At 50.9% G+C, this 69,717-nt stretch overlaps 3 protein-coding genes and 1 pseudogene across 3 annotated transcripts; 3 read left to right on the plus strand and 1 right to left on the minus strand.

Annotated features, from left to right (window-relative positions):
• Positions 1-2,803: 2,803 nt before the first annotated feature.
• LOC136654556 (5S ribosomal RNA) lies at positions 2,804-2,922 on the plus strand (annotated as a pseudogene).
• A 4,692-nt stretch (positions 2,923-7,614) lies between these two features.
• AP1G2 (adaptor related protein complex 1 subunit gamma 2) lies at positions 7,615-25,535 on the plus strand. Its single transcript, XM_066627145.1, has 21 exons — positions 7,615-7,818; positions 8,207-8,331; positions 9,077-9,218; positions 10,104-10,200; positions 11,137-11,213; positions 12,932-13,027; positions 13,539-13,619; positions 14,504-14,602; positions 15,302-15,357; positions 15,876-15,989; positions 16,103-16,243; positions 16,831-16,885; positions 17,074-17,196; positions 18,353-18,442; positions 18,564-18,694; positions 21,354-21,458; positions 23,108-23,258; positions 23,862-23,979; positions 24,319-24,485; positions 24,655-24,753; positions 25,424-25,535. Exons 1-21 carry the CDS (start codon positions 7,615-7,617, stop codon positions 25,526-25,528), a joined length of 2,376 nt encoding a protein of 791 aa, XP_066483242.1. The 3' UTR covers positions 25,529-25,535.
• Positions 25,346-29,437, minus strand: THTPA (thiamine triphosphatase). The gene is made up of 3 exons (XM_066627146.1): positions 29,352-29,437; positions 27,915-28,589; positions 25,346-27,472 (listed from the first exon to the last, which is right to left on the minus strand). The coding sequence occupies exons 1-3, from the start codon at positions 29,416-29,418 to the stop codon at positions 27,291-27,293; spliced, it is 924 nt and encodes a 307-aa protein (XP_066483243.1). The 5' UTR covers positions 29,419-29,437; the 3' UTR covers positions 25,346-27,290.
• A 21,884-nt stretch (positions 29,438-51,321) lies between these two features.
• On the plus strand, positions 51,322-65,270 carry ZFHX2 (zinc finger homeobox 2). The gene is made up of 9 exons (XM_066630423.1): positions 51,322-53,731; positions 54,244-54,713; positions 55,040-55,271; positions 56,854-56,919; positions 57,646-57,692; positions 58,323-58,523; positions 59,112-59,244; positions 60,398-63,805; positions 64,441-65,270. Exons 1-9 carry the CDS (start codon positions 51,322-51,324, stop codon positions 65,268-65,270), a joined length of 7,797 nt encoding a protein of 2,598 aa, XP_066486520.1.
• The last annotated feature ends 4,447 nt before the right edge of the window (positions 65,271-69,717 follow it).

Here is a 69,717-nt window from a genome sequence, read left to right on the forward strand (position 1 = left end):
AGTTGGGAAGATGGGACGCTGGAAAGGCGGGGGGGAGGGCTATGTGGTTGGAAAAGGATCCAAGTCTGTGTTCTGCTTTGGCTTCTAGCTGGAATGTTTGAACTGAGAGCTAAGCAAAATAATAGCACGAGCACACTGTGTAATGGAACCTTTGACTGATCGCAGCTTAGGTTTGAAGCCTAAATTGATGATGTCACTTCCAGCCATGACATCATGTCCAGGTTAATGACATCACTTCTGGTGGGTCCTGAACAGATTGTCATTCTAAAAAGTGGGTCCCGTTGCTAAAACATTTGCAAACCACTGCTGTATGGCTTTTCGGACCCATTGTCCATTACTTCCCCAAAGTAGAACTGACAGTGGCTGGCCTCCTCCCAGGGTTGTCCTTTGGCATTGGCATCCTTCAGTCTCAGAAGACTATGGCATCGCGCTCTGAAAAAGTGGTTCCGGAACAGCGCCTAGTGTTGTCCTTACAAGGATGTGATTTGTGATTTGCAAAGGCATTTTTGTGCAAGTGACCAGTAAACAGCAAGTAACCAGTAAAACACATGCAAAGTCCAGTATAATGGTCATTTGCATGAAAACACTGGCCATAAAAGTGCTTCGTGCAAATAACCAGGAAACTGGAGTCTGTATGTGTTTTAAGAACATAAGAAGAGTTCTGCTGGATCGGGCCAAAGGCCCATCCAGTCCAGCTTCCTGTATCTCACAGTGGCCCACCAGATGCCCCAGGGAGCACACCAGATAACAAGGGACCTGCATCCTGGTGCCCTCCCTTGCATCTGGCATTCTAAGGTTGCCAAGTCAGAAGGCTGCACATACCCATCATGGCTTGTAACCTGTGATGGACTTTTCCTCCAGAAATCTGTCCAATCCCCTTTTAAAGGCATCTCAGCCAGATGTCATCACCAGATCATGTGGCAAGGAGTTCCACAGACTAATGAAGAAAAATATTTTGTTCCAACTGTCCTAACTTTCTTTGCTGATTCTTTGCATGAAAAATGCCTTTGCAAATCACACCAGTTCAAATGCACAGTCCAGTTCAGTCAAGGAGGAGGGGACCCCACTCCCACTCCTGTCCTCCCTGTGCTGCACTTCAGCAACCCTCCTGAGGCAAGGTGACCTTTGACCCTAGACTGTAAAGCCACTGGATAGCCCAGTAATACTATTGCATACACTAGCATACACACACTGGTAAAGAGCTGCTTGATTTTATTAAAAGCAATAAGGTTAATCTGACTGATTTGGAGGCCTCAAAGGCTGTGTTATATACTTTGGAATTTAGCTTAGATAAGAGTATCATCAGGCTGGAGACATACGCACACCTGTGTTCACCAGGAAAACTCTGTAACTTTTATATTTCATACTTTCATGCTGTAAGAGCAAAAGTGATGCTCAAATGAGCATCACTACTTTCACCCCTCAAATGAGGAGGCTGGTTAGAAGGAGGTTGAAAGGGAGGGTAAAAAGAGTCCAGTCTCTCCAGAGTGCAAGGAGGCTGCTTAAAACAACAGTAATAGAGGCCCAGCAGAGGTGTATACCGCAAAGAAAGAAGGGTTCCACTAAATCCAGGAAGGTGCCCGCATGGCTAACCAGCCAAGTTAGAGAGGCTGTGAAGGGCAAGGAAGCTTCCTTCTGTAAATGGAAGTTTTGCCCTAATGAGGAGAATATAATGCCATTGTACAAATCTATGGCAAGGCTACACCTGGAGTTTTGTGTCCAGTTCTGGTCGCCGCATCTCAAAAAAGACATAGTGGAAATAGAAAAGGTGCAAAAGAGAGTGACTAAGATGATTCCTGGGCTGGGGCACCTTCCTTATGAGGAAAGGCTACGGCATTTGGGCCTCTTCAGCCTAGAAAAGAGACGCCTGAGGGGGGACATGATTGAAACATACAAAATTATGCAGGGGATGGACAGAGTGGATAGGGAGATGCTCTTTACACTCTCACACCAGAACCAGGGGACATCCACTGAAATTGAGTGTTGGGAGAGTTAGGACAGACAAAAGAAAATATTTCTTTACTCAGCGTGTGGTTGGTCTGTGGAACTCCTTGCCACAGGATGTGGTGATGGCGTCTGGCCTGGACGCCTTTAAAAGGGGATTGGACAAGTTTCTGGAGGAAAAATTCATTACGGGGTACAAGCCATGATGTGTATGCGCAACCTCCTGATTTTAGAAATGGGCTCTGTCAGATGCAAGGGAGGGCACCAGGATGCAGGTCTCTTGTTATCTGGTGTGCTCCCTGGGCATTTGGTGGGCCGCTGTGAGATACAGGAAGCTGAACTAGATGGGCCTATGGCCTGATCCAGTGGGGCTGTTCTTATGTTCTTATGTGATCCCTTGATGCCAAACTGTACAAGGGTCACAATAGTTATATAGAATTAAGCCATAGAAACCAAAATGCTTGATTTTAGAAAAGTCTTAAGAGACACTTAATAAAAGTTTAGAAGTTTGAAAACCTTTGCTTTGCAGAAGTTGGTAGAGGGCCCCACAGCGCTTTACTAACACACAGAAAAGGAAAAGATAAGACGGGTCTGAAGTTCTGCCAAGATGAAGTCTTCACCCCTGTTCTTTTAATGATGTTGGTAAGAAGACCTGTCCAGCAATTTTAATTGGACTGATTTATGTGCGTGTGATCCAACACTGGATATAGCACACCCTATTGGTCTTTGAAAACTTTTGGGAATTGTGTAATAAGGTGAAACCCCACCTGTATGTAAATCAGAGCCATTCAATGGTTTTGCCCACTTATTGCCCACCTATTTTCTATCTTTTATGTAAATGGTATCTTATCTGTATCCTATTAGGAGTTATGTTACCCTGCACATGCCTGATCTCATCTGATCTCGGAAGCTAAGCAGGGTCAGGCCTGGTTAACACTTGGATGGGAGACCACCAGAGAATACTGGGTGCTGTAGATTTATACCATAGTCTTTTGGAACTGAAGGTTGCCAACCAACCTTGCAACACTCCCTCTGATCCAGCAGGGCTGCTTGGAGGACCTTCCCCATTCTAGCTTGGCTGTGGCTACAGAGACGTTCTAGCTACCTCGTCTATGATTAGGGAAAGTGGGAGGAGACGGTCTGGGAAGTTGCATCTCGGTGGTAGACTCAGTGAGAAACTCTTCCATGCAGCCTGGAGGCGGGACCTGGTCCTCCTTCAGGCTGTGAAGCTCAAACTCCTTCTCTATGGTGTTCTCTTAGAGGTAGAGCGTCGCCTGCACAGTACTGTACTCTCCTGGCTCCTCTCTATGGTAAGCCGGAGCCAATGAGCAAAAGGGGCTCCCAGGAGGACTGATGGTCCCAGTTCTGTGCTGTGCAGCTTGCAGGCTGCAGAGCACAGCGGCATAGCATAGCCCAGTGACCCTGTTTCCCATGCATTCCCTGTGGGGTGTCTGCCTGTACAAGATCCCTGTGCTCTGCACTGAGAGGCAGGTGCTAAATGTGTGAGAATCACCTATCTATCCATCCATCCATTCCCCAAGTGGGCATTCAAAGCAGCTTACAAAAAAGTCAATCAAAATACAATATAAAAAATATAAAAGGACAGGCTGTGTCTCACCTGCCCCCCCCCCCACTGCATGTTCTTGCTAAACACAAAAGCACACTGCTCCATTCCCACTACCCACAGCTGAGCAAAGTCAAAGGCACAGTTACCTGTGCATATAGAATTTGTTTGTTGTTTGAGCCACGGACTACATTAGTATTTCTTTAGCCCATGCTTTTCATTGTCTGCTTTTCAGCTGGGGTTCTCCAAGCAAGGTCCAGAGTTTCAAAATACAGCCTGACATCTAACAAAAAAGCAGACAGGCTAAAAGCCATAAGAGCACAAATATAAAACTGGCAGCTTAACTTGCACTAACAAAAGCCTTACTGAGAAGAACAGTCTTAACTGCCGACTTGATAATCCAATCCTGTGTGTCTACTCAGAAGTAAGTCCCAGTATAGTCAATAGGGCTTACTCCCAGGTAAGTGTGGATAGAATTGCACCATAAATGAGTCACCATCCTAAATCTTCCATCCTCTGACAGACAGCTGGTTCCAGAGCTGAGGGGCTACCACTGAAAAAGCTTGTTAGTGGAACTGCCAAAAGCTTCTCATTGCCCCATCTTAAGGAGCACAAAGGTAAATATGGATGTACCCTCAGTCTGTATTATAAAGGGTTTTAAAGGTAAGCACCAACAGCTGGGATGTAATCCAGAAAGAAACTGCCATCCGGTGGAGCTCATACAAGCATTGTGTGCTCTCTGGAGCTGGCAATTGAAATTAATTTCATGTACTGACCTAGTTGCAGGTTTTGAACAGTCTTCAAAGTTCACCCCACATCACACCCGTCCAAATAGTTGTTAAAATTAATTAAGTCCCTCAGTCCAAAGGAACAACCCCAAATTTGGAAAAGGCAAATGTGCCTGTGCAGGAAATGTGCAAAAGTGGCAATGGCAACAAGAAGGGACAAGCTGTGAGGCCTTGTGGCCATTGAAACAATAATTGCCTGTCTGGATCAGCTCGACTGGGAGGCAGAGGATATGAAAACCACTTCTGGCATCAGTTATTGACTGAGAGACAGCAGGTCTGGCTTCTCCAATGCTTCATCGCAGCTGAACTAGATTGACTCTTCCTGTTAAGACAGTGTTTTCCAGGACTTTTATCTAACTGCCAATACAAAATCTAACTGCCAAAAGTTAGGTTGTCTCAACTGCCAGGTTGAGACAAAGGTTGAGACAAAGGTTGAGCCTGCTGTGTGTTAAGAATCCACAAGTGTAAAAGGGACACAGTTCCATTGCATGTCAACATGTGACATGCTTGTCTTACACATTGTCTTACACTATAGGCCTATGCATACCTGCTCAGAAGTAAGCCAGATTGTATTCAATTTGGACTTAATCCCAGGTAAGCATGTATAGGATTGCACAGTCACAGACAATTCTGTTTGTCAGCAAACCCTCTGTTCCTGAAAGTGAGTGCCAAAGGGGATCCCCCCCTTACAGTAGTAGTCTACTCCAGTGGATCACAAACTTTTTAGAGTGGGACCCACTTTTTAGAATGACAATCTGTCAGAACCCACCAGAAGTGATGTCATGGCTGGAAGTGACATCACCAAGTCAAAAATTTTTTTAACAATCCAAGGCTGCAATCCTATCCACACTTACCCAGGAGTAAACCCAATTGACTATCATTGTTAAAAACATATACATAGTAGCCTGTTTAAAGTACAGTTCTATAACCTTTCCCCAAATGCAGTCACATACCATGATAAAATCAAGTCTAATATATTAAAAATAAATTATTGAAATGAATGGGTACCACCTTAATTTGGCTTGTGACCCATCTACTGGGTTCCAACCCACAGTTGGAGAAACACTGGTCTAATCTTTACAACCCTCTGTTGTCTCAAAAGAAGAAATCTTCCCTTAAAAGAAAAGCATGTCACTTAGAAAGTTCTCTCCCAGATATGGCCACCAGAGGGCCACCTGAGTCCAAGTACCTGCAGAAACTCAGGTGAGTTTACCTGACTAGTAGGCTGACTGTTGTCCGGAAACACACAAAGTTGACCAAGCAAAAGGGGAGGGCAAAGAGGGTGCCAGCTGTACCCTGTACCCCAGAAGCAGACATTGGGCATGAGACGAGTGCAAAGTAGACCTATGGATAGGCGAAGGTAGGGGAGAGAAATGGGAAAGAATTTTGCTGGGAGTGATGAGGGGGCAGGAATCCCCAAAGAAGGAGTGCTTGCATGGGAGAGGGGGTTAGGGCTCTGGATTGTGTGTAGGGTAGAAGAAAGGGTGTGTGGATGGGTACATGCTGGTGTGCTGCTTATGCGCAGCACATAATGATGAGCACCTTTGAAACTGTCTGTCAAACTGGAAGGAAGATGAAGGGGGGGAAAATCCCAACCCAGGTGAGTGGCAGAAAGTCTGGCTGGTCAATTCCAGGTCAGGTTTTTGAGGGCCCAAAGTTATGGGAATGTTTGAATAGTAGGAAAAGGAAGAACGGGGAATAAAATGGGTGAAGTTCTTTAGAGCAAGCAAGAGTGCAAAACAAGGGGGAAGCTCTAGCTCTAATCAGCCTCTAAAGGGCACCAGACTTCAGATGTAGGCTTGGAGAGAGGGACCAAAGGAATGAAGATCAGTAATTTCTGATGCAAGCTTTGGTGTGCAGAAAAGGGATGGTCTCTAGAGCTAGCTGGGAAAGGTGCAGAAATGGGCACCCAAGGGTGTTTAGTGCCACTTTACGTAGAGAAAAGACAACTCACAGCTCAATCACAGAGGCATGTCTACTCAGAAGTAAGTCTCACTGACTTAAATGGGACTTACTTCCGGTGTGCATAGTGCAGCCTAAGTGGGGAACAGTTCATAGATTGAAGCATCCTGTTTCCCCCTCATACAGGTAGAACCAAGAGTCACCCAGTGAAACGGATGAGCAGTAGTTTTAAGACAAATGAGAGTCTTTTGTATAGCATTGAATGAATGAGAAATTTGCTGCCACAGTCTTTCAGGGTAGCCACTAGCTTAGATGATTTTAAAAGGGATCACTTGTTGCTAGTCATGATAGCTGTGTATAACCTCCATGGTCAGGGACAGCATACCTCTGAATATGAGCTGCTGGAGGATGTTCATGGAAGAGGAGAGGTCTATGAATGGTCGTTAGTCACGATAGCAGTATAGAACCTCCATGTTCAGGGAGAGTGTACCTCTGAATATCAATTGCTGGAGGAAGAGCGCTATAGCCTTTGTGCTCTGCTTGTGGATTTCCTGGAGGCATCGGATTGGTTCCTGTAGGAAACAGCATGCTGGGGCTTGATGGAATTTTTGATCACGTCCTGCGTTATTTATGTTGGTAACCTTCAGTCTTGAAAGACTATGGTATCGCGCTCTGAAAGGTGGTTCTGGAACAGCGTCTAGTGTGGCTGAAAAGGCCAATTCGGGAGTGACAATCCCTTCCACACTGGGAGCAAGTGCAGTCTGTCCCTGGTCTGTCTCTCTGGCTATGGGCCTTCCTTCTTTGCCTCAGTCTGTTGGCCAAGTGTCTCTCCAAACTGGAAGAGGCCGTGCTGCACAGCCTGCCTCCAAGCGGGCCGCTCAGAGGCCAGGGTTTCCCACCTGTTGAGGTCCACTCCTAAGGCCTTCAGATCCCTCTTGCAGATGTCCTTGTATCGCAGCTGTGGTCTACCTGTAGGGCGCTTTCCTTGCACGAGTTCTCCATAGAGGAGATCCTTTGGGATCCGGCCATCATCGAAGCTGCTCTACCTTCACCTGCTGGGATATCACGTCCTGCGTAAGCAGCCACTAATGCACAAACTGGAATGGTTGAGGAAACCACCCCTTTTATCATTCTTTAGCCATTCGGATTGAGAATACTGTACTGCTAAAAGATGTTAACTAATTCATGCTCAGTGACCTGAAGTTTGCATCCTAATGAGAGGGTTAGCACCCTGCTTCTATTCCAGGCTCAGCTGCTAGGTTGGAAGAGGGGTTCTAGGGCTGAGCTCTTGCTACTGCAGACTAAAATTGCACAGTTCTTTGCAAAACGTGTGGTACAGGGTGGGTAGCAGGACTGGAACTTTCATGAATGCTCTTTGCAAGATCCTCCCCCACCCGCTTTGTTCCTCCCTCTAGGATGCCAGAAGCACCGCACAAGTTGCCAGCCCTGATCCGCATGATACGTGGCGCACGGACCCAGGCAGAGGAGCGTGAGCTGGTCCAGCGGGAAAGCGCCATGATTCGGGGGGCCTTTCGGGACGATGAGCCCAGCGCTCGGGCCTCCAATTTGGCCAAGCTGCTCTACCTTCACCTGCTGGGATATCCAGCTCACTTTGGACAGGTGCACAGCCATGCTCTGAGTGAAGCTAAGTCACATGCACAAGATCTGCTCAGGCTCTCAGTTGGGATTTTCCTTCAGTGCTGATGGAAAGCACTCTGTGTGTGCTCAGAAGCACTGTGTAATTTCACACACAGGGGTTGAGCTGTGATACAACAAAAACAAGTGCAAGGAGGGGGGGAGAACTAAGGCCTGGCAATCCTGGCTTAACCTGAGTCCATCCCAGTAAATTCTGAAGATCCTTAGGTCTATCCCTACATCCATTTACCACTCCTGTTTTCATGGGTTGGAAGAAGCCCCTTTATAGGGTGGAAATGACTTGCTAGCTTAGTCTTATTCATGTTGTTCTGGGCTTTTAAACTTTTCATGTTGTCTTCCTGCCCTGATCCAGGTGGAGTGCCTGAAGTTAATTGCCTCTCACCAGTTCCAAGACAAGCGGATCGGCTACCTTGGCGCAGCGCTCCTCTTGGATGAGAAGCAGGACACCCACCTCCTGCTGACCAATAGCATCAAGAAGTAAGAGGGTGGCATGGAAGAGGGCTGGGGGGGGGGGAGAGGGGCTGCTTCCATGTTCAGATGTGGGAAACAGACTCACCAGTTTTGGGTGGTAATTGACTGGCAGAAAGAAATGAACCTGGAATCTGAGTGGTGGTGGACCATTCAGATGTGCTTCCAGGGAGGGTGCTGGGAGTTGAGTTTTTAGGGATTGGTGGATCCTAAGGAAAGGTGTCCACAACATGGGTTTTGAAGGCTCAGATGCTGGAATGTCAGGACTGGGTAGCCCTGGGTCCATGCAAGCTACTGGAACAGTTTTATGAACTACTTTTTGTTGGAAAGTGATATATATATATCATAAATGTTACATATATGAACATGAACATATATGAAATGAACATATATATAAATGTTCTTGATAACAATAAGAGCCACATTTTATGGGGCAAAGCTTGGGAAGCAGTTGGCTTATGTTTGGGAATTTCAACTGGAAATCCCCTAGAATAGGACTCCTTTTAATGCGCTCCACTCTCTGTGGGAAAGTGTTGAGCTTCAGTGTTGATGAAAGGTGGCAGCCAACACTGGAAAGTCTCTGGAAGGTGGAACTGGGGGTGGGACAGAGGTGAAGGGAAAGGAGTGTAGAGTGTGGAGAAATCCCTCTGGAATGCAGGTGACCAAAGGAAGTCAGCAGAGCAGGCAGGCATCTTTAGGCACAGCAGGAGGGTTTTCTTCCTCCATTCTCCTTGCTTTTCTCTTCTCTCACCAGCGACCTCCTCCATCCCAGTGGTTGGGTGCAAGGCCTGGCTCTGAGCACTCTTGGGTCTCTGGGCTCAGCAGCCATGCTCCGAGACTTGGCCAGCGAGGTGGAGCAGCTGGCCAGAGTCGGACAGCCCTCAGTGCGCAGGAAGGTGAGGTGCTACAAACATACCCACAAATCCCAACAGCACCCACTCTCCCTTTGCACCCTTCTCCTAAAGTGCCTGCTTCATAGAATGTCTTACAGCTTCCCACCACTTGCGTGAAGACGTCGGTCCTGTTTCATTGGCACCAGTTGCAGCATTGGGGGCATGATTTCCGTGGGTTCGTGGGACTGCAGGAGAAAGTTAAATGCCCCCTCCTTGCACACCGTGAACATGATTCTGATCACTACCCACCCTGCATGGTTGCATTTTAAGTTAGGTCAAACGGTGCGCTGAATCTGGAATCAGCTCTGTGTGGAAGGGAGTGGGGGGATTCCTGATGAGGGCTAGCTCTCTTCCCCCCACCATGCAGCAGTTCCAATCCTGATTGGCTTTCCTCTGCTTGCGCACCTTCCACAATGGCGGCACTTTTCAAAGAACTCTGATGGGGAGGCTCTGCCTCCCACCTACCGCGTGTCCCTGCTCCCAACTCTCTTTCCTGGTTAGTCACTGACAGTTCAGACCCCCTCCCCCAGTATTTATGTGAAATTGGGATTCTTTGTCCCAGCATGCCTTGCTTTACCTGTACTTAAATGCTCAGAGGCACTCATTACGTCACATGGGCTAGAAGGCTGATTAGAGATTTACCCTCAGCCTTAGAACTGCCCAGAATCACCTGGAAGCTCACTGTGTTAATTCCAGAGGGGTTCAGCAGGGAAGGAAAAATCCATGTTCAGAGACTGGCACCTCTTGCATTAAGAACGGAGGTTCTACGGCTTCTGCCAAGTTCCAGGCCTGTGTGGTGACCCTGGGAAATGGTGGGGGTGCCTGCAGCCCTGGGTCCTTCATCCAGGCCTCTTTACACACCTCCTTTGCTCTCTGCCAACCTTGCAGGCCGTGGTCTGTGCCGTGCACATTATTCGGAAGGTGCCAGATCTCACGGACACCTTCACTGCCCTCGGTGACCACCTGCTGACTGAACGGAGTCACAGTAAGTACCGCTGTCCCTTCAGTCTGCCCAGATCCAAAAGCAGAAGGACTGGTTCCCACATGTGTGCATATCACTTGATTAGACAAATGCTTGACCCCTGCTAACTGGTTAAGAGGCAGTTTTTCAAGTGGGTGCTCCTCTTTTATTTAGCAGGGGGAGAGTAACTGGCCCACCTCACCCCAGCAGTGTCTTTTTTATTGGCTATCTGCTGGTGTTGCATATTTTTAGATTGTGAGCCCTTTTGGGACAGGGAGCCATTAGATATTTGATTTTCTCTGTAAACCGCTTTGTGAACTTTTGTCGAAAAGTGGTATATAAATACTGTTGTTGTTGTTGATGACTCACAGCTGATTGTATGGATGGGCTCCACTCCAAAGCAAGCTTGACGTGACATGGGACAATAGGAAAAGCTTTGCATGAAGCGTTTGATCAGGGGTGGTCTGTTCACATGTACAAATTACAGGTCTCAAGTGACAAATGCCTGCGTGAATACCAGGCAAATTCTTCATATTTTCAGCCTTCGTTATTATGATCACACATATTCCCAGCTCTGAACTCTGCCCCACCACAGCACTTCACAATATCCTTGTGAGGTGGGGCACAGTGAAAGAGTGACTGGTTTGAGGCCACCTAGTGAACTTCAGAGCTGTGTGGGATTTGAACCCGGGTCTCCCCACGTCAATAGTAGGACTTAAACTACTACAAGCTCATGGGTCCAGACAAGGAAAGGGATAAGGGCCAGAGGGTGATAAATGACAAGTGAAAACAGATGATGGGGAAGTCAGGGAGTCAGTCAGCTTCCCAATGGAGGGGGCTGGCTTTGCTGGAGAAATGAGTCTGAAGGAGCAGCTTGCATCTGAAGGGTGCTCCCAGCACACCCAGATAGAGGGAATCAGGGACTTGAGATGCAATTGACCCCTGTCTGTCTCTCATCAGGTATTCTGCATGGTGCTGTCATGTTGATTGCGGAGATGTGCGAGCAAAGCCTGCAGGCCTTGGAGCACTTCTGCAAGGTGGGAGGATGTGACTTTGACGTCCTGGCCTCCTCTGCTGTTGGTCCACTGGAAAGATGTGCCTTTGAGGAATGTGGAGCTGGGGGGGGGATTGGAACCTATTGCCTGCTCCTAAGCAAGTCGGCTTGGTTCAAAACGGCGGAGCTGTCCGGAGTGTTTAAAAATGGTGTGGAGGAAGGACCTTGTGCAGCTCCCCCTTGGAGATCCCATCTCCTCCCTGTCCTTTGCACCTGGTCACCGTTGTAGGAGGCCATGTGTGTTGCATGGCTCCAGACCCGACTTAGAGGAGCAAAGCCCCACAAGGCTGCTGCCAGTCAGCCTAGGAGGTCTATGGCTCCTAGTCAGGGTTGTGTGTCTGGAAGCCCAGATGGGCTCGCTTTTTCTGGTGGCTTCCTCAAGTGGAGACAGTCACAAAAACAGGCACTTGCTGGTGAGCCTATTGACAGTGACTTCCTTTTCCACTTGTGCTCCTGGTTCTGTTCTTGTACTGGGCCGGGCCGGGTGATGCTCAATTCCCCACCCTGGCCAGACGCATGAATGGAGCATGCACCATCTTGCCCCTCTCCTTGCATCTGGGAGAATTTGGGGCACGTAGAGGGTGGTTCCCCCAAATGCAGTGAGGGGACCAGGAATGGCAGCTAACATGTAGGGCTGGTTTGGTTGAGGGAATCAGGGCAGGTTCAGCTCTCCTCACCCTGCATGGCAAATGACACCTGCCAAAATTGCCCCTGCAACTTGCTGCTCACCTCTCAGAGCAGGCGCCTGCCCCCCTGGGCTCAGCTGTAGGCGGGAGCTGCCTGCACACAAAGCATTGGGACCTGGGCAGCGGAGAGGAGACTAAACAAAGGGTAAAGGGTAACAGTGGTTCTCATGCCTCCATCTTCGTGATGAGCTGGACGAGGTTGCTGCGGCCTACCTTGTGGTGGGGGAAGAAGGTGCCTCTGTTCCTCACCTTCTGGGTCTCTCCCAGGAAGCGAGGAGCTGTTCAAAAAAAGGGGGTTGATGCTGCCACCAAGACCAAAAAAGGGACTGGCTTTGCATACGCTGCCTCCTATCTGAGGTAATCCCAGTTCCCAAAGCTGTGGCCGATTGCTCTGCCAGGTGAGCATTTCCTGAGCAGGTGATTTCTAACGTAGGACGCGCAACCAAGGAAGCCTCTCGCTGTTACCCAGCTTGAGGTGGTCCAGAAGAGCCTACCCATCTTGTGAACAGGAGCACTCTCTGCCCAGTGGAGCAGTAGCATGCAAGCCAGATCTTCATAGTGCCTGTGCGTAGGGGTTTGTGTTAATCCCCACCAGTGGAGTGGAGTGGAGTGGACTTGCTGCCTATTTATAGACCTGCTGCTCCTATAATAGGAGGCGCTGCTGCCTATTTAATTCCTCATTTAAAGGCTTGTGGGTTGCTTTCTCCTGCTTTGACTAGACTTCACATTAGCTTCTTTTCTTCCCTCCCTCCCTCATATTGGTGGGCCTCAGGGGATCTTATAAAACTAAAAAGACCCTGAAAGTCTGAAGTGTTTCCTGCTCCCCCATTTTAGAGGGCTTTGGAGGACAATGTTCAATTAGTACAACTCAAAGGGGTGCCTCAGAGTTATCCAAGAGGGAATTGCGAGTAAGCAGAAGGGGAGACAGTGGCATGGCCAGAATCATGGCTTGAGGCCACCTTGAGGGCTTTTCTGCTCTAATAACCTGCTGTCTCCTCTCTGTTTTCCCCAACAGTGTGCATCCCAGCTGGTAGGTGTGCTGCGTAACCTGGTGGTGGCCGAGTACTCTCCGGATAACAGCATATCTGGGATCAGCAACCCTTTTCTGCAGGTATCAGGTCATCTTCCCCCTGGTCACCTCTCCTTTCACAAACTCCTCTCTTTATTCTCCTGCCCCAGTTCAAGGCCAGAGGCCACAGCTTGGTCCTCTCTCTCTCATGAATCTCGAGGCAGGAGGTCCTCATGCTTTCCCATAGGATGTGTGAACACAGGAAGTCATTGTTACCACTTGGCCTTTCAAATTTGGTTTCCAGTTCTGAGGATCTCCTAGAGCAGCCCTGAGGAGGTCCTTCACCTGAGATCTTGGAGAGCTGCTACCAGTCAGAGTACTGAGCTAGGGGGACTTAACCTCAGGCAGTTTCCTAGAGTGACCTGGATGAGAATAAAGGCAAGCACAGTATTCACTCCTGCTTGAAGGTTTCCAGGGAGGGACATCTTCATCTGCCTTGGCAATCTGTTCCACTGCTGAACCACTCTGACCATCAAGAATGTCTTCCTGATGTACTCAAATTCTCAGCCACCTCACCTTTCCCACTTAGCCGCTCTTGTTGCCACCTTCGTAGGTACAGATCTTGCGGCTGCTAAGGATTCTGGGACGAGACAACGAAGAGATCAGTGACGCCATGAATGACACTTTGGCCCAGGTGAAAGCGAGAGGGGATGTGGGCTCGGGAAAAGTACCCTTGCTGGGGTGGGTGGAAGGACATTTTTGATACTCTAGACCAGTGGTTCCCAAACCTTTTAGCACCGTGACCCACTTTTTAGAATGACAATCTATCAGGACCCGCTTAGATTTAAAAGGGGATTGGACAAGTTTCTGGAGGAAAAATCCATTACGGGGTACAAGCCATGATGCGTATGCGCAACCTCCTGATTTTAGAAATGGGCTATGTCAGAATGCCAGATGCAAGGGAGGGCACCAGGATGCAGGTCTCTTGTGATCTGGTGTGCTCCCTGGGGCATTTGGTGGGCCTCTGTGAGATACAGGAAGCTGGACTAGATGGGCCGATGGCCTGATCCAGTGGGGCTGTTCTTATGACTTTAAAAAAATGAAATCTAGAAAGAAATAGTGTGTGTGTGTGTGTGTGTGTGTGTGTGTGTTTGTTTATTTATTTATTTATTTATTTATTTATAAGTAATAATAACCAGAAAAAAGACCCTCAAACATTCATCTCCCTATATTTACAAATGCTTGCAAACTGGAGGAGCTGAGCTCTTTTCAGGGTAATTAGTAGTAACAGTATCTGATTTTTGAATAGCCTCCGGGCTTGAGGCAGTTATCTGACCTTTCCATCGCCCTTTGGCGACCCACCAAAAATCAGGTCCCGACCCACAGTTTGGGAACCAATGCACTAGACACATAGTGACCACCCCTAGCCTAGTTCATGGACTCTGGGACCTGTTTGGAGGTGGGCTACGGAGGTGAGTCTTGGCAGACGGTTAGCAATGAAGAGGCTAAGGTGAAGTCAGGGCTGGGGGGGCAGGGAAGAGTCACAGCAGCAACACTGTGCTCTCTGCTCTTGCCCAGGTGGCCACCAACACAGACACGGCACGGAACGTGGGCAATGCCATCTTGTACGAGACTGTTCTGACCATCATGGGCGTGCACTCGGCTAGCGGACTCCGGGTACGGCAGCATTTTGCAAGACAGCACGGGTGCTCATCTGGGCTAAACCAGCTCCTCACCTGGCTCTTCTCCTCCCAGTTCCTTGTGGGGGCAGCTCGGTTGTAGAGATGCAATTCAAACGTATCAACCGTTGTCGGGTGCAGTTATGCTTTGGCTTTTTATAGGTTAGGATATGGGATTCCAGTCTCCACCTGGTATTGGAGCTGTCTTTAGTTACTCACGTCCTGTTCTGTTGAACTGCAATCCAGTGTTAGGTGGTTCTGTAGACCTTGTGGTCGGTCTGTGGAACTCCTTGCCACAGGATGTGGTGCTGGCGTCTAGCCTAGACGCCTTTAAAAGGGGATTGGACAAGTTTCTGGAGGAAAAATCCATAATGGGGTACAAGCCATGATGTGTATGCGCAACCTCCTGATTTTAGAAATGGGCTATGTCAGAATGCAAGATGTAGGGGAGGGCACCAGGATGAGGTCTCTTGTGATCTGGTGTGCTCCCTGGGGCATTTGGTGGGCCGCTGTGAGATACAGGAAGCTGGACTAAATGGGCCGATGGCCTGATCCAGTGGGGCTGTTCTTATGTTCTTATGTTCTTAACATCTCGGAAGTGGTTCTCAGCCCTGGTCTGCTGCTTCCTTAGTCATGCTTCAATCCTATATCTGGTCTTCTTTGGGAAGTAAGGGCCCATCTCTCTTTCTACGCATAGGTTCTTGCTGTAAATATCCTTGGGCGGTTTCTCCTGAACAAGGATCGAAATATCAGGTAAAAGGCGATGGAGAAAGAACAGGTGACAGAGTCACCCTACTAGGGTCACTTGATATTGATTGTGGGCTCCTTGGGATTTGAAACAAGAGTTTTGAGCCTGGAAGTCGCCCATATTACAGCTAGTCATGCCCTGCACTTTGAGCACCTCTGCTCTGGTCTCAAACTCAGCTCTTCCTCGGCCTTACCTGCAGATTCCAGGGACTCGATTTAGTTCTTCAGCATTTTTCGGGCCCCCACCCAGGGCTTGCTGCTCACACTGGAGAACCCTTGCCTTAGCAATTTGATGTTCCTTCCCAGGACAATGAAGCTTAGGTTCCAACTCGGGTTCCAGACAGCCAATCAGTGAAGTTCAGAGGGGGAACTGGGGGGTCAGCAAGAAAAGGAAGAGAAAGAGCAGAAGGGGGGCTGGAAGACAGGCTCGCCCTTGTCTGAGACCCAAGTTGCAGCTCTTTCTCCAGCACATGGAATTCTGTATGTTCTGGAGGTTTTCTGTTCTCCCCCTTCCTTTTTTGTAGGTATGTGGCTCTAACCTCTCTCCAGAAATTGCTGCAAGCGGAGAACAGTGCTGTCCAGAGGCACCGGTCCACAGTCCTGGCATGCCTGACTGACCTTGACCCAACTGTGAAGAGGTGAGAGGAGAATGTCAGGTGCAAGAAACTCCCCTGAGGTGAAACCAGAGGAGCCTTCCTGGCCAGTAGACTGATCTGCCATTGTCTCCCCCCTACCCCTACCCCCGCCACAGGCGAGCCCTGCAGCTCAGCTTTGCCCTGGTGAACAGCAGCAACGTGAGGGCCACCGTGAAGGAGTTGTTGGGATTCCTTGACACTTGTGCCCCGGACCTGAAGGCCGACTGCACTTCTGGAATATTCCTGGCTGCTGAGAAGTGAGTTGGCTGTGTTTGTGGCAGAGAGCCAGGGTGGTGGAGTAGTGGTTTGGGAGTTGGACCTGGAAGACCCAGGTTCTAATCCTTGCTCGGCCTTGAAGCTTCCTGGGTGACTTTGGACCAGTCACTCTCTCTCTCTCTCAACCTCACCTACCCCACAAGGTCACTGTGAGGACAAAAATGGTTGGGTTGGCAACTTTCAGTCTTGAAAGACTATGGTATAAGCCTACAGCAACCAGTATTCCCTGGCGGTCTCCCATCCAAGTACTAACCAGGCCTGACCCTGCTTAGCTTCCGAGATCATGGTATAAGCCTACAGCACCCAGTATTCCCTGGCGGTCTCCCATCCAAGTACTAACCAGGCCTGACCCTGCTTAGCTTCCTAGATCAGGCAAGATCAGGCATGTGCAGGTTAACAGTTGGGAAGGAAGAAACAATGTATACCACCCTGAGCTTCTTGGAGCTCCATTTTTCCATAAAAATGTGGATGGGGGGGGGATTAAAAAAAAAAAAAAGCTGGGTGAGAAAGACCGTTTCCACTGATGGGTCTGAGGTGTTCCTGCCTGTTTTCATTTTTTCCCCTCCAGGTTTGCACCCAACAAGCGTTGGCACATAGACACCATTCTCCAAGTCCTGACCATGGTAAGATGGCAATCCTGGGGTAAGGGAGTGTTGCTGTATTGCTCAGAGAAGAGCCTTGCTCTCCACAGTTTCTGTTCACCTCATGCACCTGAAAGGTGTTTCTGCAAGAGCCCGAGGGCAAGAAATTTTGTTTAAAAATTGAAAGCTGTGATATTGGAACTGTCACTCTCCACCTGTCTCCTTTGCAGGCCGGATCTTACGTCCTTGACGACGCAGTGCCCAACCTCATCCACCTGATTGGAGGAGCACGTGAGCTGCACGGTTACGCTGTGCAACAGTTGTACAGTGCGCTGGCTCAAGACATCTCTCAGGTGTGGGGACAAGGAGAGGGTTTCAGGGCTGCAGAGTGCATCCTGGCCAACTTCTGAAGAACCAGGAAATGGAGCCTCTCCTGACAGTTTGGCAGCACTGCCAGCTGAAGGGGACGGAGCCAAGGCTAGTCTTGAGAGCAGTTTGCTATTCACTTCAGCTACCAGCTTTTCAACAATGAAGGCTGGCCAGAATCTGTGACTTTACAAGGCCGGGTGGAAACCGACTAGACCAACAGTACAGTTGCCAGAGTCCCCAGTCACCTTCTGGTTGACCTGGACATCTGAAATCCCAGCCTAGAAAAGCCAGGATGGTCATAAATCCAGATCACATTCCTACATTTTTTCCGATCTTAAATGCAAAGACATGAAGATGACTTTGTGTTGGGAATAACAGCTCTAAATCTTGCGGTTTGAGTTTCATACCCTTAACTGAAGTGCACCTGCCGTCTTGTAATTCAATGCCTTGTGCCGCATGTGCGAGCCAAAGACTCAGCCACTGAAGCACACGAGGTAACTGTGGGCCAGTTTCCAGCTCTCAGTCTCATCTACTCTACAGAATTGTTGTGAAGATACCCCCCCCCCACACACACACACATCCACTGCTCTGAGCTCCTTAGTAGGAAGACTCGGGTCCAGCAAAGTCTTAGTTAATTTTGCTCCAATGGAACATGAGGACTTTCCAGTCTTTGATCCGGCAAGTTAGCGCGTCTCTTGGTCTTTCCGAAAGCCCGAGAGGTTGAACAGGGGCTTATGGGAACTGCTGGCAGTTTTTAAATGGTGGGCATGCTGGAAGGCACTCTGATAGAGGTGCTGGAGAGCAGTAGCGTAGCTGGTGGGGCAGTATGTTAAGGATTGCAGACACCAAAATGCTCCACGTAAACGGCCCCTTCCAGTCGCTGTCGGAGCCACTGGGGCAGAATGGACACATACCTTTGCTGCCCCAAGGGCGAGTGGGAGGGGCCGCTTACACAGCGCACTGCGGCACCTGCAATTCTTAACACACTGCCCCCCTTTGGCTATGCTACTGCTGGGGAGAGCAGAGACTGCAGAAATCAGAGTTGAGAAGGGCCTTCTGATGTCCCTGGAGTGGAGTGGAGTGGAGTGCAGTGTTTAGTCTTGTAGCATAACTTGTGCTGCCCCCATCTTTTTTTACCAGCAACCCTTGGTTCAGGTGGCCACCTGGTGCATTGGTGAGTATGGCAATCTCTTATTGGATGGCAGCTGCGAAGAGGTGGAGCCTAAGCAGGTGAGGAGTTGGAAATTCAGAGGGTGCAGATGGGGACACAGGGGAAGCAGGGGGCACTTGCTCATACGTGTCAAAAAATGCCTTGCATGCACCTTCCTCTTCCTTGCCCCCACCCCCACAGGTGGACCCAGAGGAGATTCTGTCCATTTTAGAGCGGGTGCTCCAGTCACACCTTTCCCTGCCGGCCACCAGAGCCTATGTGCTCACTGCCCTCATGAAGCTCGGGACCCGTCTCCAAGGCAGCGACATCAAGTGAGCTCATGCCTGCAACCACCTCGAAAGCCATAGGCCCATCTCGTCCAGCTTCCTGTATCTCACAGTGCCCCGCCAAACGTCCCAGGGAGCATAAGAACATAAGAGCAGCCCCACTGGATCAGGCCATAGGCCCATCTAGTCCAGCTTCCTGTATCTCACAGCGGCCCACCAAATGCCCCAGGGAGCATAAGAACATAAGAGCAGCCCCACTGGATCAGGCCATAGGCTCATCTAGTCCAGCTTCCTGTATCTCACAGCGGCCCACCAAATGCCCCAGGGAGCACACCAGACAACAAGAGACCTCATCCTGGTGCCCTCCCTTGCATCTGGCCTTCTGACATAGCCCATTTCTAAAATCAGGAGGTTGCACATACACATCATGGCTTGTACACCATAATGGATTTTTCCTCCAGAAACTTGTCCAATCCCCTTTTAAAGGCACCCAGGCTAGACACCATCACCACATCCTGTGGCAAGGAGTTCCACAGACCAACCACAAGCTGAGTAAAGAAACATTTTCTTTTGTCAGTCCTAACTCTCCCAACACTCAATTTTAGTGGATGTCCCCTGGTTCTGGTGTTATGTGAGAGTGTAAAGAGCATCTCCCTATCCACTCTGTCCATCCCCTGCATAATTTTGTATGTCTCAATCATGTCCCCCCTCAGGCGTCTCTTTTCTAGACTGAAGAGGCCCAACCGCCGTAGCCTTTCCTAAGGAAGGTGCCCCAGTCCAGTAATCATCTTAGTCGCTCTCTTTTGCACCTTTTCCATTTCCACTATGTCTTTTTTGAGATGCGGTGACCAGAACTGGACACAAAACTCCAGGTGTGGCCTTATCATCGATTTGTACAATGGCATTATAATATTAGCCGTTTTGTTCTCAATACCCTTCCTAATGATCCCAAGCATAGAATTGGCCTTCTTCACTGCCGCCGCACATGGGGTCGACACTTTCATCGACCTGTCCACCACCACCCCAAGATCTCTCTCCTGATCTGTCACAGACAGCTCAGAACCCATCAGCCTATATCTAAAGTTTTGATTTTTTGCCCCAATGTGCATGACTTTACACTTACTGACATTGAAGCGCACCTGCCATTTTGCTGCCCATTCTGCCAGTCTGGAGAGATCTTTCTGCAGCTCCTCACAATCACTTCTGGTCTTCACCACTTGGAAAAGTTTGGTGTCTTCTGCAAACTTAGCCACCTCACTGCTCACCCCTGTCTCCAGGTCATTTATGAAGAGGTTGAAGAGCACCAATCCCAGGGACCAACCACTTTCCTTATATCCCAGGGTTCTCCCTTTCTTGAGACTGCATGATACTTAGAGGCGGGGGGGGGGTGACATTTCAGGGAGGGAGATGGGCCACATCCAAACTGGGAGGACACAAAGAGGAATTTCTTCAGACCAGTGTGCACTGCACACTTCAACTAGTGTCTGTGGGGCTGTAGCCTGCTACAAAAGTGTCTTGATGTGCAGTGGTTGGCATTGCCCTGAACTTCCCTCACCCCCTTGAGTTCCTTCCGGGGCTGTGACAGACACAGTCCCTGGCACAGACAGTTCAAGAGTGGGCCCTTGCTGCCACCAAGAACGAAAGGCCAAAAAGGCTTTGTCAATGCTTCAATGCTTACATAAGAACATAAGAACAGCCCCACTGGATCAGGCCATAGGCCCATCTAGTCCAGCTTCCTGTATCTCACAGCGGCCCACCAAATGCCCCAGGGAGCACACCAGATAACAAGAGACCTGCAAGGCATTCTGGGAATTGTAGTTAAGAACATAAGAACAGCCCCACTGGATCAGGCCATAGGCCCATCTCGTCCAGCTTCCTGTATCTCACAGCGGCCCACCAAATGCCCCAGGGAGCACACCAGATAACAAGAGACCTGCAAGGCTTCCTGGGAATTGTAGTTAAGAACATAAGAACAGCCCCACTGGATCAGGCCAGAGGCCCATCTAGTCCAGCTTCCTGTATCTCACAGCAGCCCACCAAATGCCCCAGGGAGCACACCAGATAACAAGAGACCTGCAAGGCTTCCTGGGAATTGTAGCTAAGAACATAAGAACAGCCCTACTGGATCAGGCCACAGGCCCATCTAATCCAGCTTCCTGTATCTCACAGCGGCCCACCAAATGCCCCAGGGAGCACACCAGATAACAAGAGACCTCATCCTGGTGCCCTCCCTTGCATCTGGCATTCTGATGCTTCTGGGTTCCCTCAGCATTGATGTTGGCCCCTGTGGGAGCAGACAGGCAGCCAACTGACCTGGTTGACTTCAGCTCTTCTGCATCTGTACACATGGTAGAATGGGTGCGAGGTGGTGCATTCAGAATACCCCTGAGAGCTGAGGCCAGAGCAGACCAGGGAAACACTTTTTACTGGTATGGATTCAAATAAAGGTATTAGTCATCCTGAGCCTTCAGGTTAGGTTAGATTTTTTTAAAAAATGTCTTGGCTCCTTCCACGAAGCTGCTTGCACCCCTAAAATAAATCCCAGGGGCACCCCTAAACTTGGCCTGTCTGTAAGCCCTGAAGTCGCCTACCCCTTTCCACCCCACCCCCCTGTGCTTCCCCCATTTTTCTGCTTGAAAGGAAAGCTCTGTGTCACTTTTCTTCTCCATTCTCTCTCTCTCCATCCCTGCCATCCTCGGACAAGCCGGATCCGGAGTTTGATGTCCATTTACTGTAGCTGCCATGACATTGAACTGCAGCAGCGAGCGGTGGAGTATAATGCCCTCTTCCGGAAGTACGACCACCTCAGGTACTTGCCAGCTCAGCTCTCTAGGGGCCACTAGAGCAGAAACCGGGGAGGGCTGGAAACTTGCATCGTTGTCACGTTGTATGGGAGCAATAGGGAGTTTGAGCCGGGACCCTGGGATTCTGTCTGTAAGGATGCAAAATGTATGTTCCTAGTCCTCATTGGTACAGCAAAAAATGCTGCAAATGTGTGGATGGTGTCCAGTGAAAAATAGAAGGGGCTAAGCAGAACCTGCAGTGCTTAAGGGATTCTTACAGGCCTTCTTCTTTTCTGTTCTCTTCCCCACAATTTCTGTTCCCAAGGACTAGCCCCAACAACCCATCACTCTTCGTACCTTGGTCAGTTTTCTATATTTCTTTCTTCCTTCATTAAGTTAAAAAAAAATTACTGTGAGATGTCCATGAAAACTAGAAAGGTTTTTCTAGTCCTTTAGGGATTAGAAACTTGTTTTATTCTTTCAAGAAAAATGAAGTTGCTCAGGGTGAATCTCAAAAAGGCAATTGTTACCCTGCACATTCCTGATCTCGTCTGATCTCGGAAGCTAAGCAGGGTCAGGCCTGGTTGGTACTTGGATGGGAGACCGCCTGAGAATACCGGGTGCTGTAGGCTTATACCATAGTCTTTCGAGACTGAAGGTTGCCAACCATTCTGCTGACTTCAGCCCAGTGCATCCATTAAACCCAGTGGCCCACTGCCTGGATCAGCCAACCCAATGCCTCTAGGAAGCCTCTGAGCAAGACCAACCCAAAGCGTCCCTGTGCCCAAGGCTGTGCGCCAAATGTTGCTCTCCCCTGTACAGCAGACAGCCACCTCTGCCGCCCCCTCCTCCTGCCAGAGCAGAGAGTGGTGGGCTAGAAATCTAAGCCAGCAGTCTTGTCTTCTCCTTTCCCATTTCCTCTGCCATTCTGTGTCTCTCTTCCTTTTTGAATTGAATCGAAGACTGGCAGAGACAATCACCTTCCTGTGCACCCCCCCCCCCAATTCAGAGGCACACGGCCTCTGAATATGGGGATTGCATGTAGCCATCAGGGCTAACTATGAGCTGCGGGGCCTTTCTCTGCAAGGAGGCTGGTCCAGTCCCCAGTTCCTTTTGTCATTTTGAGATGGGGTGACCAGTGTGCACACAGTCTTCCAGATACAACTGCACCATCGATTGGTATTTCTTGTTGGCAACCTTCAGTCTCGAAAGACTCTGGTATCGCGCTCTGAAAGCTGGTTCTGGAACAGCGTCTAGTGTGGCTGAAAAGGCCAATTCAGGAGTGACAATCCCTTCCACACTGGGAGCAAGTGCAGTCTGTCCCTGGCCTGTCTCCCTGGCTACGGGCCTTCCTTCTTTGCCTCTTTGCCTCGGTCTGTTGGCCAAGTGTCTCTTCAAACTGGGACAGGCCATGCTGCACATCCTGCCTCCAAGTGGGCCGCTCAGAGGCCAGGGTTTCCCACCTGTTGAGGTCCACTCCTAAGGCCTTCAGATCCCTCTTGCAGATGTCCTTGTATCGCAGCTGTGGTCTACCTGTAGGGCGCTTTCCTTGCGGGCATTCCAATACTAGCAGGTTTCTGTACTCAGTCAGCACTAGATCTCTCTCTTCATTGTCTCCCATTCTGCTCTCACACACATACCAAGATTTCCACTCAATGCTTCCTCTCTCTTGTAGGGGATCCATATTGGAGAAGATGCCCTTAGTGGAGAAAACTGGTTACAGTGAGGAAGGAGGTGAACCAGAACAGAATGGAAGACAGGCTGTTACTGCTCCTGTCCTGGAGATGGCACCATCAAGCAATGGCAAGCATCAGGATTCCAATCAGGTGGGGGCTGCATCTTCATATGGCTGCCATTAGGAGGCACCAGACACAGAATAGATCCCCCCTGCACATGAAACTGCTGACCTGGAAGGGGGAAAATTGCAATTCAGGTTATTGGCCCCAAGTGAGGGTTCAGTTAAAAGCCAAATCAGCATCAGACCCAGGTAGTGTTGCCCCTGGATTGCAGTGGTGTAGCTAAAGGGGGTGCAAAGCTTTAAGTTTTGCAGGGAGCCTCACCGCAGAGTGCAAGGGGCCCCTCTCCCCCCTTCGGAGCCATTCCAGGCAGAGGGAGCAAAACAGAGGCGGTCCAGCCATCTATTGTATGTCAGTGCTGCCTTCACTTTGCTTGCATCAGATCAAGAGCTTCTCAGCTGGCTGCCAGCTCATAACCAGCTAGACCTGTAACTGAACCAAAATAGATTTGTCAGACCAGAAGATACCAGACCAGACCCAAAATGTCCCGATTTGGAGGGGCTTGGGAACATTCCACCCTTGCCCCTTGCGCGATTTCTCAAACCTGCTTCTAGAAGCAGTACCGGTGGTCTCACCGCAGCCCCCAAGAGAAGTCTGCTCTTCATCTCTTCAGCCTTGTGTTTTTCCCTCTAGGTCGCCAATCTCTTGGATATCCTTGGGGGGCCCATGGATTCCTCTCCATCCCAGGCTACCACAGACACCCCTGTGGCAGAGCCCTTTCTCGATTTGCTTGGGGATCTAAAGCTCCCAGGTATGTTCCGGCCTCTTCCGGGGGACCTAATTCTGCCCTTCTAGGGTCATGACCCAGAGGTGTGTGGGCTGGCGACGGTTTCTCAAGAGCAAGGGCAAGAGCCTCCTCATGCCCTTGGATGCACTGTATGATAATTTCTGCATTCTGGGGTTTGGCTCTGGCATTCAGGCCAGATCCCTGGACTGAACTGGGATGATGCCGGGACTATCTGGATGTTGAGAAGCTGTACAAACACATCATCAACTGGAGGCGGGTTGATGGCATGCAGGGCGGGAGAGGGATCAGAGTGGGCTCAAATGACTGCTTTATACCCAACTACGGGTCTTGCCTTTCCAACAGACGCTGCTCTCTCTGGCTTGGCCGTTTATGAACAAGATGGTCTCCTGGTTAAATTCTCAATGGAGCGACCCCCCCTGGAGCCCACATTGCTGCTCATCACAGCCACAGTATCCAACACAGCCCTTGATGACATCACCGGCTTTTCTCTGCAAGTAGCTGTCCCCAAGGTGAGCCTAGCTGGAGTCAGCTGCTGCCCCACAGGACAGTTTTTGAAATACATCATCAGAATCTGGATACCAAAGAAACCCTTTCCATTAAAAAAAAAAAGGCCCAAAATTTTTCAGGAGTTGTAGAAAAGAAAATGTACACTGTTTGCATCTCTTCCTCTTCCAACAGTCCTTCCAGGTAGAGCTTTTGGCCCCCAGCAGTACGACAGTCCCAGGCCAGGGTGGCCTCCCCATCACTCAGCACATTCGAGTGCTGAATTCAAGGAAGGTAAGTGGAGAAGAGGGGGGGAGGTACAAGACCTGGAAATTGTGTTAACCTGTGGATTCAATTGTGGTGTCATTTCCTGCTGGGCCATCACTCCAAAGTCAGCCATCTCAGTTCTGATTTAGTGGTAAAGAAGTGACATCATCCTGTAAAACAAAGATGGAGAGGTAATAGTAACACCATGACTTAACTTCCTCTTGGCCACTTTTGTGATTACCTCAGAGGAATGTCTCCAAATTTTTCCTCTTCAGACGTTGCTCCTTCTCAATTCCTATCACAAAGGTAGCAGTGATTTCACTTTCCCTCTGTCTTTTATGGGATGATGTCATCCTGGTTGCGTAGCGAGCAGTGCTGTGACATCACTTCCATTTTCTCCAGTGAAGCCCCACCCCCTACTCGCGGTCCCTCCAGCAACACTCACAACTGGCTGACCAAATGCAGCACCTTTTACTTTCTTGATGGCGCAAACTAACACGTTGCCCTCTTTCTTTTAGCAACCTTCAGGACTAGGGACTTAACTTCCTTTAAAATGAAAGTTGGAACTTTCCGTGTCGGATTGTACACCCAATATCAAAACAAACCTTGCAGCGTTTCAGAATGCAGCTTTATTTCACAGTCACTGCAGAGTCTACTCGACATTACATATATATTATTCCATCCTTTCCATCCCCAGCTTCCACTCCGGATGCGATTACGGCTTACTTATACCCTCCCCTCTGGGTCTCTGGTACAACAGATTGAGGAAATCAACTCATTCCCGGAAGCCGCCTGGAAGTGAACTGTGACCCCTGTGCTCACCTCCACCCTGCGATGCTCTCTCCACCTCTGAGAAGAAAACCCTTGCAAAGAGTTGCAATTATAGTAGCGCACCACCAGGAGGCAACTTTGTTCCATCTGGAAGCCCCTATTAACTCTTTTTCACAAGCATGCGTGCACACACACCCCCCCCACACCCACATGCACTAGTGAGAGTGGGAATGCAGAAGGGAAGAACCCTGGATAGAAGGAGATTTGGGGAACAAAGATCTTTTAGAAAAAGTCCCTGAAAGAATACATCTAAAAGAGCCAGTGCCGGAACAGAGGGGTGGAAGGGATTCCCCCTTCCCCACCTTCCTGCTTGCTCTCATTCTCCCTCCTCACTCCCAACTGCTGGGCAATCAATTGAATTGATCAGCTAGATGGGGAAATTCCACAACAACTGAGTGAGACTAAATGGAAATCAATGAAGATAAAGAGTGTGTGTAGGGGGCGGGGGGGAGGAACAACCCAATCCTCAGATAAAAACAAACGAGGCATCACCTGTCCCTCTTCATTTCCCAGTCCAGTTTTTCCTACGTGGATGCGATGCAGATTCCGGCCTGCTTTCCCTGCCACAGGCACCAGCGGTCATTATGCTGCTGCCAGAGCCTCTTCACGGCTGAACTGAGTCGGACTGTCTCACAGCTCATTCTGGCCGTCAGCAATGGCCAGCGAGGGGTTATGAGGACACTGGCACCTGGCACAAGGCATCGAGGTCGTCATGGATACTGGACACTGATAGGCATCAGCCTTCATGCTTAGCTCCTTTCAAAGACTTGAGGCCTAGCAGCTGCTGTTACAACCTCTTGTGGCAATACTTTTCATCAGGTTCATAATAATGCATTATATCAGGAAGCTGTACTTCCTTTAGGGTTTTCCCTTCCCCCTCCCTTTCCGAAATTTGCTCCCTGTCACTCTTGTGGGATGACCTTTGAGTTTTGTGCGTGAATAAAGTCTGACCGTGTGATGGGACTCCACTCAGCCTGTCCTTTCATGTATTGTATTGGCAACCTTCAGTCTCGAAAGACTCTGGTATCGCGCTCTGAATGGTGGTTCTGGCACAGCGTCTAGTGTGGCTGAAAAGGCCAATCCGGGAGTGACAATCCCTTCCACACCGGGAGCAAGTGCAGTCTGTCCCTGGTCTGTCTCCCTGGCTATGGGCCTTCCTTCTTTGCCTCTTTGCCTCAGACTGTTGGCAAAGTGTCTCTTCAAACTGGGAAAGGCCATGCTGCACAGCCTGCCTCCAAGCGGGCCCTTTCATGTAACAGGCTGAAAAGTGCCTGTTTCCCGTCAGTGGAACCCATGCTTCCTCTCTGCTTCCAGCCACTGGCTAGGCTGCTGTGATGTCATAAGCTCCCTATCCAATAAGGAGAAGAGATCAGTTATAGAATGCTGAAAACCAAGGGAGATGCTTTAATGGATTTGAAAACTGGGCAGAAGGAGGAGGGGAAACCACACAGATCCACTGTGTGCTGTTGCAGGGGTGCAAATATCGGGAGCAGAGCAGCAAGGAAGGCAGTGTTTTGAAATCAGATTCAAAAACAAGCCAGCTAAAGGATGGACTGTGGGTCTCCTGCGATTATACAAGCCTCCCTCATGCTCCTTCTCTGTCCAGCCCCTCACCTGGTAGCCCCTCTTACCAATGAGATAATTCACAGCCCCTAGTTATTTAAGTTGCCCTTTCCTTTGGCCAAAGCAATAAAGCAAAACAGGATGCATTTGTCCCCTTTTCAGCTTTATATTCATGCCCTCTTCTCATCAGAGGATGACTGAAGGGCCAGCTGTAAGGGGCCTGGGGGCAAGGTCTCTGTACTTGCCACCTTCTGCAGCCTTCTGGCTTGTAGCAGGGCGTCATAGTGTGCCGGGCGGAATTTATGCAGGTAAGCAGACATCTTTCCAGGAATTCGGGCTTTCTCATCAAAGCCTGTGGGGGGGGGACGACAAAAGAAAGGGGGTGAGTTTTCAATCAACAATCATATGGGGATTTTGCACAAATTTAACATTCTGAGACGTGCCAATCTGAAGTTCTGAATATCAAAGACTATTAAAAAGACATTCTAGATCTTTCTTGAGTGACACCTCTTGTTAACCGACTTCAAAAATTTTAAAACACAAGGCCTGAGCCTTTTTGGGTCCTGCTGTAACTTCGTTCATTGACTACAATTTATAATTATTCCCCTCCACTCCTCTTAGCCTCACAACAACCCGGTGAGGTCGGTGAGGCTGGAGGACCTTGAGCAAGTGGCTCAAAGTCACCCAGTGAACTTCAGGGAGATTCAGGGCTTTAAACCCAGAGCTCCAGCCCACTGCACTAACACCTACATCGCTCTGGCTGCCAATTCAGAAACATGGTTGAATTATCTCACCCAGCTGACATCCCAGCTTCTGGATCCTTTTCAGGGCCTCAGGCACATCCTCTTCCTGCCCCACCACTGCCTCCAGTTCCCCCACAGCGTAGCCAAAATCAGCCTCGTCAAGGTCCACGCTCAGATCGCCCAGGTGATATTTGCGCCGACGGGTTACAAAGCTGGCAAACTCCTCCAGGCCAAGCTCCTCCACGGCTTTAGCCACGTCACCACACCAGCCTGCTGTCATGTGTGCACCCAGAAGCCTGCAGACCTGGGCCACAATCGCAAGGGGACACGTCACCTCTCGGTACTGCATGGCAAGTCCTGGTCTGCCGACTTGCTCCAGTAGCTGTAGTGGGTGCTGGGACTGGTGGCCATCTGGGACATAGCTGGGACTCCGTGGCAAGCAAGGCGGTGGCTGGGGCTCTGTGGCCTGGCTACTAACACAGCCTGAAGCCTTACCGCCCTCTAGCGACTGGGGGGGACATTTCAGCTCCCAGCCAACCCCCTCGCGCTCCCGGAGCCAGTGGTCAGCCAGAGTGAGGCGCCAGTCGGGCATGTCGTAGTACTTGTCGCGGAAGGAGACAGTGCCTTGCAGCGTGGCCCCCAGTGCTGCCAACTTCTCCCCGATGCCAGGCCCATAAAGGAACCTCTGTTCCACCTCAATGGGAGCTGAGGCTGGGCCCACGGTATCTGCGGAAGAGAGCAGGTGCAGTCAATGTTCACGAAAGGACAAGATTATCGCTTTTGGCTGATCACACCTTCCCTTCCGCTTCCAGTCATGGCCTGGTTCTCACTCTGCTGCATCAGTGCCAGGCTGATTACTGTCAAAACACACACGAGCATGGACTGAAAGGGGGAGAGATTCCAGGCTCAGATTTTCATGGGAACAACTGCCACCTCAGTAATGACGGCCGATCCCCAGCGTGCAAGCACTGGTGGTCATTACTCAACAGTGAGGGACAAGCGGTCCACACACGACCAGAGTCAGACTCATTCTAATGCATTATTACAGGACAAAGCCCTGCTGCAGTGTATCTTTTTAAAAGCACAGCTGCAATGAGGATGGGAACAAATTGTTCTAATTACCTGCGCTGCCCCCCAACAGACCTCCTCCCACCCCTTCCTGCTCTGTGCATGACCCCCCCAAAGCTGCTTGACACAGTCCCTTTGGCATTCTGCCCCCTGTTCTTCAAGGCACCAAGCCCTGTCTGAAAGCGGAGCTGGGAGGGGGGGCTTTCCTCCCCCAGCTGCTGCCAACACAAGATCCTCGAGGGGGGGGAGCCTGAGTGGGCTTTGCAAGGCCATCCTCCTGGACCCCCCCCCCAGTGGCTTCTTGCAAGAATCCCCCATTGCCTGAATCACCCAGTGCACCATAAGACCCCCTCCTCATTTGCTCCCTGAAGCACAGCGCCCCCTGGTGCAGCGTGCAGGAAATGCTTCCTCGGCACTCACCTTTCTCCATGTGGGAGGCAGAAGATGCTACTGCTGGCTCATTGCAACCCAGAACAGCACCCGCCATATTGACTCCTGTTCAGGGCCTGGAATGGACTACATCTCCCATAGCCCTTTGCAATGTAAGCAAGAAGAGGAACGGCCACATCCAGTTTTTTTTTTAACTGAGAGCTGGCTGTGATCATCCCCCCTCCCCCCTTTTGATCACTGATTGCGGGAGGAGGAGGAGGAGAATTGCAAGGATGGGAAAAAACTGCCTGGGGAGGCGCAAGGGCACCTGGGAGTTGTAGTGTTATCTCCCCTCCACCCCAAGCAGGTGCCTTTGCATTTTATCATCCCTGCTTCGCCTTTTATTCCCTCCTCTCCCTGTTCTATTTTTTATTCCTCTCCCCCTGCGACTGTCTCGCTCCCTCGATCACAGTTGCCAAGGCAACGGAGAAGCTGCAATTAAGAGCAGCAGGGGGAGGGGGGAGGAGGGAGTGCATTGCAAAGGGGGAGGAAGAGGGAGATGCTTAACCCCTTCCCAGCCAGGCTCCAGGACTACTGGGTTCTCTGGGAAGGATCAGCTGGAAGGGTCACCCTTCCTGGGTCCTGTCTGCAGAGCTGGGGAAGGGAGGGGTAGATGGGGGGGAGGGATGATCCAATAATATTCCAATAATAATTGGAATACTAAAGTTCTTCTAGCGCTGGAAGAAGCTCTTGTGTCTCTTTTGAATGTGGAGGTCTGCATTGCTCATGCAACAGTAGCCATGGAGCAAATGCTACTCCTGTAACAATACTGGGAGGAAGGAAACTGCAGAGATCAAAGACTGGGATGCAGTGGTGTAGCTGGAGGGGGTGCAAAGCACCCAGTTTTGAACCCGGCTTGCAAGGCACTATGTGTTGCATGGAACCTCACCTTGGCTTGCAAGCGGCCCCCTCCTGGTAGCCGCTACAAAGGGGAGAGGGCCTCTTGCACACCTGCAGTGAGACTTCATGCAACACATAGTGCTTTGCAAGCCAAAGTGAGGCACTGTGCAAAACTGAGTGCTCTGCACCTCCTCAGGCTACTCTACTCAGGCCTCTGCAGAGTGGGGTAGATCATTGGGGGGCAGCGGGGATGAACTAGATTGGGAGGGGGCATGTCTGCTACCCCAGGGAGCCCATGTGGAAGAGGAAGATGGTAGGAGAAGATCAGGCTTCTCCTGCCCTCTGCTCCTGTGCCTTGAACAGGCACCTGATACATAAGAACAGAAGAAGAGCCCCACTGGATCAGGCCAAAGGCCCATCTAGTCCAGTTTCCTGTATCTCACAGTGGCCAGCCAGGTGCTTCAGGGAGCACACAAGACAGTAAGATACTTGTATTCTGTTGCCGCTCCCTTGCATCTGGTGCTCAGAGATAGGCTACCTCTAAAACCCAAAGGTTGCATCCAATCATGACCCAGTCATGACCTGTGACCTGTGATGGACTTTTCATCAATCTGTCCAATTCCCTTTTAAAGGCATCTACACCAGGTATCATCACAACATGACAAGGAGTTGTCATGTCTCCCTGCGGCAAGGAGTTCCACAGAATAATTATGTGCTGGGTAAAGAAATACTTCCTTTTGTCTGTTCTAACTCTCCCACTAGTCAATTTTAGTGGATATCCCCTTGGTTTCGGTGTTGTGTGAGATGGTATTGAGCTGACCACCAGCACCCCAAGGTCTAATACAGGGGTGTCAAACTCGTTTCATACAGAGGGCCGAAGTTAGCATTCAGGACGCCTGCTCTGAGAGCCGGAAGTGATGTCATTAACCAGAAAGTGACATCATTAAGTAGCCGATGGCCAGAAATCAGCACTTTGTTCTCATTATCTGCAAATGACAGAAGAGAAAATATGCAAATGGTTTGACTATATTTCAAGATATGGGAGAGCCCAATTTTCATGTGGGCTGCTGTTTCAGCAGTAACACCTCAGCACTGCTCAGCAGCTGAGAGCCTGGGGGCAGAATAAAAAGCTTCCAGGGGCTGCATCCTGCCCCCGGGCCTTATGTTTGACACCCCTGGTCTAATCTGTCACAGATGGCTCAGAACCCACCAGCACATGTGTGAAATTTTGATTTCTTGCCCAATGTGCATCACTTTATGCTTATTTACACTGAGACACATGTACCATTTTGCAACCCATTCCCCCAGTTTTGACTGATCCCTCTGAAGCTCTTCACAGTCCGTTCCAGACTTCAACACCCAGAATAGTTTAGTGTCATCCGCAAACTTGGCCATTTGGTTGCTGATCCCCATCTCCAGGTCATTTATGACCACGTTGAAAAGGGCTGATTCCAAGACTGATCCTTGGGGCGTACCATTTTTCACCTCTCTCCATTGTGCAAAATGCCCATTTAAACCCATTCTGTTTCCTGGTCTTCAACCAGTTCCTAACCCATAAGAGGACTTGCCCTCTTATTCCCTGACTGTGGCGTTTTGATGAGGGACCATGTCAAATGCCTTCGGAAAGTCTAGATATAGAAGACAAGTGGGTTCACCAACATCCCTGTTGCTAAAAGGTCAGTGAGGCAAGACTTACTACTGCAGAAGACATGCTGATTCTCCCTCAGCAAAACTTGTTCTTCTAAATGCTCCAAGATGCTGTTCTTGTTTAGGGTTTGCACCATCTTACCTGGAACAGAAATTACATTGCCCAACCTGTGGTTTACTGCATCTGCACTCCCTTCTCTTTTAAAGACTGGCATGACATTAGCTATCCTCTGGTTCCTTGGCACATTGGCCCATCTTAAGGGACAAGCAGCATATTAAGGGACAAGTAGATCAGCATTCTTGAGTTCCTTAAGAACTCTTGGATGGATGCCATTTGGGCCTGGTGACTTTATTATTGTTATTATTATTATTTATATACTGCTTTTCAACAAAAAAAGTTCACAAAGCGGTTTCCAGAGAAAAATCAAATAACTAAATGGCTCCCTGTCCCAAAAGGGCTCACAATCTTAAAAGATGCAAAAGAACACTAGCAGACAGCCACTAGAAAAGACACTGCCAGACTTATTGATCTGTAATTTGTCAATAAGTTCTGAAATGTCCTCTCGTAAACTCTATTTGACTTAATTCTTTAGTCACCCTTCCACGGAAAGGGGGGGGGGCTGTTCAGGCAGCTAGATCTGCCCAGGCTCTTCTGCCATGAGGACAGATGCAAAGAAGTCATTTAATTTCTCTTCAATCTCCAGGTCCCTTTTGATCTCCCCTCCCCCCCCCACCCTTCCACCATCCAACAGGCAAACTGCTTCTGTGGCAGGTTTCCTGCTTCTAATATATTCTAAAGAGCTTTTATTATTTCCCTGAATGCTGCTGTCGATGTGCTCCTCCTTCCTTTGAGTCCTGCATGGCATTTTTTTCATTTCTTCTGCCAGAGTTTGTGTTTTTTCTTATTCACCAAATGAACACCACCAAACTTTTATCTACAAAAGCTTTTGGGGGCATGGACCATGTGGGCCTTTTTGGGGCTGAATAAGGCCCCAATCCTATGCATACTTTCCTGAGAGTAAGCCCCCCTGAACGCAGGGGTTTACATCTGAGTAGACAGGCATAGGATTGTATTGTAAATCTCCAAGTGATGCCACCTGCCTGTTATTGCAAAAATGAGAGCCAGTATTTGCTCAGCCTCTGTGACATCCCAAATCCACCTTACCTCATGGTAGAGCTGCCCCTGTGGAAAGAAGTTAGGGGGCAATTTGGTCGTGGTTCTGGAGTTGGACTTAGACCTAGAAGATCCAGGTTCAAATCCCCGCTCAGCCATGAAGCTTCCTGGGTGACCTTGGGCTGGTCACTATCTCTCAGCCTCACCTACCTCACAGGATTGTTGTTCGGACAAATGGAGGGAAGGAACCATGTACACCAACTTGAGCTTTGGAGGAAGGGTGGTATAAAAACGTAAAAAAAACCCTAAATTTGAGACAAGGGTCACGATGGCTTAAGCTCAGACTTTCTTCCAGTACCAGAACTTGGCCCCAAATGCATTGTATGAAATCACCTCTGGGCAAGTGCAGAGTGCCTTTCCCTCACCATGGAGTAATTACAACCAGTCCCTGCAAATATAGGAACAGAGAAAAGGAGAATACTTTTCTGGAAGTACATCCCTTTGTAGGTTCCTTTGATAGAGCCTCAGCAGAAGAACCTCTGAGAGGACACACTGTTTGCATGCAGCTGGTCCTGGGTTCAAACCGTGACATATCTGTTGACAAGGAATCTCAGATAGCATTTCTAGGGAAGAGCTCTGCCCAGGACCTTGGAGAGCAGCTGCTGATCTGAGTACAGGGTTAGACTGGCAAGGGGAGGTACATTTCTTGCTGTGGCTGATAATTCTCTTATTGCTAACATTTTTAGTTTTTATTTCTGGGTGTTCTTTTTATTTGCCGCATATGTTTGCAATAGTTTTTCATGTGGAATGAGCTGCCTTCAGGGTTATTTCATAGGGCATGAGGTACCCTTCCTGGTTTTATCCCCCCCTCCCCGCAGCATCTCCAGTTAAAAAGGGTACAATCAGGCCTTGGCAAGAGAGAGCAGCCAGAGGGTCAAGGTGGCAGACCAGGACTAGAGCCAAAAAGGTAGGTATGCTTCCCTTCCCTTCCCTGGATTTTCCTGCTATTTGGGTGGATTCTCATAGTTACTTATTTGCATATTTAATTCTGGGAGGTGGGCTCTGTTTGAGCTACAGGCTGTTAACAAATAAGTGGGCAGCTGGACAGACGGGCAGCTGTTCTGACAGAGGTACAAGGAGCCCTTTATTCTAAATATTATTTTGCTACTTCTTAGTACACAATTTCTAGAAAAAGAGAGGGCCACACTTGAGAGGAACACCCTTGATCCTCCCCTTTCCCCTTTGATGTGTGGATACTCGTTTTACTCAGTGATGAGTAATGTAACTACTCTGCACTTGCTCAGGAGCACTTATGAGTACAAGGACAGCCCTTCAGGGAAAGACTGAGGGCCAACCCTATCCAACTTTCCAGTGCCGATGCAGCCACAATGCAGCCAGAACAAACATTCCCATACATTGAGGCCTCCATGACTGTCCCTCACCACCATTGGCATGGCTGCATCACGATGAAAAGTTGGATAGGGTTGGGCCTGAGCATCTAGTCCAGCATCCTGTATCCAACCATGGCCTGCTTGATGTTTCCACAAATTCACAAGCAGGGCAACAGCCCCCCACCCACTTCTATTGCCACATACTGCCGGACAATGGTGACTCAGAATGAACTGCCTTAGATCAAGGAGTTTCCTTTTCATGTGCAATGGCTAATTCTGGCTGATAGGCCTCTCCTGCGCCATGAATTTGGTCGAGCCCCTATTGAAGTCATCTAAGTAAGAGATCATTATCAAAGATCTTGTGGCAAAGAGTTCCACAAGGAAAAAAATGTACCAAATGTGAAATAGTCCTAGGTATGTGCAAGCTCCTGGTTTATAGAGGTAGGCTACCTCAGATTGCCAGATGCAGGGGAGGGCACCAGGACACAGGTTGTGACTTGTTGTCTTGTGTGCTCCCTAAAGCATTTGGTGGGCCACTGTGAGATACAGGCAGCTGGACTAGATGGGCCTTTGGCCTGATCCAGTGGGCCTCTTCTTATGTTCTTCCCAGGAGACCTTGCAGGTCTTCTTGTTCTGGTGTACTCCCTGGGGCATTTGGTGGGCCGCTGTGAGATACAGGAAGCTGGACTAGATGGGCCTATGGCCTGATCCAGTGGGGCTGTTCTGATGTTCTTAACTACAATTCCCAGAATGCCTTGCAGGTCTCTTGTTATCTGGTGTGCACCCTGGGGCATTTGGTGGGCCGCTGTGAGATACAGGAAGCTGGACTAGATGGGCCTATGGCCTGATCCAGTGGGGCTGTTCTGATGTTCTTAACTACAATTCCCAGAATGCCTTGCAGGTCCCTTGTTATCTGGTGTGCTCCCTGGGGCATTTGGTGGGCCGCTGTGAGATACAGGAAGCTGGACTAGATGGGCCTATGGCCTGATCCAGTGGGGCTGTTCTGATGTTCTTAACTACAATTCCCAGAATGCCTTGCAGGTCTCTTGTTATCTGGTGTGCACCCTGGGGCATTTGGTGGGCCGCTGTGAGATACAGGAAGCTGGACTAGATGGGCCTTTGGCCTGATCCAGTGGGGCTCTTCTTATGTTGACCTGAATGTTCATCTTATCTTCTTTCATATGTGTTAGGGCTGGGCCCTGGCACTGAAAATACAGCGATGGTGAGCAGGTGCAGAATGGAGGAGTGCAGATGAATCAAAGGTCGAATTCAGAAAAAAAAGGCAGCTTCAAATGTTTCAAGCAGAATAACTGACCTGGGAGACGCAGCTCCCTGGCAGAGCATAGGTTTTTCACCTGCATGGTGCCAGGTTCAGTTCCTTGGCATTTCTGGGTAAAAGGCAATCAGGTAGCCAGACACTCTCTGCCTGAGAGCATATTAATGGGGGAGTGGGGGGCCTTGGACCACAGGTGCCAAGCTGCAGGGGGGAGACAAAGGCCACCTCCCAATTTTTAAAACCTTGGTATTTTCAAATATGTTATATTTCAATCAGTGCATAATTTCATGCAGAATGCAATGAAACAAACCGTGTTGAAATATCTCTAGTCTATCAAATGTTATAGCCAAAAAACCAGAAAAGGAAAACACAGTGACCTTATGTAACAAAACGTGGACTGTATTAAGAATCCAGTAACGAAAGGTGAACATGGTAACAAAAAGTGGATTACACTGGAATTACCACTGGGAATAAATAGCTTGTTGCAAGCATTCTAGAAATGTATTCTTTATAAATGTACGTATGCTTTGCCTTTCTTTTATATTACAACAAAACTACTTTTGTTTGTACGATAGATCACAAGCCCACTGTGTATTATCTTGATGGGCATTCCTTCCCTGTTTTGAGTTGGATTGTGATACTAAAATTCATTACATATATGTGAACCCCACTATATAGAAGTTCAATAAAAGGAAATGTTTCCTGTCTGTGCTTCTTCTCTGGCCATTATTATTATTATTATTATTATTATTATTATTATTATTATTATTATTATTATTTCATATCATGACTATTACTGAAAATAATTTTGTCATGGGGAGGTCCCCAAAATTTATGGGTACCAAATGACTTTTGTATGCCACTGCCTGAGGGCCCAAACCTATTCAATTTTTGAGTGCTGGTGCAGCTGTGCCAGTGGGGTGTGTGCTGTATCCTGTGGTGGAGGAGCAATCACTAGGGCCTTCTCAAGGTATAGCACAAGTGTCCCCTTACCACGGGACTGCATTGTGGCTACACTGGAGCTGGAAAGTTGGATAGGATTGGGCCCTGAGTCCCTAGAGAACTGCTGCCAATCAGATCAGCCAGTTCTGGGATAGGTGGACTCAGCCAGCCTGGGTCAAACAGGCAGCCCCTTGAGAATGTCCAAGGCAAGCTTGACCATCTCTCTCTCCCACCAGGATCTGGGACTGCCTGGAGACCGAGGCCCTGCCCTTTGCAACCCGGGCAATGATCAGCGCTTTGACCTACTCTGCAGGGCGGTTGTTCAGGGGGAGTAGCGAGGGCACTGAAGCAGCATGGCCTTCTGAAGTTCAACCACAATACCCAGACGTGATTATGAGGCCAGTCATGCAGGATGCAGGTCACTTGCGGTCTCACCTGGCGGGCCACTGTGAGACGCAGGAGCCGGGCCGGACGGTCCCCGGGGCCGATCCAGCGGGGCCCTTGTGTGCGTCCTGTGGCGAGGAGTTCCACAGACTGGGAGTGTCGCCGTGAGATCGGGCGGGGGCCGCTCCGGAGGCCGCCTGCCCGGGTGGACTACAGTTCCCATCCTGCGCCCGCACCTGCCCGGAGCCGCCCCGCCCCACTGCGAGCCCGCCCCCTGGCTGTGCCCGTGCGTGTGTGTGTGAGTGAGTGCGCGTGTGGCTGGCTGGCTGGCTGGCGGGCGGGGGGAGGGAGGGAGGGGAGGGGAGGGGAGGGCATTGATTATTCCATTGTGTGAGCAGCCGCCGCCAGGTCCGGGGACGAGGCGGGCTGGGAGGCGGACGAGTGGAAATCAATGGGGAAGCCCCGGCGCGGCGAACCCCATCGATTTTTGCCTGCCTGAGCCGAGGCGAGCCGCGCCAGGCGCCGAGCGGCAGAGCGGGCGGCGAGCCCGGCGGAGGGGCGCTGACAAGCCGGCCCCGCGCCCCCGCCCGCCCGCCCGCCAGCCAGCCAGCAGCCCCGCGGCCCCGCCGCTCTCCGCGCGGAGTGTAAGTGGCATCGATTTCCCATCCTCGCCTCCAGCCGGGCGGTGCGTAAAAGCGCACGGAGCGCAGCAGCGCCGGGCGGGCGGGCGGGCGGGCTGGGCTGGGCGGCGGGCAGAGGATGCTCGCAACGCGGAAGGGCAGCCGAGGGGGGAGGAGCAGGGCGAGGCGAGGCGAGGCGCGCCGGAGTGCCAGGGGGCGCTGCGGGGGGGCGCCCGGGGCGGGCCCGGGCCGGCCGCTGCGATGGCACTTGGCGGAGCGGGGGTCCTCGCCGGGCTGGGAGGCTCGCTGCGCTCCGCACCCCTCCCCCTCCCCCGGCATCGAGAGGAGGCTGATGGGGGGGCGATGAGGAGAGCGGCGGGGGGCGAGGATCGGGCACCGCGGGCGTCCCAGAAGTGGCACGCGGGGGGTGGGGGTTGGAAGAGAGGCAGGAGACGGCGGGGCGGGGGGCACGACTGGGACCCCCTTTCTCTGCCCCCCCCCATTCTCCACAGCCGCCTCTTTTCTTGTGCTGCGTCCGACCCACCCCCGACACCTTCCTGGCCCCCCCCCGCCCAGCTCACCACCCTGGCTGAGCCGTCACCCCCAGGCCCATCCAGGCTCCCCTCCCCAGGCACCCCTGCCTGCCTCCTTCTCTGGCCCTGCACCTGGTGGCATCTCCATCCATGCCCTCCTCAAGCCCACTGAGCCTCCGTGTGCCTCCACCTCCCCCCTGCCTGGATGCCCGACTCCCTCCAGCCAGCCTTCTCCCTGTCTCCTGCCTTGGCCACCTGGCCAGCGTCCTCCCAGCACCCCTGCCTGGGCCCTCCTGCTCTCCTTCCGCATCCTTCTGGCCTTCCCTTGCCTCCTGACCCCTCGCTGGGCTTCCCCCTCCTCTCCCTGGACCTCTGACAGACGGCAGACGAAATGATGGAGGGACCCAGGAAGGCCAACTGACAGAGGTGCAGGAGCCAGGAGTGTATTGGGCAGCTCATATTTTCCACTCCGCGACAGATTGTCGACACGCCGCTCCGTTAACAACTCATTTAATTGATTTTACAATCTTTCTTCCCTGCCTCCCTCCCTTGCTTGCCTTGTGCCTCAGTTGACGCTGGCTCCGCTCGCTCTCTCTCTCTCATCCACCTCTACTCTGTCATTTCCTTCATCCCTGAATTTGCCTGCAGTGGGAGGCAAATGAAAACAGAATAGAATGGCAGCAGAAGAGGCATGGGGTGGTAGACTTTGGACCAGGACACCTGGGTTCCTAAGAAGCCGAGGGGACGCTAGCAAGAGCTAAGAGAGATGAGGTCTTCTGGGTTCCCTAGAAGAGGGCTCTGATTGAAGTGAGAAGAGCGGGCCAACCTCCCACTGATTTATGTGCATGTGCTCCTCTGATTCTGTTTATTCATTTGGATTCAGGGCTTATCGCCGTACCAGCTTCCATGCTACATCCATGCCCAATATGCCCTCTTCTCAGCATCCCAGAAATATCAGGATAGGCTGGATGTACTTAGTTGGGGAGCAAAATGCACTTTTCACATGCTCAGGGGCATGCTGGTCTTTAAAAATGATCATCTTTTGGCATTGATGATAAACAGCCCAATCCTAGGCATGTCTACTCAGAAGTAAGTCATCAGAGTCAATGGGGCTTACTCCCAGGAAAGCGTGGATAGGATTGGGCTGCAAGTCCTGATTGGATTTGTATAGATGTACGTGTTTCTTTGCTTCTGTTTTTATCTAGCATTTTTATACTTGTAAAAGTGTTTTACAATTCCCATGACAACTCTCCGTGATGGACTGTTATTCCCATTTTGTAGATAGGGAAACTGAGGATGTGCAAGTAAGTGAGAAGTGACTTGCCCAGAACCATAGGGTGATGAGACCTTGACAGAGGTGGGACTTGGAGCCAGGCCTCTGCCATCAGAGTTCAGATGAAAGAGATTCAGAGGAAGGTGGAATTTGCAAGCAGATTCCCTTCATTTACTTCACAGTAAAATGTTACGTTCTAGTTCTCTCCTTCCCCCCCCCCAACATTCATTGTTGGATTTAAAGGGGTGGCAAGAGAGACAGACGACACAGAGCCTTGATACAGAATATACAATTGAATCAACAAGTATTCTTCATGGTTGCTTTTCAAAAGTGACATCTGAAAATACTCTCAAAAAGATTGAATTTGGAAATGTTGCTGAGTCTTGAAATGAGGTGAAATTTGCTTTCTCTCTTCGCGCCACGTCTTCTCTTTTCTCTTGGGCTCTCTGAGTTAAGCCGTTTCTGCCCAACGTTGCATATACGCAACAGGGAACAAATGTGTACACCTGTGGGCCAGGCAAAAATGGGTAGTCAGGTCCAGGGTTCCAGGATGGAGAGCAGTCAGTGTACATAACAGTGCATTATGCTGCATCGTCTCTCATCCTGAATATCCCTCTTGCTTTTGAGTTCTGTGTCACGTCTGAGGTGTGGAGTTTTGCAAAATGTCTTCTGGTGTTAGCCAGAAATGTGAGCAAAGCAGTTTTGCTTTATTTACTATCCATAATTATTTAGTTTGCCTCAATTTCTAAAACAGCTGTAGGGAGAGGAAAGAGGTATGTGTAGCAGCCAATCCTAACCTGCTCTGGAGCAAGCAGGCTGGCTGGTCTGCACTGGATCTAGGGCTGGGCTAGGCCAGGTTGCAGTGCAACTCAGAGTAAGGGGAAGTCATTCCCCTTATCCCATGTCATGGGGCAGGTGCCCCTGTGGGGCTACTCAAATCTGCGCCACCTAAACTGGGTCGCCCAGGTGGGGGGTTAGGATCCAGCCTAAGTGCTGGATCCTGGAACTACCCCCCTCTCGGGCCTAGCCTACCTGCCATCCTCAAGCCCCCATACTGGCGGCCCACCATTGGTACAAGCATATCTCCAACCAGCGTGAATGCAGCACCAGGAGGCTGGTGTGTGTCCTTGCACTGGCCTACCTGACTCCCAAATTGTCGCAGATGTGCTTTACGATACATTCACGACACTCATAGACTGGCGCAGGGGACTTGTGCCGGCCTAACCCAAGGTTAGGATCACATTCTAATTGTCAGACCACTGCTGGTGCAGGGTTGATGGGGGTCCTGGCTTAAACCCTTCCATGGTGCTCCATCCATTCCCTGATGGTGCTTTGGATACCACTGGGCCTCTGGTGCAGGAGTTGATCTGGCCGTGTGCCTCCTCTGATGGCTGTGGGCCCGTGGCCACTGCCTAACCTGGCCAAACTCTGACACTACTCCTGGCCATGATCAAGATAATGGTCCCCCCCTCCCCAAAAAACTGTACAACATAGCATGAAATCAGGCACCAAATCCATGACCACAAACATGTCCACAGACATTAACAAAAAACCATAGGCTTACAGAAGAGTACACGTGGCACAGTCGGAAATGGCTCATTCTGCTGATAAAGTCACTAGAGCTCAACTTGCTATTATTTTTAATTTGTAAGACTTTTTGCAAACAAAAAAAAAATCATGCCATATATTGGTTTTTCTCTCTTTACAATAGGCCTGGGAAGCAGGCCCCTTTTAATTCCCCTTTTGGCAAACAGAGGTTGAGCATGATTCAATAATGAATCATTGGTAAGGCTAAGATTGGAATGCAGGGCCCTACCCAGATTGGTTGCTGAACCTCAAAGCCACACCTCCTGCCATTTTAAGCCCAGTGCCCAGTCTAGTGTACAGCCACTGGACTGTGGCTATCCAGTGGCACTTAATCAGAGTTATTAGTATTATATGTTGCTGGGCTTTGTCCTGTCACTGAAGATTTGTTTTTGAGTCTGACTCAAGCTAAATGCCAGGAATGGTAAAATCCCATGGCATGCAAGTCAGAAATTCAAGGCAACAAGAGTCCCATATAGATACAGTACTGCATGATCATCAAACCATAGTTGTGGGATTCAGTAGTACAAGATGTGATGGCCATTGGCTTAGATGACTTAACCCATTTCTGCCCAGCCTACAGGTGTACACATTTGATCCCTGTTGCGTAGATGCAACATTGGGCAGAAATGTCTTAAAAGGAGACTGGAGACATTCATGGACGAAGAAAGGTCTATCAACGAGTATTGATCATGATAGCTTAGGCTACCTTTGTACATAGATGTTCTATTGCTGAATAAGTCCTGGGGATAAACAGCAGGAGGGGTGTTGATATGCTCTTGTGAGTGCCCAGAGATACCTGGCGGGAAACTGTGGGAAGCAGGATTGGACCGGCTAGACTTTTGGTTCAGTTTTTCAAGGTGGTTCTAAGCATAGAAGAACAGTCTAGGCCAGCCATTTTCAACCACTGTGCCATGGCACACTGGTGTGCCGCGAGTGGTCCACAGGTGTGCCACAGGAATTTGGTGGTAGGTCATTTATTATTATGGCCAATGGGAGCATGGTGTGCCTTGTCAATTGTCCAAAACCTGGTGGTGTGCCTTGACCATTTCAGTGCCTTGTCAGTGTGCCGTGAGATGGAAAAGGTTGAAAATCACTGGTGTAGGCAATTAGATAGTGTCATACATAAAGCCAAGAAAATATTAGCACCAGCCTCGTAACCATCTCACACCAAGCATGTGCTTTACAACAGCCCATGCAGAAATGTAACACAACACAGAAACCAGCACACAGCACTGAACCCCTGATGAGATCTTAGATGAAATGCACATTGTAGACCCAGGAGGCAACATACAGAACCCAAGTCTATGTACACAAGTCCCTACAATATACAAGACAATTGTGGACAGTACAAAAACTGCATGTACCACCACCACCCAACCTCCACTATTTAAATATGGTGGAGGTATACCCCATAATATTAATCAACAATATACAAAGTTGTACATAACCAAGTGCAAGAGAAAATGAGGTCAGGTTCCTATCCCCCAAGAATCTATAGCTGTATAGCAGGGGTGCTCACACTTTTTTGGCTCGAGAGCTACTTTGAAACCCAGCAAGGCCCGGAGATCTGCCAGAGTTTTTTTTACAATGTTCGCGCCATCATAACATATAACATTTATGTGTACAATGCATGTTGGTGTACCTTGAGCCCCACTGAGTATAACAGGACTTACTCCTGAGTAGACGTGCCTAGGATTAGGCTGTGAGGCTGCAATCCTAGCCACACTTACCTGGGAGTAAGCCCCATTGAGTACAATGGGCCTTACTCCCGGCGTTTCCTCCCAGAGGCACCTGAAGGGGGGGAGGTTGGCACTCCGCAATCTACTCATTTTGCCTCGTGATCTACCGGTAGATCGCGACCCACCTATTGAGCACCCCTGCTCTATAGGTACCAGTCAACTAAACGGTACAACTTACAAAATTTGTGTTAATTGTTATAAAAGCACACCCTTAGAAACCTTTGAGAAGTATCTGCATCTGAAAACAAAAGGGTCACATAAGAATGTAAAGAAGAAATATCAAAGTGGTTTGTGTTGAGCCTTATTGGACATATACTGTAATCCTCACAAATGACCCTGTAAGGTAGACCATGGATGGATGTGAGTGGGTGGGTGGGTGTGTATAAGGTGAAAATAGGTGCATTGGGACAAAGGAATACCTGTGTGTGTCCTTGAATGTACTTATCAGCCAGAGAATAAATATTGTACAACACTTTTGCACCCACGATGTACAGACCACCCTGTCACTTTTGCCATTGCAACTCATCTGCCCCTGAAACTTCCCTCTTCGGCCACACAGCTGTCTGGCAACAATAGGCAGCCTGCCTTGCAGGCACTCATCTGCTACTTCAAAAGACTATTTTGTCAGTGTGCAAAGAACCAGTTCACAGGTGTGTTGAGCACAGGAGTTCTGTGTATCTGCCCAGAGTTCAGCTGTTGCCAAAGTGGTTAATCTACAAGTAGGTTCTCCACAAGCCTAACCTGCAACTTGTCTGCCCATGCGGACTGAGTGCTGCATGGTTCAGTAGGCAAGAAAGCTTTGGATGACTGGCCGTGTGTGGCCTTAGTCAAATAATTCTTGGGTTTGCTTTCCTCACACAGGCATTGCAGTAATATGCACCTATTCCCAAATGCAGAAGCCATGATCACAATATGTACTACTACTGAACCCACTACAAACAATTCCTTGGGTGCCCAGTTTGTACAACCCACCCATGTGTCCCCATAACCCTGTGTGTTGAGGGAAACTCAGGTTGAATTTCTGGTGCTGATTTATACATACAACGTGTATAAATGCTACGACACAATGCGGCACGCTTTGAAAAGTTGAAAAATGTGCTGCTGATCTTGCTAGATGTGAAGTTAGGCTTGTGGATGCTCCCCTGCTGAAACGAAGCTAGATGGGGTTGGTTGAGAAGGCTTTCTAGGCCCTTGGCTTTAGCTCTTGGACCCAAGGCTAGCAGAATAAGCTATGCAGATGTGTGATTTGTGTGAAACACAGAATCCAGCTGTTTTGGGTGCAGAATTTAGGTTTGTTGTTTAAAGCAAAGAGTGTATGCAGCCTGCCTCTGTTCCAGTGATGAAAAGGAGCCTTTTAGTTCTGAATCTTGCAGTTGGCTTCAGAAGGCTGAAGAATGGGCAAAAAAAAATATGAGGTATCCATTGTGCCATCTACCTCCAGGTTTAACTGACGGTGCTTTGGATTTTGTTTTTTTTTGCTATCCTAGAAAGATGTGGGTTGAACAAGTGTAAGGGGTGGGTGGGTGTTGTCCTTGCATAAACAGATTGAGGCTTTGCAATGTATTCTGGGTCACACTGACAGTTTTTGCAGGGAGCTGACCATGCTAGAAGCAGCAGGAAAGTCTGGAATTGTGCATATGGCTTCTGGCATATGGCTTCTGGCCCTTTGTACCATATCACCTTTAGATAGCTGCTTCGTACTGCCAAACTGGCCTGTCTATGGCTGCCATCCCAGGACAGTGTCCATAGGCATGAAAGACTAAGGGCCCAATCCTGCCCAACTTTCCAGCACCAGTGCTGCTGCAGTACAGCCCCAAGGTTCTGTTCCTTGCCTTGAGGAGCCAACGAATGTTCCCATGCCTTGAGGAGGCCTCTGTGAATGCTTCCCCACCACAGGATGCAGCGCATGCCCCATTGGCACAGCTGCACCGGCACTGGAAAGTTGAATAGGATTGGACCTTAAGCCTCTAGTCACCATCCATGCTTGTAAAACATGATCCACTTATCAGAATGCCATTTTAAGGGAGTGTTCACACAATGGCAGGAACAGAGGGTGCACCCAGACACTTGGCCATTGCCTCTGAGAAAGCAGGGATAGCTTGGACCTCCAAAGATGTGCACTTAAAGTTACTACCATTTATTCTTTATTCAGTGCCATCAGGGTCCCTGGTGGCTGGCAAAGTAAGGTAAACAAACAAAAAATGAAAGAAAAGAAACAGTTGGCTCCTGCCCCAAGGAAGCTACAATCTACAGTGCACCACTCTAAAGTTTTTAACCCTCTAATCATTGAAAGTGCTCCATTCTAGGCTCCAGTTTTCTGATAAATGTGTGTATGTGGGTGGGTGGGTGGGGGAGTTCAATTAAGCTGTCTGTGTTTTTTCTTCCACCAATTTTTTGGGTGTCTCACAATGGCATCCCAGTCCTGTTTACTTACAGTATTTGTGCAATTGTGTTTAAGACATAGGTGCCCTTGGAGAGGACAGAGCTTCATATTTCAGCACCACACACACACAAACTGTAACACAATCTCTTTCTCTTCCCCCCCCCCCCACAGCTCATGTCCTACAATTCAAATCCACCCTTTAATGTTTTCCAATTTAGGGTTTGATGTTGAGCCATGAGGGATTCTTGCTTGAGCAAAAACATCAGATGTTAGGTCCCATTGGTGAACAGCTCAGACCATCATGCTAAACCTCACCTTGTGATATACAGTACTTTTTACACCTTGACTTCTGGCCCACCCCCTTTATTTCCAGCTGTATCCATAATCTGTAAAATGTTCTGGGGGGGAAGGACAGTTTAGAGGAACCTCCATAATCAAAATCTACTTTTTGGAGACCTGGCCGAGACCTGCATGTCCTGCAAACAGGCTCCACCGTGATGCACCTTGGGGAAGGTGGGGTTTTGATGGAGCTGTGAATTTTGGGGTGGTGGTTTGATGGGGTGCACTCTGGGAATGCCGTTTGAGAGTTGGAAAAGCGGACTAAGAGCCCCAAGCTATGCATGTCTCCTCAGAAGTCAGTCCCATTATAGTCAATGGAGCTTACGCCCAGGAAAGTGCGGATAGGATTGTAGTCTTTGAGCAGGTCTACTCAGAAGTGTGGATAGGATTGCGGCCTTAGGGCCCAATCCTATGCATGTCTCCTCAGAAGTCAGTCCCACTGTAGTCAATGGAGCTTACTCCCAGGAAAGTGCGGATAGGATTGTAGTCTTTGAGCAGGTCTACTCAGAAGTGTGGATAGGATTGCGGCCTTAGGGCCCAATCCTATGCATGTCTCCTCAGAAGTCAGTCCCATTATAGTCAATGGAGCTTACTCCCAGGAAAGTGCGGATAGGATTGTAGTCTTTGAGCAGGTCTACTCAGAAGTGTGGCTAGGATTGCGGCCTTAGGGCCCAATCCTATGCATGTCTCCTCAGAAGTCAGTCCCATTATAGTCAATGGAGCTTACTCCCAGGAAAGTGCGGATAGGATTGTAGTCTTTGAGCAGGTCTACTCAGAAGTGTGGCTAGGATTGCGGCCTTAGGGCCCAATCCTATGCATGTCTCCTCAGAAGTCAGTCCCATTATAGTCAATGGAGCTTACTCCCAGGAAAGTGCTGATAGGATTGTAGTCTTTGAGCAGGTCTACTCAGAAGTGTGGCTAGGATTGCGGCCTTAGGGCCCAATCCTATGCACGTCTCCTCAGAAGTCAGTCCCATTGTAGCCAATGGAGCTTACTCCCAGGAAAGTGCGGATAGGATTGTAGTCTTTGAGCAGGTCTACTCAGAAGTGTGGCTAGGATTGCGGCCTTAGGGCCCAATCCTATGCACGTCTCCTCAGAAGTCAGTCCCATTGTAGCCAATGGAGCTTACTCCCAGGAAAGTGCGGATAGGATTGTAGTCTTTGAGCAGGTCTACTCAGAAGTGTGGCTAGGATTGCGGCCTTAGGGCCCAATCCTATGCATGTCTCCTCAGAAGTCAGTCCCATTATAGTCAATGGAGCTTACTCCCAGGAAAGTGCGGATAGGATTGTAGTCTTTGAGCAGGTCTACTCAGAAGTGTGGCTAGGATTGCGGCCTTAGGGCCCAATCCTATGCATGTCTCCTCAGAAGTCAGTCCCACTGTAGTCAATGGGGCTTACTCCCAGGAAAGTGTGGCTAGGATTGCAGCCTAACTTTAACACCTACGTACCAGTCTGCTGATGAAAGGGAGAGTTGCAGGCACCATTTGGGGGAAGGCTTTCAGTCCCCCCCCTTCTCCCAGCTCTCCCCACCCCCACCCTACCAGGCAGCAGACTGGAGGGTGCAACAACATCCAAGAGCCTGCTAAATATTGTATGCAAATCACATACAAATGAAGTCCTAAGTGCGTTGCGGGATTAAACCAAAGCAGGGGGAGGGGAGGCGGAGCAGAGACGCTCCCCAGGTTTTGCACAGGGCCCCCCCCCCACTACCCCAGTCCCAATTGCTCCTTGAGGACGGAGCGGGTCTGGGGTCAGAGATGCGGGGGTCTCGCACACAAAAGCAAGCCCCCCAGCCCAGCCGTGCTGGGGATCTGTCGTCCCGGACGACCCCTGCGCGCCCCCCCCCGTGAACGCTGCTCTGATGCGCAAAGATGTGATGGTGGGCTCTTGGGGGGGCCAGATCCGAGGAGGGGGGAGGCTCTCGATCGCAGAGGGGGTGCAGGCTGGGGGCCGAAGGGCATGAGCCGAGCTGCGTGGAGGGGGGAGGAGACGCGAGGGGCCAGCAGCCCCCTCCCCTCCCCTCCCCTCCCGCTGCGCAGGGTAATTTAAAGCGCTGCCTGTCACGGCGCTTCTCGTTTTATTGACTCTCTCTGCCTCCCCTGTCACCCCTCGACATTAATCTCCCCGTTAATCGCCCTGCGCGGAGCCCTCCCCTCCCCTCCCCCTCCGCCCGCAGCCCCTCCGCCCCCCCCCCACGTGCTGGCTGCTCTGCTCGCTCCCATGGATTCCCTCTGTCTCCCAGGGCCCCCCCCCCGCACCCTGGCTTCTCTCCTGGCCCTTTTGTGTTCACCCCCCACCCCCTGCCTCCCACACTCTACCTGGGGCCCCCCCACACCCTTCCCCCTTCGCCTCCCTTCCATTCCTCCTGCCCAGTGGCGTAGCTAGAGGGGGGCAAAGCAATGGGTTTACCAGGGAGCCTCACTTAGGGCGTGCAAGCGGCCCTCCCTTCGAAGCCATTCAGGGCGGGGGGGGGCCAAACGGCGGGGCTCCCTGCCGAACCTCGTGCTTTGCCCCCCTCTAGCTACGCCACTGCCTCCCACCCACCCAGCCGTTTTAGCCGCCTGTTTTACAAGCTGCTCCTTTTGCTCCCCAGGCCGGGGATGGCTCCAGAGGGGAGGGGGCCCCTTGCACCCCTGCCAAACCTCGTGCTTTGCCCCCTCTAGCTACGCCACTGCCCCCCTCCCTTGCATTCCTCCTGCCTGCCCCCTGTCCCTGCCTGCCTGCCTGCCTCTCCCTCCCTGTCCCAGCCGGCCCTTTTCATCTCCTCCACCACCTCTGCCTTCCCTCTTCTGCTTCTCCCTCCTTCCCTCCCTCATCCGTCACGCTTTGTCTTCCTGCATTGCCTCCACTCCATCAGCCCCCAGCCCTTCCAGGATCTCCTTCCCCCCTTGGCTGTGGCCCAGTGCAGGCCCTGGGCCCGCAGGAGTGGAGCCAGGGGCCTGTCCTGCTGGGCCCAGTCCCTGCACTCAGGATCGGGGCAGATTCGCTCCCCCACCAGTGCCTGCTCCATTTTCTCCTTCATTATCTCTCCCCCCCTCTCCTCTTAATTCCCTTTTTCATTCCCCGCATCACGTCTCCCTCCTTGTTTGATTTCATATCTCATTTCTCATCCTTCCCCAGCTCCCTCCTTCCTTTCTCTCTCTCTCTTTCATTCCTCCCTTCACACTCTCCCCCCATCCCCCCCACGCCTTTGTGTCTCTGGCTCCCTCATAATAAATATGCAGCAGCCGCCTAATTATGTCTCCCGCCTCCTTTTCTCCTTAATGAGACAATTTGCATTGACTAACCACCCTCTGAAGGGGGGAGGGGAAAAGAGGGAGAGTGAGTGGGGGGAGGAAGGGCGAGAGACAGCACATCCCCCCCCCACCTAGTGGAGGAATGAACAGAAAATATTAAATGTTAACAGGGTGTCTTTACTCCTGGGACACAAAGATAATAATGTTAAAGGCTGGGGGCGGCGGAGGTGGGGGCAATAGAGGGGTCCATGGGAAATTCTGGGCTAGACAAACACGTAGGGAAAGGAGCCCAAAGTGGGGGTGGGTGGCTTTGACATGATTATGCTGACAGGGCTGCCACAAGGTCGGCCTTCTTGCAGCCCCCTGGGCTTCACTTCCAATTGAAACCGGTTTGAAGCCTGTTTAACTGTCATGGCTCCCAACCAAGGATCTCTGTTCTGGAAAGGAATCTCTCCACCAGCTTCAGTTCTCAGGATCTTCTGCCGGGAGACCAGGACGCAGTTCAGGCTGGTGACAACCTCTTATAACTGTGCAACTGAGAGGAGGTTCCACACTAGGGGCAGCCTTGTGGAACGACCCAAAGGTTACGGGCTGGACAGAGGATGCAGGTCCCTGAACTTGCATTAGCCAGTCTGGGTCAGGCTAGCCCTTTGTATGGAGATGTGAGATTGCCTTATACCAGATCAGATTATTGGTTCCTCTTAGCCCAGGGGGCAGCTTTCCAGGCACTCGGGACCCTTTCTTATCAGGCGTTACCATGTCCTTTGAACCGGTCCCTGGGCATGCACAGCATCTGACCTGCCATTAAGTTATGACCCTTCCCAGTGTCCATATTGAATTGCGGCAATCCATTCCTATGTGATCATGTGGCGATGGGGAGGGGTTACCTGACAGTAAGGAGGATTTGGTGAGCAGATGGATAGAGCACGTATTTGTGGAGATGTGAAAGGACAGGTGTGGTCGACAGATAGGGAGCTCATCCTAATTGGTAGGCAGGAGAGGTACAAGGCAGTAACTAAATAATGCACCCTTAACTTTTGGAACTCATTGCTACAGGATGTTGCAATGGCCAAAGAGATCATGAATATGTGGAAGGCAGATCTGTTGCTGACTATTTGTCATAACAGGCAGGAAAGGGCCCTCCACTGTCAGCAACTTGAACCCCAGTCCCTCTGAGCCATCTGGCTTACTGCTGTTGGAAGATAGAATATTGGGCTGTGTGTGCCTTTCATTCCACACAACCTGACAATTCTGGTGCGTTGTGGAGAGAGAAATGGAAAGACAGGAGCTGGGATGGGAAGAGATGGATACACAGAGCAAAGATGTATAGAAAATGTGTGAAAAATGCAGGTACTTACCTGACTAGACTTATGGGGGGGACGGCTTTGGGGGAGCTCTCAGTGTTTGTGGGATACCAGGCAGGCCAGCAGCAGCATCACTTTCAGCCCCCAAGTTCTGGGACATTCCTAGTTAGAACTGCATATACTTTTGGATAAGTGTTTAACAGATTTAGAAGGTCCTTCCCCCAAACGCTGAGTTGAATACAGGTGCGGGGATGCAGCAGAACAAGCAGAATGCTTGACTAGGTGAACTCTCTTTGGTCTGATCCAACCGGGGCTGTTTTCTTTCCTAGTTCTAGATTCTAAGCAGGAAAGAAAAGGCACTCTGCACATGCTTAGGGCACTTCAGGAGCAGATTATGTGTTTGTGGGCAAGGACTGGCTGCAACTGACCTCCGCAGGGAAGATATAGTGGTTGTGTGAATACAAATGAACAGAAGGAAGGGCGGAGAAGCTGTGAAGGGTGTGGCAAGAGAACCTGTGTGTCCACATACACATGCGTGTATACGTGTGTGTACACACACACATGAGATAAGCAGGAAATGTGCGCACGGAAGTGTTGCAAGGCGCTGTGCAGGCTGTGGAATGGATAGATCCTTCCCCCACTTTATCAGCTGCCAACATGCTAAACAATTAATTTGCCTTGCAAATCCATCCTTCCCCAGTCCAGATCGGCAAGTATTGCTGTTCCACTAAGCCAGGCCAAGAGCTGTCAGCATCAACCAAGAGTCCTCCTCGACTGCTGCTTGGAGGGGTGTCTCCTGATGCTTCTTTTCCCAAATTCGTGGTGATGTACAGTTGAGCGTATGAATAGTTGTGGCTGAAGTTTTAGCTGCAGAGTTGGTGTGAATGAGGGCTTGCTTGCAGTGTTGGAGCTGCAATTGCTGTTTCACGCATGGAACTCACCCCTTGAAATTGGAGTAAGGAGGTGGTGAATGTGTGTGTGAACAGTCCCCTTCCAGTAATCTTAAGCTGTTTTAGGTGGTGTTCAACCGTTGTTGCACACCTGAAAGCCAGAGATGGGTTCAAATCCCCACTCAGTGCTGAAGTTCATTAGGTGACCTTGGGCAAGCTGCTATCTCTCACCCTTGTCTCCCTTGCAGGGTTGTTGTGGGAATAAAATAAAAGGTGTCTGGGACTTCTTGGAGGAAAAGATCTTCAAGATGTGTCGCTTAGAGTGCTAGAGACAGGATATAGAGAAGAACATTTATCTCAGAAAAAGAACAGCAAAATGACCCCACACTGTCTTTCTGTTTCCTCGCAGGGTCTCGGCTCCCGTGCTGAGATGACCCCTCCGCACCCCTCGCGCCTGCACCGCCATGGACGCCCCCTCTAACTCTGCCTCCTCCTTCTGCTCCTCCGCTGCTGCCCCCCTGGCCGATGGGCAGGATGACAGGGCCGTGGCTCGGCCCGCTCAGGACTCTCCTGCCTCTCCAGCCACCAAAGAACCCCACCTTTCGGACCCTTCCTCCTCCTCCACATCCCCCTCTCCTGTCGAAATCATGAGGCCCAGCTCGGGTTCCCAGGCGGCATTCAGCTCCGCACCACTCCCAGCAGCCATCTTGTCTCCACCAGAATTTCAAGCAGACTTCAGCCTAGCGACACCAAACCCATCACCATTTCCCCAAGGAACACCTCATAGCGAAGACGGAAGTAAGGAAGAAGCAGAAGAAGATGGAGAAGAGGAGGATGGTGGAAAGAAGGCCCAGCTGTACTTCTCTGCTGAAGGCTCAGCCTACCTCCTCAGCAGCGGCCACGTTCTCTTACCAAAGGGCTCCCCTAGCACCACAGTTCCCCTGGTGTCCATCCTCCACGTCCAGCGCGGTGGAGGCCCTAACCAAGGCTTTATGTCTACTGACCAAATGTCCCAGAATACCTCAGCGCCAAGCGAGTGGACCCCTCACGGCGCCTTCTGCAGTTACCGACTGGCCGGGGCCCCCGCTCGAACCACATCTGCCAAAAACGCTCCCACCAAACCCAAAGATGCCCCCACCGGCCTTGTGGAGGATGAGGAAAATCCCAAAGGGGAAGCCAACCTTGGCCAAGAGGAGGAGCCACCACAGCCACCCATCTGGCTTTGCCTAACATGCCACCTCTCTTTCCGGCGGGGCTGCTCATTGGCCACTCATGCCCGTGCAGCCCACGGGGCACAGCTGAGCACCAACCAATGCCGGGCCCTGTCCAGAGGGGCTTCTGCCGTGTTCCAGGGTACCACAGTCGGCTTCCTAGAACCAAATAATCCCACCACCAAGGCAGACCTCAATGCCAGAATGTGTAGCAGATGGGTGAATGTAACGGAAGAAAAGAAAAAAGAGGAGGAGGAGAGCCGGGAAGGAGAATGTGAGCCACCCGATGCCAAAGATTCAAGGGTCGGCGGCGCGCACTGGGCAAAGGGGGGCACAGAAGACAAACCAGAAACTGAAGAAAAAGAGGGGGAGAAGGAGGAGGCGGCAGCAGAAAAAAAGAAAGAGGAGGGGGTGCTTCTCTCAGACCAAAGCTCACATGGCCAAAGCCCACCGGTAGGTGTGGACCCCTCCCTCTCAGAGACACCACAAAAGAAGGCCAGCAGCAGCATTGATGGCAAAGTTAATACCGGTTTGGCCAAGGAAGACATCGACATGGAGTTAGCCAGTAAAGTCACTGAGTTGGCCAAGGAAGTGATCAGTGCAGGATTGGCACAGGAGGCAACCCACGATGAAGCTGGTGAAGACGACAACCCTGGGTCAGCCCCCAAAGTCAGCAGTGATGGCCTGGCCAACCACACAGACGTCCCAAACGCCACTGGGCTATCACACGACGTTGGCACTCCTGAACTGGCCCACAGCATTGCTAATGTGGGTGCGGCCACTGACATTGGCACACTTGGATTTGATATCAACAACGGGGTAAGCAACAGCAGCCACAATGGAGGGGCCCCTCTTCCCTTTGGGGAAGATTTTACCACCATGGCTTACTCTGGACTGACGCTCTCTGGCCACATGTCCTTGTTGCACTCGCGCAACTCCTGCAAGACTCTCAAGTGTCCAAAGTGCAACTGGCATTACAAGTACCAGCAAACCCTGGATGTGCACATGAAGGAGAAACACCCTGAAAACAACAGCCACTGCGCGTACTGTAGCACGGGTGGGCCTCACCCACGCCTGGCGAGAGGTGAGAGCTACAACTGTGGCTACAAGCCGTACCGCTGTGAGGCCTGCAATTACTCCACCACCACCAAAGGCAACCTCAGCATCCATATGCAGTCTGACAAGCACCTGGCCAACCTGCAGGGCTATCAGGCCACAGGAGGTGGTGGGACCCCCTCAGCCACCCCTCCTGCAGCCCCCACCCCATCTTCCCCTGAGGAGAAGGAGTCAAAAGGCAAGTCCTCCTGGCAGTGCAAGGTTTGCAGCTATGAGACCAATATCTCCCGCAACCTGCGGATCCACATGACGTCCGAGAAGCACATGCAGAACATGCTGCTGCTCCATCAAGGGCTGCCTTTGGCACTGCCTGGGCTTCTGGGGCAACCCCCACCCCCGCCAGGAGGCAAGCCACAGCCAGAGCTCTTCCAGTTCTATGGGGCGCAAACTCTCAGCCACTCCCATCACCCACATCCCCACCACACTCACTCCGGAGGCAACTCGGCCCTGCGGGGGGACAAGCCCATGGAGCAAACCCAACTCCTGCTCAATGGAGGCTTCCCACACCTCAACACCACTGGCAGGAAGATGGCCACCTTGGGGTCAGGTAAGGGAGAACTGCCTTTCCCCGTTCATCCTCCACCACTTCCTTCTCACCAATCACCATTCCAGTCCATGCAGGACCTAGAATTTGGACATGTGCTCTCCCAGCCTTCCGTGATACTGAACAGATAACTGCAGTTCTTGGGTCTTCTCCTTTCTTCATGGCTCTTTCTTGCTTTTTCTATCATGCTGGGTCTCTGCTTCCTTTCTGTGGTCTTTACACCTGTCTTCCTTCTATCCCTTCTCATTCACTTGTTCCTTTTCCTGTTTCTTGTTCATCATTGTATTCCTTGGGGGAAGAGGTTAATCCCAGTTTGCTTTCCCTTCTGTTTCCTTTGCCCAGATCTTTGGATGGCCCCATCCTCTTCCTTCTGTTCCCTTGCTTCTGCCTCTGCCTCACTGTTATTTCACTTTTTTTTGCTCATCTGTTTCATTTTTTATACCTCTCATTCATCGATCATTTGTATTCACCCACTCATTTTCTCCTTCACTCTTATCCCACTTTTCTCTCTGCAGCCCCGGTGTCACTCTCTCCAGAGCCTGCCCCACCTTCCCCATTGCCACCCCACTCTGGATCAGACCTGGTAGCTCCCCAGAGTTTGTTTAGCTGCCTTGTGTGCCAGGTGTTCAGCACAGACAGCCTGGAGGCGCTCCTACGACACGCATCGGCACCGCGTTCCCTGCCCGAGGCCGAGTGGAAGGAGGTGTCAGGTGACTTGCACCGGTGCAGACTCTGTGCTTATGGCACCCAGCTGAAGGCCAACTTCCAGCTGCACCTCAAGACTGACAAGCATGCCTTGAAATACCAACTGGCTGCTCACCTGCGTGAAGGGAGTGGTGCTGCAGCCCACCTGGGGGCAGAGCTTCCTCTTGGTCCACCCCTTCACCTGCACTGCAACCTCTGCGAATACGAGACGAACAGCAAGGAAAAGATGCGGCTGCACGTGGCGGGGGCTGGCCACCAAGAGGCCCTGCAAGGCTATAAGGTACCATGTGGACAGGGTGGCGGGAAGGGTGGCATCAATAGGTGGAGTCCGAGGCGGGTGGGAAAGGCAAGGACCAAAAAGGGTGGAGCCAAAGCCAGATCACACTCAAGGAAGGGCTAAAAGGACAGGCTGGGGACAAATGGAGGAGGAGCAGAGCCTAGGAGTGGGAGGAGCTTTCAGCAAATGGCAAAAGGAAGGAAGTGTGATCATTAAGGGAGGAGGGAATGGAGGGAAGAGGCAGGTGGGCCCATGTGGAAGGCTGGGTGGAAGGGGAGCAAACCCCATCCTCTGTGTGTCCTCTTACACTGCTTTGCCTCTCCCACCAGTTCCTCCTGGAAATGGAGGCCACTTCAGCCCTGCCAGCAGGCTCCGAGCCGTCCCAGTTCCGCTGCCTCCTGTGCAACACCGATTCTCCCAACCGCCTGGTGATGATCCAGCACCTCCGCTCCCCGCAGCACCGCGACACCCACGGCCAGTGGCGCCTCCAGCTACTCCAGAATGGGGAAGGCACTCCTGGCCTCGAGAGATACATCTGCTTTGCCCCTGCCAACCCCTCTGGTAGCTGTCCTGTGGGGCAGGGTGGGCGTCTGTTTGTGGCGACTGCAGGGCTGGACTCGCGTGGAGGACTGCAGGTTGCAGATTTGCAGAGAGTTAGCGGCAGGGGCAAGGCTGGGGGGGGGAGGAAACGGTATCCATGGGAAGGAAAAAGTCAGGCATGTGCAGAGCAGCCATAGGGCAGGGCCCAGTTTTGCAAAGTTGCTGGGCACAGGGGCCAAGGGACCAAAAGGACCCGATTCCTGCCAGTCCTCCATTGGACCGTCCTTCCTGCTCTCCCCTTTGCTTGGTGTTTCATGCATGTCTGTGTCCGTGGATACTGAAGCGCGAAGCGCCGGAAAGTTCCCTCCTCCGCCTCCTCCTCCTACCATAGCCACCGCCAACCTCCCCCCCCCTTCATAATGGATTATGACAGATACTGGGGCTGTTGCCTAGCAACCCACAGGAAGAATGAAGGAGAGGAGAAATGAGAAAAGAGAGATGTAGGGACCGCAGCCGGTTTGGGGGGGAGGAGAAGAGGGGGCAGGAGAGAGAAGTCAGGAGCACAGAGATATATTTCTCTCCCTCCCCAGCCAGTAGCTGTCCCCCTGCCCCAGCTCCTCCCCTGTGCCCTGGGGGGACCCTTTCCCAGTGTTGCCAGTTGGCTCAGTTCCCAGCATCAATTTATCTTTCAAAACAGCATTGACCCTGGGAAGGTCCCTTTCTATGTACAGAAGTCAATAAGGATCAGCCTTGTAGATAAAAAGGGGGAAAGATGTGGGGGGGGCCAGGGGGGGATTATCTGGGTCTTGACTGAGGGCAGGCAAGAGGCAGAGGTGGAAATGGGGTCACCTGAACCTTGAGGTAAGGATCGGTGTGGCCCCGTCACCACTCACTCAGTGGAAGAACCAGGCAGGAATTAGAGAGGTGTTTGGGTGGACCCTGCAGGGAAAAGTAGGGCTCAGTGAGCTTTCTATGGGGAGGGATCGGAGGGCACAGGAAGAGCCCTGGGGTGGCTGGAACTAGCAAAGGTGTGCTTGTGTGTGTGGGGGGGGGGCCACGCTGTGTGGTGAGAAATGGAGGTCTTAACACCTTGGCGGGTGTATTGAATGGTGTTAATTGAGTTGCCAATGGCAGTGAGGTTGCTACTGCTGGGCGGGGAGGCGAGCCCGTTCGATATTAACGATCCCACTTGGGTTGAGAGTTTAATTAGTATCTGACGAGGGATAAAAGTCCTGGGTTGTGCGTCATTCCGACTCAGCAACATCGATGGTGGAATTCCCTCCATTTCCCCCCCCCAATCTCTCACTTTGTGTATACTTCAAATTCCCGCCTTCTACACATGCCTGATCTGGTCTGATCTCGGAAGCTAAGCAGGGTCAGGCCTGGTTAGTACTTGGATGGGAGACCGCCTGGGAATACCGGGTGCTGTAGGCTTATACCATAGTCTTTCCAGACTGAAGGTTGCCAGCCGACCAAATGATGGGGGGGGGAATATCCCCTCATGAAACAAAGAGATAAAGAGAGGCGAGAACAATGCTAGCTGTATTTGGGCCCACCCACCCAGCACCCCATTTTCACTTTTTGGTATACTCCCCATTTTCAGGGAAGGAAGCTGCGCCAGAGACACTGGCCCCCGAAAAAGAAACACTGAACAAAGCCCAGGCACCTGGTGAGTAAATCTTTCACTCTTGTGCAAGACACACACTCCTAGTACACTGTTGCCAATTACCATTTTCTCATGTTATGGTTCTGTTGTTAGTCAAGCTCCTGATTCCTCCCCCCCCCACCTGCTAGCCAGAGGATTCCTCCCACCCAGAGCCATTCGCAGTCGTTTTCACCCTTTCCCTTGGTGGAAATCCTGCCTCCTCTCACAATCCCATCCTTTCTAAACAAAGCAACATGCCATTGTGAGCACCCCGTGCCTGGGTGAGAAAGCCCACCACTGCCTGGTGGGTCCTTCTCAAGCAGCTTGCTTGGTGGGCCCTGGAATAGACACGCGTGATCCCAGCCACCTGTTTTTGGGACTGGCAGTGTATAGATGTAGGCCTTGCACTTGCTCTGTTAGCATGCATGTGAGAAAGATCCAGCTCACATATGCAATAAGAACACAAGGGCATATATGAGCTAGACCCAGTGGTCCTTCCCCCTCATTTATGTTCACAACAGGATTGGCTGGTTGCAGTGGGTGGTGATGCTTGGTTAAATGCTTCCTCTCCACCAACCCCACCATGGCAGGGATCCCTTGTCACAGTGAAACCCCTTTGGAACAGTTTCAGGAGCCCTCCCCATTTAAATGTCCTCGCAACAACCTTTAGGGCCGCTAGTAATAGTAAACTCTCCCTCACCACATTTGTAAAGCTCCTGCAGCAAATCCTTCCTCTCTCTCCCCTTGCAGGCTCTGATGAGGCTGAAACGAAAGCTGGAGGCCTGGGTGACACTACAGTGAGTAGGGCCAGAGCGGGCTGCTTGAGGCTTTGTAAGGAATGGGTGATGGTGGTGGGACCAGTTATTTCTTAAAGCTGATATTGGCAGGGCTGTTCATACATCGTCTGAGTTATCCTTAGTAGCGGACCTGCAAGAGAGGGTGATATTTTTATGATGACCGTGTTGTGGCCACACTTTGACCCTTCTTACTTTTTGACCAGTAGCAGATAGAAAATTGGGTCATGGAAACCAGCCTGGTTTGGGAAGCCAAAGCTTTGTCTGTCTGTAATCATCCGGCAAGGTCTTTTAAGCTGTGGTGTGGTAGTTCCCCTCTTGGCCACTTGGGGCATTTGGCTGCTTGTTTATAAGAAAGCAGAGAGGGAGAAAAAGTGATTGTGTGGGTTGGAAGGGAGCAGGAAGTGTTTTTGTGCCAAGGGACTGATATGGAGTCAAGCAGGTGGGAACAAGAGGCTGATCAGTCCTGGCTTTGCAGGGTCACCTTTTCCAACCTTCTCTCACAGTTTTTGTCATTGGGATTTCAAACCGATATACTTGGAAATCCGTTCTGTCTGGGCTGGGATGAAGCGTTATGGTTCCTTGATCAAGACATTCTCTTCTCACACACTCTCCTCTCCTCTCCCAAATCAGGTGTTCTGCTGTCCGTACTGCAACTACACTGATGAAACGGCAGAAGCTGTGCGGGCTCACACCATCTCTCAGCATGCCGTGCAGCCCAAATTCCGTTGCCCCCTGTGCCAAGAGCAGCTGGTGGGTCGCACAAACCTTCACTTCCACCTCAGCCACATTCACAATGTAGTGCCTGAGTGTGTGGAGAAGCTACTGCTGGTGGTGAGTGTCAGTAAAATGGGTACCTTTTCTCCTCTCCCTACTTTCTCCACTGAATGTTTAGATTTCTGCTTTCCGCTGTGGTTTAGCTAGTTGCTTCTGAGAACATCACAAGCAGGGCCTGAAGGCAAGAACAGTTAACTGCTGTTGTTTATGTGTCTGTCACAATTCGCATGGTAAGCGGTAATACAACAGGTAAAGCATTTTCTTTCATGGAGGTGCCATGATGGGAAACCTAGACCTGTTGAGTCTGTTCCTGACCTGCAGCTATTAAAGGAATGGGAATCCTACCTGACAAAAAGATGACGAGCAGGAAAGCTGATGTGGGTGTGTGGAAACGGAGAGGTAGAGTAAAATGTGAACACCCAATGCCAAGGAGCACATTCCTAGAGCCATGTGGGGGTTGCTGGTGGTATGCTTTGGTTGGGGGATGTTTGCAATTTCACTGGCTGTGGGCTTCAGCTTTCATTTCCCCCATCCATAAAATGGGAACAGTTAGCATTCTGTAAGGCAAAATGTTCTTGAAAGGCTCAGAAATACTGATTTGGCAGTCCAGTGAATCTGCTTTGTCTCTTTCTCATCCTTTACTAGGCCACCACTGTGGAGATGACCTTTGCCACCAAAGTTATACCTGGCGTCAGCCTCCCTTCTGACCCACCAAAGCCAGGTGGGATACCCAACTCGGAACAAGGGGGTGGAAATGATTCAGAAAGCCCCCTTGTTGGTAAGCAATGCAGATTGTGTAGGAGGGGCTTCATCTCTATTACAAACAGAATCAAGATATAAGGGATTACTTCTCTGTTCTGCCTTGCTGGCTTTTACCGAAGTTCAAGAAAACTAATTTATTTGCTTGGCTTCCAGCATTCCTTGCAAAAACAGCAAACAACCCGGGTCACTGCTGGTAGACTGCTCAGCAGCTCCTATGTGGAGCTTCTTGCATGGGCTAGCACACTACCTCTGTATTTTCAAGTTTTTCTTTCTGGAGTCATGAGGGCTAGCAACAACTTTTCATTTAAAATGAAAACAGCATTCTCTGGGGTGTTAGAAATGGGGTGTCAGTGGCAGAAAGATACCACACACAAGCCAATGATGGATGTTAGAGTTATGCTCCCTTATTCCTCTCTCCGGCAGGGCAGAGACCTGCCCAAACACTGAACACCTATAAAATTGTGAGGGGGAGGGGTGAGAGCTAAGACCTTCACAGCTTTCATCACAACAAACACACTTTAGCTGGAGTGCTTTTAGTGTTCAGGCTTTCAGCTAGCTTGGAAGTATGTTGCAAGATGTGGGATATGGGATGCAAGATAGGGGAATTCAAAGACAGAGGGTTTGACTAAGCAATTACAATTGGACTAAGCCTGGGCTAAGTTTCCATTGGATTAGTCACTAAGGGTTGATGGTTGTAAGCTGCCGCCTTTTGATCAAAAGGCGGGGTATACATTTCAAGGTATGAATGAATAAACAAATAAATAAGGAAGCGCCGTTGATACCTCTGCATTGTTAGTCATGAGTTGTTCAAATCCCATTAAGTTCAGTGGGACATAGTCAGTCATGACTTGGTGTTTTTGGATACAACGCATCGACACTCAAAATTCCCCATCAAATAGCAGCTTCTGCACATTAGCCGCAAACCAGGCCACAGTGTGATCTTCTAGGGCCACAGGGGCTTCTCAGCTATCCTTAGACCGGTTCTCCATTTAGATCACCTGAGGATTCTCTTATAAGGAGGGTCCTGCGTGGGCTGCATCCAGAATCTATGTGAACAGGCATTTGTGTTAATGCCCAGTGTGTTAAGGAGAGAGAAACCTTTGGAAGAAATAGCTGACTCTTTATAACCACTCCTTTTCCCTTCTCTTCCTGCCCTCTCCCTTCATCAGCCATGGGGGAGAAACCCCCTCCAGCTCCCATGCATTGTCCTGAAACTCCTCCTCCTCCTCCTGCTGCCTCCCCAACTCTACCTGCTGATCCTCCAGAAAAACCACCACCTGACCCTTCAACTCCTCCTTCAGCTGCTCCCCTGGAATCTGAAGATGAAGACCCTCCTCGTCCAAACGCCCCACCCGAGGAGCAGCCACTTCCACCGCAAGCCCCGAGCGAGCCGCTTGAGGCTTCCCCCCTTGCCCTGCCAAGCCAAGATCCCCGACACCCTCTGTCCTATCGCAAGGCCACCAATTTCGCTTTGGACAAGTTCCTAGACCCAGCTCGTCCGTACAAATGCACCGTCTGCAAGGAATCCTTCACCCAGAAGAACATCCTGCTCGTGCACTACAACTCTGTCTCCCACTTGCACAAGATGAAGAAGGCCTCGGCCGACCCTTCCGCACCCTCCCGAGGCGAGCACGGCACGCCCGGGGCACTTCAGCCATCCTCTGACAAGCCCTACAAGTGTACCACCTGTCGCGTTTCGTACAACCAGAGCTCCACTTTGGAGATCCACATGCGCTCGGTCCTGCACCAGACGCGCTCCCGGGTAGCTAAGATGGAAGCCGTTGGGAAAGCAGAGGCGCCACCTGCCGAACTGGAGCCCCCAAGCGAGCCCCTGATGGAACCGGAGGCCCCCAAGCTCGTAGAGGCCAGCTGTGTGCAAGTGCCAGCTCTCCCGTTTCTGGCGCCCTCTGCCGCAGAGCTGCAGCGGTTTCCCACTCCCCTGTTTACACCACCACTGCTGCCCCCCTTCCCGCTGGTCCCGGAGTCCCTTTTGAAACTGCAGCAGCAACAGCAGCAGCTCTTGCTCCCCTTCTATTTACATGACATCAAGGTGACCCCCAAGTTGGCTTTAGCGGCCCCGGCACTGACCCTTCCAGCCACTCCACCTGTGCTGCTGCCGCCTCCCGCAACCAAGGAAGAGGCGGCACCTGCGGCCAGCAGCGCGAAACCAGAGCCCGCCGAGGAAGCAGAACCAGAGGAGGCGGAGGGGAGTCAGCCGGGGAACGAGGCGTCCCGCACTGCGGCAAAGGCCCTGCTGGAGAACTTTGGCTTTGAGCTGGTGATCCAGTACAACGAGGGCAAGCAACCGGCAGCCGCAGCCCCGGCGGCCCCCCCTCGCCCCCCTGCAGGCAAACTGCAGTGCGGCACGTGCGGCAAGCAGTTCTCCAACATGCTCATCCTGAAGACGCACGAGGAGCACGTGCACCGCCGCTTCCTGCCCTTTGAGGCGCTTAATCGCTACGCCGCGCAGTTCCGGAAGAGCTACGACAGCATGTGCCAGCCCCCACCGCCACCAGCTCTTCCTGCTGAGACTACCGCTACCCCGACCACCGCCGCCGCCGCCCCAGAAACCACCACAGTCACTGTTACACCAGCCTCCGTGCCGCTGGAGATCCCTTCCCTTTGCCCTCCTTTCTTACTGCAGCCCATGCCAGTGGTGGTGCCCCCTCCGGAAGGGGACACTCCTCGGGTGTCTCCTGAACGCCTGAAATCTCTCTGGTTTCGGGGAGAGGATGAGGAAGGGGGCGCCCCATCCACAGTTCTTGACCCTTCCCGGGGCAGCTTCCCCACAACCAGGCGGTTCTCCCGCACCAAATTCACAGAGTTCCAGTCTCAGGCTCTGCAGTCCTTCTTTGAGTCCAGCGCTTACCCCAAAGACGGCGAGGTGGAGAAGCTGTCGGTGCTGTTGGGCTTGCCAAACAGGGTCATTGTGGTTTGGTTCCAAAACGCACGTCAGAAGGCCCGGAAGTACGGAGGGAACGAAGCCGGCGTGGGCAGCGGGAGTGCCGTGATGCAGCCCTCCTGCAAGAAATGCCGGACGTCCTTCCGCTGCATTTTTGAGCTTGTGCGCCACCTCAAGAAGTGCTACAACGACCAGCCTGAGGAAGGGGAAGGCGATTGTGCCGAGGAAGAGAACGAGGCCCCTGAGGAAGAGGAGCAGGAGGAGAAGGAGGAAGAGGAGCAGCAGCAGGAGCCTTTAGTTACCAATGGAGAGGTGAAGACAGATGGCACAGGAGACAACCCCCCAGAGGAAGAACCAACAGCACCGGCAGCCCCATCAGAGAGCGCCAACACCCACCCCTGCGACCAGTGCACAGCCAAGTTCTCCAGCACTGACCTCCTCAGCGTCCATCGGGTCAGTCACATGCCAGCAGCTGGTCCTCTACCTGCCACCCCTGGACCACAACCACCCCTGGATCTGGGCCCGCTTGTGTTTAGCGAACGTGTTGGCCACCTCGACCCCTCTCGTGCGCAGAAGCGGAAGCACGACGATGGGAGCCTGTCGCCCACAGGAAGCGAGTGTGCCAGCGTGACAGGAGGGGACAGCGAGCCACCCCGGGACAAACGCCTGCGCACCACTATTTTGCCAGAGCAGTTGGAGATCTTGTATCGCTGGTACATGCAGGATTCCAATCCTACCCGGAAGATGCTCGACTGTATCTCGGAAGAAGTTGGGCTCAAAAAGAGGGTTGTCCAAGTGTGGTTTCAGAACACAAGAGCCCGTGAGAGAAAGGGCCAGTTTCGGTGTAGCTCCGCCACCGCCAACCAAACCAGTAAGCCCTCGCCAGTGCTCCCCACCACCTTCCCAAAGTTCAACCCTCCATCACGAGACCCACCCATCCATTATGGAGCCACCTTCACCCCCAGCCTCCCTGTGGTTAATGTGCCGCCCCCTCCAGCCAAACCGGAGCTTCCTGCTGACCCACAAACACAGGAAGAGGCGGTTGAGGAAGAGGCATCCAAGGAGAACGAAGAGCGGAGCCTGTCAGGAGGGGAGCTGAGCGATTCGTCCTCGTCGTCATCTTCCTTGGCCGACATGGACTTTTCCAGCAGCCGACGGAGTCGAGCGACTGGCGATGGCGGTCTTGGAGGCACACACGATTCTATGGGCCAACGTCGGTATCGCACTCAGATGTCCAGCCTTCAGCTTAAGATCATGAAGGCCTGCTACGAGGCCTATCGAACTCCCACCATGCAGGAGTGCGAGGTGCTGGGCGAGGAGATAGGGCTGCCCAAGCGGGTGATTCAGGTGTGGTTTCAGAATGCCAGGGCCAAAGAAAAAAAGGCCAAGGCCGCCACCGGTGGAGGCGACGAGGGGCCGCTCAGTACTCAGGCTCAGTCCGAATGCCCCTACTGTGAGGTCAAATACGATTTCTACGTTTCCTGCCGTGGGCATCTCTTCTCCCGTGGCCATCTTGCCCGGCTTAAGGAGGCCATCAAGGTCCAGCTGAAGAGTGAGAGCAAGTGCTACGAGCTTGTGCCCGACAAAGGGACACCATCCCCAACCAGACTGGGCACCTCTATGCCTCCCACCACCGTGCCAACCTCCGTTGGCAGTATGGCCCCATTCGTGCCAGGTGAGTGCATGATTAAAAGGTAAGGCACACTCCATTCAAGACCAGGGATAGGCCTTAAATGACGTTATTGCTCCTCACTTATACCACGTTGCCCTCTTCAGTACATGAGCTTTCTTGTCTCCTTGGCTTTCCTTACAGATTATCTTGACCCCCTCCCTCCTCTGCAAGTCACTCCATCCACTATTTTGAGTCGAATCTACCAAAATGGCTCTCACCCACAGGCATTCTGTTGATTGGCTTTTGCCCATTTGACTTTGCATCAACTTATTCCCTCCTTTAGCCCTTCCTAGCCCCCAAGATTTCTTCTGTATACGTGGTGGAAAGAGCATTAGGGTGTGCTGGTCTGTATAAACAGGCGTCTCGTCCTCTATCTCCTGCTGTCTGCATTGGCTTACCAAGGGTTGCCAACTGATGCCCTTGCCAAAAAGAGAGGGTATCGGTCCCAGCATTTGGAGGAACTGGGTATTGGACTGGGAACGGAAAGGGGTTCACCTGTCACTTTGTAAAAATCTGGGTCTAGAACTGTAATGGAATGATGGATGGAAGCAGTGTGGAAAGACCAGGAACTGGATGAGTGCCCAGATTAACAGAGGCAGAAGGACTGTTCACACCTGTTTTCTCTCCCGCCTCAACAGGTCCTTCTTCCTCCTCTGGGGTTCTGAGCTCCCCTTTGGCCTCCACACAGCCGGGTCCCCCCTTACCTCAGCTCCTCGCACCAGAACCAGACCAGCTTGGCTCCTCGACAGAACCTGCGCCTGTTCCGGAGGCCTCCGCAAGCGAGAGCCAGGCAGAACCTGCCTCGAGTGCAGCCCAAGAACCCTCCTTGTCCTCCACTGCCACGCTGAAGAACCTCAAGACACTGAAGGCCGCAGTGCCGGCCCTACTGGGGGGTCAGTTCCTGCCTTTCCCCTTGCCGGCAGCCACAGCAACAGCCCCCTCGCTTTTTGGAGCACAGCTGCCCGGGGCCTACTTCCAGCAGCTTTACGGCATGAAGAAGGGGCTCTTCCCCATGAATCCCGTCATACCTCAGACACTCATGGGGCTGCTTCCCAGCCCCCTGCTCCCAGCACCCGCGCCTGAGCCTCCCGTCGAGGTGTCTGAGGCCCCCGGCATCTCCACGGTCGATGTGACTCACCAGTACATTTGCCGCCAATGCAAGGCCGCCTTCGAGAGCGAGGGGGCGGCTGCAGCCCACCAGGCCGCTTTCTGCTACTTCGGGCGACAGCCGCCTGCGGCCCCACCCCCACTGCGTGTACCTGTGTGCACCTACCACTGCCTGGCCTGCGAGGTGCTTGTGAGCGGGCGTGAGGCACTGGGGGCCCACCTGCGCTCCAGCGCCCACCGGCGCAAGGCCGGGTCCAACGCAGCAACTGCATCGGTGTTTGCCAAAGAGGAATCCAAATTACCTCACTCGGACTCCAACCCAAAAAGTAACGCTACCTCTACGACACTACTAGCTTTATAGAGACGGATGCCACACTGCCACCAACTGAGAGAGAATGACTAGCCAACCAGCCAGTGGAGGGGTGGACACCCCTTTGGGTGCCCCCTCTATCCATGCCCAAGAACTACTGCTCAACACCCAACTCAACCCCTACCCTTTTTTTTAATTGCCAGCAAGGAAGAACGGCTAATAAATGTGAGAGACGGCCACCTGTCATTTGCCCCAAAACACCACCCTATCCCAGCTCACTGGCAGCCAGAGGAAGGCTAAATCTACCCCTCAGCCCTGCTTCCCACATAACTCTAGCCCAAGTATCACTAGACTAGAGCTGGATGGAAATGCAGATGAGCCACTGAGGAAGCCCCCCAGCCCCTAAGAACGCACACTTTAGAACTGCCTTGTACCCTTTCCAGCTTGTCCATTTTGTAACCCAAACCCAATCCTCTTCGCCCCACACTTTGACCCACAAACCCAAGCCAGCATGGCCGTCTGCACCTCAGCCTAACCTTTCCTTCGCACCTACCACCCCACGTTTCGGCTGCTGCAGATTCCCTGCCTCTTTTCCTGTCCCCAGAGGATTATTTGATATCCATGCCTACCAAATTTAATATGGCTGCCAGCCTATGCCCTTCTCTTCCCCAGCCTGTCACTCTTGTTTCCCACCTACCTACCTGTGTGTTCCAGAGTCTTCCATCTCCTGTGGCATACACACGGACCTCACCTGTGAGAGAGACATGGGAGACTGTCATCCCCCCCCCCACATCTGTGATCCAGGCTCTCAGTGTCTTCCCCTGTCCCCAGCTCCAGAGATTTTCCACATGTTCTGTCAGGAACCTTTTTCAAGATATCCCTGCCATCTTAACTGTCTCTGGATATTGCCCAAACATGGACTTCATGCTTCTGGGTGGGCGCTCTCTTTCCTCCCACGTGTTTGTCCACAAAAGCCGCTCCACTTTCACGTCAACACAACCACCCCAAACTCTGGCCTCGCAACATCCTCTTTGCATCACCACACGTGCCCCAAAGCTCCCCCCCCCATGCACGTGTGACAGATCCCCCATCATGAGAACTGCTGGCAAATCTTGATACCGACCAGGACCCCCTCTTGCATCCAGTCCTTGCACCTCCTCTCTCTCTCACACACAGACACACACACACACACACACACCACGCACTTGTTTGAACTCCTCACACACACCTTCCCACCCTTTTACTGTGTTACCGACCGAGAAAGGCCAAAAAAAGCAAAGCAAACAAAAAGAATGGACAGAAAGAAAATTATTAACCCAAGGAGACAAAACTTAAGGGGGGAGGGGGGCAAAGATGAGAAACTGAGTCCCCCACACCCTCCATCCCTCCCAGAGCATGCGTTGCCCATTGTGTATAATAATTACTGTCCTGGAAGGACGGAAAGACTCCCGAACTGTTGATGGATTAGAACGACTTGAACAGCAACCAAACAGGGGAAGAAAGAGGCATGCCTCTCTTCTCTCCCACCATTTTCTCTCTCTCTCTCTCTCTCTCCCCCCTTCTCCTCATCCCCAGTTGGGCCTTTACCTCCACCGGGGAACCAAATAAAACCAACAACCTCGCTGTCTTTTTCCTCCTGATAGACGTGACTTCCGTCTCTGTGCTGGAAACGACACAAAATCTACTCCGATGGCTTTAAAAAAAAAAGAAAAAGAAAACAAACAAAAAAAAATAACCAAGAAGGAACCTCCCGTCACACGTGCGCCGTGTGCTGATGTCCTCACAAAAAAAGAGAAAAAAGAAAAAAACACAGACCCTCTTTATGAATCCAAAGCTCTTTAAAAAAAAAAAAAAACTTCTATACAATAACCAAAAAGAAAAAAAAACCAACAGTGAGAGAGAGACTACCCACCTACAAAAAAGGAATAATAAAAAGCAAACTGGAAGAAAATATATTAAAAAAAGAGACATAAGATGAAGACAAAAAGTTAAACCCCTCACATTTTTCTCTTTGTGTCAGTTCTTTTGGGGTTTCTTTTCCTGTTCTTTTTGTTCCCTTCTTCTCTGCCAAGTGTTTTTGACGCCCTCCCACCCAAACAAAGATGGACGTGAATTTTAAGAAGTTGATGGAAGTGGAAACCTGTGGGGATACAAGAAGGGGATACAAAAAAAAAAGCCCACACAAATAACCAAACGAACTACATATGGGGTGTGAAGGAGAGGTGGGTTTCTGCAGTGTCCCATCCTCTGAACCACCCTGTTTTTCTCAGACCCCCTTCTCCCCACAACTCTACACCCCAGAATGGGGGGAAAATGTCTTTCTGTTGTGTATTTAAAGGGGTGGGTGGGGAATGATTAAAAAAATAAAAATTATATTAAAGAGATGATTTGAAAAATCCCAAATGTGCTTTTAGCAGAAGGTTGTCAGGTCAAGCTACCAACATGGGGTTTGTCTTTGAAGAAGAAGGGTCATTTTGGTTTTTTTCCAGGCTTGGCACCTTTAGTGGATAGTTACGTGTAGACTACACACACTTAATGATTTCTTCTCTGGCACTACCTCCCGAGCCCTAGTGTGACCCACTCTCCGTTTCTTCAGCTTCACTCTTCTATTCTGCAACCGAAGAGCTAATGTGCACCCACGACAGTTGTGCTTTTTTTTGTCTTAAAGATGCTTTGTTTACAAAGGGGAATGGAAATGAGTGAACAGGGAAGAACAACAAGGGGGCTTTTAACTACTGCTGTTTCACTCTGGTTTGACTGATCAGCTAGATCAGGGGTGTCCAAACTTGCTTAAAGTAAGAGCCACATATGAGAAGTCTCAGAGCCACAATATTTAAGAAGCATTTAAATTACCACAAACATTAAACATACATTTTAACCCAGTGGACTCTCAGTTTATACCCAGTAAATAATTATAAAGCTTGAAAAAAAAAATTTATTTACCTTTATATTAATTGTGATGCAAAAAGGAGCTCGGCCAACATATTTTTCCCGAGCTGCACATTACCACATGTGGCTCACGAGCCATGGTTTGCCCACCCCTGGTCTATATTCATGGGGAAGACAAGAGTTGTATGGAATCTGCAGTTCACAGTAAGCCAACTCAAAGATTTTAAGCCCTATAGATGCAAACCCAAGACAAAGTGTGGGGTTAATGAACCCTCCATTATCAACTTTTCGTTAAGATAAAGCCAAATTGGAGCACCTCTTTCTCTCAAATCCTGCACTGGGAAACAGACAGTATCCTAGCATACTTTTGCTTCAAATACACAGAAAAGAAAGGGAAAAAAAAACATTTGTCAACTGACATTAACCCATTTCTGCCCAGCCCACAGGTGTACACATTTCAACCCTGTTGTGTTGGGCTTAATTTGCAGTCAGACAATCCTGGTAGCCGACATCAGACATGATCACTTGCTACCCTTGCTCTTGTGTGTCATCTGCCAGGTTACCAGCATTCTGTCACAGTCTGCTATGACCAAGAAATGGAAGCCAGGGTGAAGCTATGCAAACGGAGGGCTGGAACTAAGCCTGTAGGAGTAGACATGCATCTCAGTGGCTGGGCTGGGCTGGGCTTGCTGGAGTAGACTTTGCTGGCACCCACCCCTGTGCCTCCCAGCCTTTTATAAGCAAATGGATGTCACTCACATGATGGGGAGAGAATGAAGTTCTGCAGTTGGGAATGCTGTTATGATGAGCACCACACCTGTCCAACTCTCCCTAACAGGAATACTGCCTGGAGGTGGGGTGTATAGTGTGCCAACTGCTCTCTCTGGGATCCTTACCATTTCAATGCACCTTTCACCTACTGTGGGCATTTTGCACGTGCATAAATATGAGTTGCTCTTTGTTGTCCTTGTGTTTGCATCAACACAATGTCCACCTGTGGTTTTTCTTTCTCCACTTGAAAAGGTTTGCTGCTGCAGTGTTTATAGCCATAAAGTCCGTGGCAAAAGGCTAGGAAAATCATTACAAAAGGGCCAATATGTTAAATAGCCCAATATGTTTAGAGGGATTTAATTATGCTACTTCTTAGAATCATACATTTTTACATTTACGTAAAGATATAAGGACTAGAAGCTTCTCTTGTGAATGAAAGTCTCCACAGGCTTCCCTGTGGCCATGACTCTGAAAAAGGAGATTCTACTTCCCTATGCGCTAAGGGCCCAATCCTATTCAACTTTCTACTGCCGGTGCAACCGCAATGCAGCCCTGAGGAAAGGGAACAAATGTCCCCTTATCTGTAGGAGGCCTCTATTCCATGACTGTACCCCTACTTAAGGATGCAGTGCATGCCTCATTGGCTTGGCTGCACCAGTGCTGGAAAATTGGATAGGATTTGGGCCTAAGTCTTCAATTTTAATGGGAGGGCACCAGAATCCAGGTCTCTTGTTATCTGGTGTGCTCCCTGGGGCACTTGGTGGGCCGCTGTGAGATACAGGAAGCTGGACTAGATGGGCCTATGGCCTGATCCAGTGGGGCTGTGCTTATGTTCTTA

This window comes from Tiliqua scincoides, chromosome 5 (assembly GCF_035046505.1).
Source record: "Tiliqua scincoides isolate rTilSci1 chromosome 5, rTilSci1.hap2, whole genome shotgun sequence".
Classification (NCBI taxonomy): Eukaryota; Metazoa; Chordata; class Lepidosauria; order Squamata; family Scincidae; genus Tiliqua; species Tiliqua scincoides.

Bases quoted from the DNA above. Each gene is read 5' to 3' on its own strand.
- AP1G2 (XM_066627145.1), top strand. From the start codon at position 7,615: ATGCCAGAAGCACCGCACAAGTTGCCAGCCCTGATCCGCATGATACGT. The intron at 15,990-16,102 runs GTGAGAGGAGAA...CCCCCGCCACAG, and splicing joins CTTGACCCAACTGTGAAGAG to GCGAGCCCTGCAGCTCAGCT. The intron at 18,443-18,563 runs GTGAGGAGTTGG...CCACCCCCACAG, and splicing joins AAGAGGTGGAGCCTAAGCAG to GTGGACCCAGAGGAGATTCT.
- THTPA (XM_066627146.1), bottom strand. From the start codon at position 29,418: ATGGCGGGTGCTGTTCTGGGTTGCAATGAGCCAGCAGTAGCATCTTCT. The intron at 28,590-29,351 runs GTGAGTGCCGAG...TCTCTTCCGCAG, and splicing joins TGCCTCCCACATGGAGAAAG to ATACCGTGGGCCCAGCCTCA. The intron at 27,473-27,914 runs GTGAGATAATTC...CCCCCCCCACAG, and splicing joins GAAGCTGGGATGTCAGCTGG to GCTTTGATGAGAAAGCCCGA.
- ZFHX2 (XM_066630423.1), top strand. From the start codon at position 51,322: ATGGACGCCCCCTCTAACTCTGCCTCCTCCTTCTGCTCCTCCGCTGCT. The intron at 55,272-56,853 runs GTAGCTGTCCTG...CCCCATTTTCAG, and splicing joins TGCCCCTGCCAACCCCTCTG to GGAAGGAAGCTGCGCCAGAG. The intron at 59,245-60,397 runs GTAAGCAATGCA...TCCCTTCATCAG, and splicing joins TTCAGAAAGCCCCCTTGTTG to CCATGGGGGAGAAACCCCCT.